Genomic DNA, 72089 nt, shown 5'->3' on the forward strand with positions numbered 1-72089 from the left:
TTGTGGTTGAATACAGACATTTAGAAATGTGTACATAAAAAAAAATATTTAGAGGTTAAGAGTTGCATCAGAAAATTTGGAATTGTTGACGTTGAACTTAACAATAGAAACAATCGTTTTTGTGAAAAATTGAATTGTATTGTTGACATCAAAACTAAAAATATTGTGTTTCAACTTAACAATACTACCTTAATTTATACTTTAGAATTGCCTGGGAGAAATTTGAATTGTTAGCAGTGACTTAAACAAAAAGTTTTATTTTAACTGACAAATACTATATCATAATTTAAACTTTTTCTATGACTATACTCATTTTCTTACGCTTTTCTTTGTTTTGTATACATTTTATTTTTTTGTGATAAAATAAAAAAACTTATAGTTGTTCTGCTTCTGAACACTGATGAAAAGACAAAATGATGGGCTTCATCAATAATCAGAAATATATACATTTATTTTACAAATTCCATATTATTAAGGTGGCGCCCTTCAGAGAATTAAAAATACAAAATTATCTTCATCAAAGCCGATGCTTTACATCTGGCGTTCAGTGGCAGACTACTATTTCATATTGTTTTGCAGCGCATGGCTTTAGCCCTCTGGTGGGAAAGACTTTAAAACAAAACTTACAACAGTTACTTTTCTCAACAACTGAAATTTAGAATAGTGTGATTAAGAAAAATATGTGAACTGTTTGCAATTTCAAATTAATATTGAAATGTACAGGTTTAGAATTTTCTACAGTGAAAAGTTTTCGGAACTTCAGTATTCAAAAAAAGTATACAAAAACTAGACGTTAAGAACGTATCGAATGAGCGAGCAAAGCGAGCATTGGATTGCGAAGCATTTCGAAATGAAGTGTGAAAGCAGTTCCGGGGGTTGGTGAGCGCCAGCGAGCAGGGGGCGAAGCCTCCTAGTAACTTAGAAAAATAGCTAGTTAATGAATTCATTAATTATATAAAAATCACCTTTTACAACAAACTAATCAAGACTATCAAGTCAAATTTTTATTAATTTTTTTAATTAAATGTTTGAAACCATTTCAGTCAGTTAACCAATTTCAATTAACAGGAATGAGTTTTCAGTAAAAATATGTTTTTTGGATCTCAATTGTCTAATAATGACGTCTTTTTCATTCTTTAGAAAACATCTTTCGCCATTTCGTTTGACATAAAAATAGAAGCTATACCATCAGTCTTCATAAATTTAAAAGTTAAAAAAAAACTGCTTGTTTCAAGTTAGTAGTTCGTTGGTTTTAATTTATTTTAATGGAGCTCTCGAGACAAAATTCACTCAAATGTTTTTTCAGCTTCATTTGCACTACGCGACGGGATGATTTATAGAAACTGAAACCAGAAATAAAGTTGCCCATTAAACTAAAAGAGGCAATAAATTAACACTCGTGAAACCACACCTTACTCATAAATTAATTACAATGTTTGTCGGCTACTTAAAATAGAGTTTTCCTTAGAGAAAATAATTATTAAAATGAATTGCATAAAGGAAAGAGAATAAAATGCTGTTATTGACTGGAGCTCCAATTTTTAAAATGCTAATTTTCAAGTATAAAACACGATAAATGCATTCTAGTTTTATGCAAACTTTTATAATTCCCATTTTTTTATAAGAAAAAAGAAGAAACAAGCAGCAAGGAGATAGTGGAAAATAATAATAACAATATATTAAGGTTTTTTTTCTGCAACACTGTTGTACTTTCTAATCTAAAATTATGGTAAAATATCCGACAGCTGTCAATCTATACAATTAATCTCAAAATTTACGGTCGAAAACACTTTTTGCCTTTATGGTTTTGAAACCATTTATAACTAATTCTGTGAAAAAAAAGCATGAATACAAAACTATGCGGTTTTAAGCCATTTACAACTAGTATAGTTTCAAAATCGCGATATAGAAACTTAACTAAATATTTAGGATGGTTTATCAGCTTTATACTGCTGCCATCTATGCGTGAATGAGGGTATCGTATTTTAATAGCCTAGAGTCACAAATTAGGGAGTGCTGGATACTGAAAACTCTTCCTGTGTTGAAAAGAATGGAGAAAATATTATGGTGTCACAGCTGGAACTCGAACCTCTGTTCCAGCGGTCATGATATTAGCAGATTTGCGCTCTATGCTTTTATTTATACTCATCTGCATGGAACTATGGGGCTTCATTTGGTGAGACTATTTGTTGCGATAAAATTCTGTTTGTGTAACCGTAATATATGAAAACAGTAGATAAACGGCTTTTCTCGCTGTTAGTGGTTTGAATATCATCTTCCTTAAGGTTATATAAGTGTTTTGTTTGAATATGGTAAAATATCAATTAAATTGTAATTTCACCCTTTTTTCTGAGAAATTTCTAGCAGTGTAAATATTTTACATGATATGTAAAGAATAAAAACAAAATTGCTCTTAAAAATGTAAGAAAAAAAAACGTCTGTTAAAATTTTTGCATTAATTCGCCTTTGAAAAATATAAATAAGATTCGCGATTTTCCACTAAGGAAATGCATCAAATAGTTTTATGATAGTTTTTGAAAAACATTAATTGTATAAATAAATTTAAACAAACTTTAATTTAATTTTAACAAATTATTTAACTGATTAAAGTGCTATAATCTTAATTAAATGCTCAAATTTAAATTAAAAATAATAAAATTTTGATATCTCTTGCACCAATTTGATTAATTGTTGGAAACAAATAGAAACAAATAAAATAAGAATTAATCGTTCATAACAGATTTTCAAGTCTTTTCTATAAGTTTAACAAAATGTACAATTAACTAAATAATGAAGTAAATTAACATTATGATAGTCTTAGAAAGTTAATTAAATTAATTTATTTCGGTAAATATTTGTTAGCATCTGTTTATATCTATAATTTAACAATTTGTTTCTATAGTACTTTTGAACCTGGTTTACATGAGAACAATCGGTGCTGTTATCTACTGAAAACTACCATTGGGGGGATTTTGACCTCTATTAGAAAACGAACATAAATATTTGATATTTAATTCAAATTCCATCATAAATTGCTAGAAAAAATAATTTTTACTAGTGTTAACAATCTGCAGTATTTTAACTGGGGTATAATTTTTAATATATAAAAAATATGCCTTTAATTTTAAGAAGTATAAAACCATCATAAAACAATCGAGTGTTGTATAACATGCCGTGACATGCCATTTAGATAGTGGCTTATGATTTGAAATAAAAGCTATTAACCTAAATGCCTTGGCATTTTTCACAAATAGGCCTAAGGTATGATGAAAACTTTTATTTTGTGTCGGCAGAAAGTATATTAACGGTGGTTTGTAGTTTCAGAAAAGTCTAAAGGCTTGGATTCTTAGGACAGGACGCCGTCAGCTGGAAATCAGCGCTAACCCCTTATTGGTCCATTTGTGAGTTTGATAGTATACGTCATCCAATGGTCATCTTGAACTACAATTGCCGTCCAACTCAACTGCAGTTGGATTACAACGTGACGTTAACCCCAGAAGCAATGGTGGACAACATCCAACAGCACATTGAAATCAGCCAAGATTTTGATTTCGACATTAAACATAGCTTCTTCATTAAACATAGCACTCTTCATTTAGCTCAGCTATAATGTGTTTTTTCTTGGACGAAGTCATTATTTGTTCTCTAAAACACTGGTCGACAAAAACAAACTCATTACAAATTCAAAATAAGTATTTGTTTACGTTATTAACGCATGCGCAATGAGAGATAATGTCTGCGTTGGACCGACTGCTCACGCTGAACTAACAAAAAAGTATTTTTTTGGCGTCAGCTCTGCGTCAACTTTCCGCTGACGCCTAGATAAGGCGCTAGTTCTAAGAAACCAGGCCTTGAGCTAACAAACCAGTATTTTGTTGGCGTCAGCGGGACGTTGACGTTCCGCTGACGCCCAGATAAGGCGCTTGTCCTAAGAAACCAGACCTTAAGAGAGCAAGCAAAAAGTTTCTTTGTAGAAAATGTAAGTATCTCAATTAGTTGATTGAATGAGATTGAGAATTTCGAGAAATATGTGAAATCTCACACGTTAGATTTATTGAAATTTGAGAAAAATGGCTAAACTGACAAAATTTAGATTATCATAACTAAAATTGGTCACTGTACGAAATAGTTCGTTCAGTTTATAATCGCTAAAAAAATACGCTACAAAAAAGTGACTTTTCCAGAGAGATTTTTAGTATTTTAAATATGCTAAAGTTTCCACATTTCCAAATAGTACTCATGATGTAGACATATTTGCTTAGTTTACATTTATATATAAGAATATCTTTTTTGAATCAAGTACTAGAACACTTAAAAAAAATAAGGACTGGGTAGTTTTAACTTTGGCTTTTGGAAGGATTGTTTTTATAATTCAACTACGCTTGAAATTCCTTTTTGCCATTAAAAGGAAACAAGTTTTTAGGATGTAAAAGAGGTCTATTTGGACATTTTTGTCTTACAAAGGAACGTAACGCCATCTTCGCCAAGTTACTTTGCTCATTGTCTTTTTCTAGATATATCAAACAGTTCCAAAAAAATATTTGTTCTGAAATTCCACAGCCACGAATAATTCTTATCAAAATTTCATAATCTTTTTACCCTATGTACTGAATAAATTTTTAAGTGCTGCTTAGCTGCAAGAACTGCTTAGTGAATTTTCTTTGTTTTTGCTGTTATAAAAAATACATAAGAATTTTTCACAAACATTTGCCCTTTCTCGAATGGTTTAGCAAGTTAACCATTTCTAGCCGATTGCCAGTTCATAGTTTGAAGCAATCTGAATAGAAACAATTGACAATTTCGTAAACAATTATGAATGGCTGGCGAGAAGCAGTATTAATTTGAGAGAGATTTCATTTGTGAAAAAAGACAAATCGTACTGTATCGATCTAGATAGTCCAGCAGCTTGCTCGAATAAAATAAAGATGAGCAATGGAAGAGAAACAGTGTACAATATCCAAATAATACACCCTAAGCTCTATAGCGGTCATTTAGACCAAAATGGCAGTTCTAGGTAAATTTCTATTTTAAATATTCGTTATATACACAGTCCAGTCACATTAATGTGACCACCTGTGAAAAGCCAGAATAACCACCTTTGGCAGAGCGGACCGCTTCGAAATGTGCAGGAAGAGAGTCAATTAGGTTTCTGAAAATATTCACTGGGATGTTGAGCCATGCTGACTCCAGTGCCGTGGCCAGCTGCGCTAGATTACGCCGTTGAGGATCCATGGCCCGAACAACCCGATCGAGGTGGTCCCACAGATTCTCGATTGGGTTTAAATCCGGTGAGTTTGCTGGTCAGGGGAGTACGGTAAGTTCATCCTGGTGCTCTTCGAACCACGCACATGCACTGTGAGCTGTATGACACCTCGCATTGTCCGAGTGGTAGATGCCATCATTCTGAGGAAAAATCATTTGCATGTAGGGGTGGATATGGTCCGCAGGGACAGATACGTACTTGTATTGATCCATTGTGCCTTCCACAATGATGAGTGCACCCAATGCATTCCCAAAACCATAACGCTCCCTCTTCCAGCCTGCAGTCTTCCGGCAATTGTAGCAGGGTGTTTGCTTTCAGACGTTTTACGCCTTATACGTCAACGTCCATCTGTCCCATGGAGAATAAAATGTGATTCATCGGAAAAAGCCACCTGTTGCCACTCTGTGGACGTCTAGTTGCGGTACTGGCGTGCAAATTCCAGCCTTCGTCACCGATGAACAGCAGTCAGCATAGGTGCATTAACCAGGTGTCTGCTGCGGAGGCCCATGCGCAGCAACGTTCGCTGAACAGTTGTTGAGGATACACTCTTGGTAGCCCCTTGGTTCATCTGGACGGTCAGTTGCTAAACAGTTGCACGTCTATTCGTCTGAACGCATTTCCGTAGCCTTTATTCGCCCCTGCCATCTTTGGCCCGCGGTGCACCACATGTGCCACGCCGCTTGTTTTGTATAGTGCCATTTTGCCATGCACGGTATACTTTTATCACGGCGGCACGCGAACAGTTCACAAAATCAGTCGTTTCCGAAATGCTTCCACCCTTGGCCCGAAAGTCAATAATCATGCCCTTTTGGAAGTCGGATAAATCGCTACATTTCTGCATTGCGCCAACGACTGAAAGGCTTTTCGATGCCCTAGGACATCCAATATATACACTACACTGTAATGTGCTGCCACCTGCACTCTGTGATTGGTTATTTCACGTTGACGTCGAAAGTAGGTGGTGGTCACATTAATGTGACTGGACTGTGTAATTTAATAAAAATTTACTTTCATTCTTTCGAAGGTCTTACGAAGTTAGCAAAAGTCTCGAAATTCAAATAATCTAAAATAATAATTTCAAGAGTTAGAACCTCTTAAAGCTTAGATGCGGTGAAAAATAACCGCTCCGGTCGTTGTAGTGATAATAGTTAGGATTAAAAATTTACCCCCAAATGTAATATATAAGTAAATCAATAAAAACTTAATTAATAACTAATTTGTAAATTCAAAATTTTTTAAATATCATATTTATTGTTTTTTTCCCTCTTCCACAAGAAAGTTGAACATTTCAAAATTTCAATTATTACCTTTTAATTGACATTCTTAAAGATGTATTAACATACATACGTTCACATACAATTTATGTCATGTTCAGTTAAAGTTGTACTTACTAGTATTAATAATAACGACTAAGTTTGTAAATACTCATAGCGGAAAAATATAACTATTAATTTTCTCTAAATTATTAATTCATCTTTAGCAAACGGAAATCATAAATATTCTGAATCATAAATATTCATTTGAGAATTTCACTTTTATAATAATTTTAAATCTTCTTTTCTGAATTTTATCTTGCAATTTCATTCACAGAATTCCCCAAGTTTTTCTATCTTCCAAACTACTGTCTAAATTTTCTCGGAAAAAAGGTTAAATATAATTTTTTTTAATTGTTATTTTACCATATTCTAGCAAAACAGTCAAATAATCATAAATAAAGTAGTATTTAAACGATTAATTATAAGGAAAACCATTTATCCCCTGATACGGTTTCACTGTTACGTTGTACGGTTTCACATGCGGGTTAACTGTTTTCACCTGATACGGTTAAACAACCCGAACTTCATCTCACGAACTAGGCCCCCATCTAATGAAGCCACTAAGTTCCTTGTAACTGAGTACATATTATAGCCAAGAATCCTTAAATTTTATGACATACAGAACGCGGGTTTGAGCCCCTGCGTTGACGCCACAATATTTCCACAATTCCATTCAACATATGAAGAGTTTCCTGCGTCCTGTACGTCTCAATTTTTGACTGTTGTCCATTAAGGTTCTTTTTCGTGGTTTTGAAACCATTCTAGTTTTAAACAGTTAAAAAAGCGTTGCTTCTTTTTCATGGTTTTGAGATCATGCTATTTGTAAATGGTTAAAAAAATATATAGTTTTGTACTTATGTTTTTTTTTACCATACTAGTTCAAAGCGGTTTGAAAACCATAAGGATAAAAAATGCTCTTCATCGTAAACTTTACTGTTAATTGGATAGAAACACTGAGGGATATTTTACCATAATTTTCGAATGAAAATTCTAACAGTGCAGCTAATTATGATCTCTTTACTTAAGCTCATTTATCATTTTTTTATGTTTGTAACGTTTGTTAATTCTCCTATTGATTCAGAAATATTAGCACAGTATTGTGCCTCTCATCTATCTTTAGTTATTTCATATCACATTATATCTAACACTAATATTAGGTAGATAAGTTGTATATGGTATTGAATTTCCGAGCTAACCCGTTAATGAGGATAATCTTATAAGCCTATAATGTGTCTGTATGTCTTGGCGTGCTAGATCACCAGAAGTTTCCCCAATCTAGCCCGTATTGGACGTCATTAGAAGGCAACTTTAGCATCACCCACAATCAGCATTAACTATCCCTGCATTGACTGATCAAGTGCAATAGGCATGGAACTCCATCCCACAAAATGAGGTGCAGCATCTGTATAACACACTTACATGCCCATTTGCATGCTTGTTTTCAAACTTCTTGTGGTTACAGCGGTTTTTAATGTACCAGTATTTCACATTTGAAATGGCTTTTCTCTTGATTACATTAATCTGTAATCTTGAAGCTTTAATCCATTAAATATGTTACTCAGACAAACGGATTAACGAAATTTCCCTATTTTACAATAATTTTTTATTGTTGTTGGCATTTTGTCCCCATTAGTGCATTTTGAACTTTGCGAAAAATATCACATTTTTAATCATTTTTCTATATCTAACATTTCAAGTTTTTTTAACAATTAGAATTTCTCAAATTATCATAACTTCAAACATATTTCCATATAATGATTTTTAACATTTTTTTTAAAGAACAATTTTAAAAAAGAAACTAATCATTTATGTTGATAGTGGATTTGAGGTAGCGTATGGAAAACCACATGGACAAATACTGTAAAAATAATTAATAAAAAGCTTTAATTAAACTGAAGAAATAATGCGTTGTATTTGATCAAAAAGGGCATAAATTTATTTCAATTATAAGTTGCTGGCCATCATTGGGAGCACAATTTACCAAACTCACAAATTCATGATTATATTCTAATTAGTCTATACTTATGCCACACAAAGGCCCTCTAATTTTGCTTTGAACAGAAAAGAGCTAATTAACTTTAATAATGAGAGAGAGTTATCTGCTGATAGCAAGTGATTTTGACAAAATTTATTGAAGTCTTAATTATTTCTATAAATTAATTTTAAATTTTTAGTGGAGAACTATGCGCGAACGGCATCAAACTTATCACTGTGTCTCAAAATTATAACAAGAAAAAAATTAATAAGGCTAGTGTTGAACTGAATTATTCATATTTCATATTTATTCACATTCATTTCCTCAGTATGTTTTGAAGTATATTTGCTTGTTTGTTGCAAGCTCAGCATGTTTACAAAAGCCATGCAATCTTTCATTGCAATTAATCGACACAATCATTACAATTTAGCCTAAGAACGATTTAATTTTATAACTAATTAGGACTTTTTGAAATATAATTTCAGAATTCTGTAAGAAACTATGAGAATACTATACTCCAGAAGTAAAAAGTTTTATGAATATGTCAGAGATTTTTCCTTCCCAGAAATTAGCTTAGATTAGATTTAAGTACTGTGAGATTATAAAGGTGATTGCAATATTCTTGAATCTCATTGATTTTGCTCGTCGAAAAAAAGAAATCAATGAATAAAATTTAGCAGTTTTTTGATTAAATTGTATAAATTTATTATAGAGGAGAAAGTTTAATCAATGAATATCAGTGTATGCAGTGTGGTAATGATAAAAAAAAGGTTTTAATAATATCCTATTCAAAGAACACTTAATAAGAGATTCGTCTTAAAAGCTCTTTATATTTGAAAATGTGCTATCATGAGTGTATGTACACCAAATTTCACAACAGTGAAATAACTTATCAATATTCACAAAATGGATTTTATAAATTCATTAACTTTTATTTTTTTAGAAATTAAAAGAAATATATTTTATTTGTGCTTAATAAAAATACTACCAAATACAGATGAAGTATCTTTCTTAAGAACATTTCAAACATACTTTAATCGAAGGAAACTTCTCTTTTCCCTATTGTCTAAAGAAGTTAAAATGATAATATTAACTACAATATCTAGATAAAGCATGAGATCCATGCCTACTTATATACCTAAGCTCCAACTAATGCCATATAAATTACATCTGGAATATAAATACTCGCAGCTATTGATCATCTTTAATAACGTCTCAGGATACCCATCTGATGATTATTCCAAGGTCAGAAAGCACACAAGGCGAAGATAATTCAGAGATTATTCAACTTACTCCCTCTCACATTGTATGCATACAGGTCAGTTAAGAATAAATGTAGTTATATAGTTTTTTACATTGTTATCCTCTTCGTTGGTATTTTAAAAAGAAAAAATATATACTCATTCCAAAAAGTTATCAATTGAATTTTATAAATGATGGTAATTATAAACATTAAATTGGAGTAACATTTATAAATATCCCTCCTCCTTATTTACCTTTCTGGCATCACCGGGACAAATATGGAAGAAATACAACAGGGAACATATGCGCCCCATCTAAAAAAAACCGATGGGACGCATATATCGCAGCTCTTTCAATTGCCCAAATAGTTCATCTTTTAATTTATTTTGTTAGAATATTAATATTTTTATCTTTTTTGATATATTAACGTTGTATTTGTTTTCTTTCTATAATAAAAAGAAACAGGTTTTGAACGAGTTTAATAATTGTGCTCATACATATGACATGCATATTTTTAGAATCATTGTCAAAAAATAAGTCAAAACGTCAGAAAGACGCTATTGAATCACTAGTGACGAGGGTAGGAATTAAAATTTAAAAAAAAAACTAGTTTGGCTGCTTGATGAATCTTGAAGATATTTCTAATCCCCTTTCAACTCTTCTCCGTTTCTTCTGTCACTCAAACAAGTTTGAATATTTTCTTTCAAATCTTCCTCACTAGTGATTCGTTAGATTTTGATAAATAGCGTTCTTAAATTGCATAGATATTAAATTTAGTCCTTTACTGTGCATACTTTTGTGACTTCGGTTTTCACAAGGATTTGAAAGTTATATCGGTCATTACCGAATATTTGGCTTAATCTAAATGTAGTATTCACTAGTAATAAATCAAAATTTTATCAATGAACACTGATTTTTCTAACACAAAATGGATGTTGTTTAAAATCAATTTGTTTCTAAGTCAGAAGAAGTATTAAGTTCTAACTTTTAAAAATGAGTTGGACGAGTTTTGAACCTTGAAATCCTTGTACACTGGACCAGTGTAATTATTGGATTCACTTTCTGTAGAATTACTGCATTTAGCATACGTAGTTGTTATCTGTGACATCAATTCTGTTTAATTGCGAAGTATATAAGAATATAAACAATTTAATATTGCCAGAGTCATCAAAGCTTATCATATTAGATGGTTGCTTGAAAGTATATTTAGATATGACAACTCGAACTTTTTTATAAAGGTCACTTTTTCAAATGTACAGGATACACATAAGGGAGGAAGGCCTCTTTCGGGAACTTTGTTTTTACAAAATGGATGCAAGGGCAGATCTTAAAACATTTAAGATTAATTGTTGGTGGACCATGGTATCTGATAGGGTCTGTTGGTGGAAACTTATTAAGACAGCCTTGGTCTGAAGTGTGGTACTGATGAAGAAAACAGGTATTATCTACTGGTATGCTGATTATTTCAGATTTTCTAAGCATGTTCTAGAGAACTGTTTTTAGATTTCTTTAGCTGCTAAATATTTTTTCTTCAATCTATTTAATTGGAAAACAAAACAACATACATTCTACAACAAACATGCAAATAACATACTACATATGCTAACATTTTAAAAATAGCCATACATTTTGGTGAAAATAGTGGCAAGCAAAAATTTTTGTCTCGCTAGCATCTTGAGAACTATATTTTATGCCCTGATTTAAGGTATGTGGAACAGATCTATTTACACACCATGATGAAAATACCGGTTCTCGTCGATCACAGAAGTCAAACATCATAGGGCATCGTCAATACTTGGGATGGAGACCACCTGGGAACACCACGTGTTGTTGGCATGACAACTTTTTGAGCCGCTGTGACTCAGGGGATAGAGCCTTCCAATAAGGTGATCCAGATTTGAATCCCTTCAGTGGCTAGTTGATACGAATTCTGCTCCTGGCTCGCACCGACCACAGTGCTGACGTAAAATATCCTCAGTGGTAGACTGACCATGGGTCAGAATCCCCTTTCCGTCTACCTAACTGTGGGAGTTTCACGCGGATTCCGTGTAAAGAAAATGCGTGCTAAATCAATAGTAAAAGACCTCCACAGAGGCTAGTTTATTCCAATAATTAATCCAGGAAATCCCTGGTCTTTTGGGTTGATTTCAGAATTAAAAGACAATGGAGTTAAATTTTGTTAGTCGTAAGCAGAGAATAGGAGCAACGTCGGTAATAAAATAAAATTAAAAAAAAGAAAACATATTCTTGAAGACTTTGCTATTCACAATATGTAAAAGATTTTAGCACTTAGTACAAATAAAGGAGAGAAATAACTGCAATTCAGAATTTGTAACAGATATCTGAGTTTTAATACGACTAAATATACACAAATCGATACTGTTTTGTAAGATTTCTTTTAACGCGAAAAACTTACAAAGTTAAAGATTAATGCTTTACTTCATGTCTAGTAATAACTCCTATTTAGTAACAGCCGCACTAAATAAATTAATGTAACAAAATAATTTCCGAACGGAAATGAGGTCTCTAATAGGAGAGATGGTCATAAAATTAGTAGTGTGGATAAAAATAGAAAATGGGATAGCTTTCCTCATTTATCGCTGATGCATTGTCATAAAGCGCAATCAATAGTCTCGCCTTTTAGAGATGTATCTATCTTAAGTTTAAATATTTACACATATAAACGATATCAATTTAAGGATACGAGGGAATACCCAATTTGATGAAGTGAATATACTTTTGACAATGATGATTTAATTGTATGGTATAACTGTCACTATATTTATTTTTTATCAAATCATAGTAATAAATCACATTTAGTATTTTTTCTTTAAAAAATTAAACTCTTTAAAATAATGTAAAACAATTATTTACAATTCAAAATTTTTATGAAAAATGTTAATGGAATTAAATGTTAAAAATAATAAGAATTCATTAAAAATATATCTTTTGCATGGATCTTTGGATGTATGAGTTTTATAATTTTATTCAAAAAAAAATTTGATTCGCTTAAACTTTACTCGGGTTGTGGCCAAATACACTACAAGAAAAATTAACAACGTGTTCTGTAAATAGCAGGCCACTCATCTGACAAAACTAATGTGACTATATATCGCAGATTGCCGGAAACTCCCATGAGTGTCAGAAATCTCATGTCCTCAGAAAAAGACGTATTTTATATCTTTCTGTAACTTTAACTGTCATCTGCACTAATTAATTAACATTTTTAATGTGGAGTTCTCGAACAATCAAGATTTAGTCTTAGTACGTGAACATCCGATGATTAGATTAAAAGATATTTAGTTTTTCTCGCATTCTATATGAGTAATATTTGTAAGTATCAATACCGAAACTGTGTGATTTAAAAGCTGTTTCAAGTGACAAATGAGGTTTTCATAAAAGTTTTTTTTTTCGTACTGATATTTCATTGATTTTTATTTTTCCATATTTCACTCACTATCTCATTTTTTAATCATTAAGAACATTGATCATTTGTGTTGCAATAAATGATTGATTTGAAATTCTAAATGTATTTTATTTTAGATGTTATAAAATAATAAATGAAATCGCTATTGATTCTTTTGAAAAGAAATTTAGATCAAGTGTTGAGCGAAACTTTTGAGAGATATTAGATGATGGGTGGAAGAAATTTAGGAATTTCTTTCATAATGTTTAGAGTTGCATTATTGATTATTAAAAGTCTAAAAATACACTACAGGGATGATATTCCTCCTCGCTTTCTTTATCGTTTGCTGTCTCTTCAGATTATGTGTTTACTTCTCTAAGTATACAATGACGTATTATAGAAAAAAATATCCAAATAAAGCAAAATCGTCAAGTAATTGTCTTGTTAGATATAATCTTAATAAAATACCAGTACAGTGCTGAAAAGAACCCATCGAAAATAAGTTTGAACTACAAAAATACATATTTCTGAGAATACATACAGATAAGTAGTACTTAAAAAAATTAAAAAAATCTGGGGTGTACAGAGGAAAAGGACCACTCTGAATTAATTTTTATTTAATAATCAGATATTCACTTTCTAGGACTTAATGGTTTGAAGAGGGGCGTCAAATATACTAATTAATTAGTGAAGTCCAAATTTCAAGTTAGGAAATGAAATAAAAAAAACGTGTTTTCTCTGAGTAAACATACTTTTTTTCGACGGATTTAGGTTTTTGACTTCCAAATTAAATGGAGTAGCGCGAATCTGGAAAATATGGCCATAATAGTTTGGTCAGGAGAGCTGTCAAAAGTTTTGTCCCCTTAATGTTAATTTCATTTTTTTCTTCTTATTTAGCCATATATTGAGAGTTTCTTAAGCTACTTGTAAACTTTTTACACACAATTATAAAACTCGTTTTTACAAAGACAATTCCATGCAAAAAATAATTTTTTCAGTTACTTTTTATGCCAGCTAGATGCCGAGCAGTTATCGTACCTGACAGCGAAGTCAATAGCTAAGGGTTCGAATCCAGCTCAAGGCATATTTCAGTTCTGTTTCAATATATATTTGATATTTAGTTCAAAACAGACGTACCATATTATTGATCTAGAAAAAAAATATTTCGATATTTAAGCATTGCAATTTGTTCTAGAGCTGTTAACGTGACATGAAAAATTTATAGTTTTGCAGCTTAAATTCCCCATTATTTTGGAAAAAAAATCTTATGAGTCTTAAGGTTTACTTTAAATTTTTAATTTTAGGATACCTGTTTAACTAAAATGAAATAAAAAATTTTATTAATGCTGTTTAATAAAAAAATCGGAATCTAGTCTTATACCCCAGCATTTCCATGCATAATTTGTAGTAAATATATTTTTTATACTTGTTTTCATTATTTTGTATTATTTTAGGTCTAAATAAGAGGAGAATATTATATTTAACATTTTAATAATTTATGTCTATGGCATACATCATGATACATCAGTGACTTTTTCTCCGTTAAAGATTGAATCTTCTAAATGCAGCTCATTTCCAAACAATAATTTTTCAAATTTCCCCTAAATTGCATTTATTTACATCTACTAAAGACTGTTATTCCGCATTGAAATTTCTTTAATTTACAAAATCAATTATTGATAAATTTTTGAACATTCTAAATTCTAAAACTATTTTTTTCTCAATTTTGCATTTTAGTACACAAATATAATTCCGATAATCTTACAGATTTTTTAGTGACTATGAGACGTTTTTTTACGAATAAAAAATGCCAAAATATATTTTTACTAGTAGTTAGAGTGTCAGAAAAAAGTATATATAAAAGGGACACCGGTGTCCAATTTGCTTGAAAGGATTACGAATGAAAGTGGTATTTTGCAGAAATAGCCTTGAACAGAATATTTAGCATTAATTTGCTGATCCATGCAGCAGATGGGCAAGTTTGAGTCACTAATTCCTTAACTTTCTAATTTTGAATCAAAGCTAAATCAGAAAGAAAAGAATCTACTCTGCCGAGAGGAGCTTCATCAAGGGTATGGTGAGCACCTCATCAGGGACATGAAGAAGAAAATCTATTGATTACCAGGTACAGAAACACGATGAAAACTTCAGAACGTTAACTAGATGGCAATGAAACTCTTTTACTATACTACGTCTGCTAATTAAAATGTTTTATGTTTCAGTCATAATTAATGCAGGGTAGTAAAAGAATTAATTGATTTGTACCGACTTTTTAAAGTAAATCGCAGGAGTCAGAAGCGAGTGTTTGATCTGTTGTATATGCTCTTCTTACTGCTTCTTTAATTGCAGTATACATTTATTGAAAATTAATTAATTTCAAATTAGAGCTTGATGAAAAAAAAATTTAAAAGTAGTTCTTCCTCGTGCTTCGCATATAATTTGAAAAATACACAAAAATTCTCTGATCTAATCATATGGAAACAGGTTCTAAAAACTGTGCACACATAAAATAAGCTTTGCCTCGTAACGTGTTAGTCCTATGCTGTACTTTTAAAATAAAATACTTTACTTTTAAAATAAAATAAATGTTTAGAAATTTCACTAATCATTATGTATGGAACTCATCATTTATATCATCGTCATATCATTCATCATTTATATCATAAAGTACAAAGGCAATTTAGAATCATTTTTAATATTTTATTTAGAAAAACAATAATATATATTTCTTTAAATACCAGGAAATACATGAAATATTATGGTAAGTTTAGGTCAGATGGCGATGATAGAGAGAAGGCCTGTTTAATTATCTCCGATATTTATTAATATATTACAGTAAATGCAGCTCCACAGAAAGCAGTTTTACTTATTTATCAATTTGGACAAAGTGTCGCTTTTAATGACAGCAAAAATTATTAAAACTTAAATTGAATGAATAACTCAAATAAATGATGAGAAAAATATAATTCTATTTCTTATTGAAGGAGATAAAGAAGAATTACATACAAAAAGGAAACTATACAAATAATTGTTATAACTAACAAATAATTACATACAAAAAGTAAAATATACATATAATTATTATGACCAACAAATATTTTTTGTGACTTTTTGAATTCAGTTTTATACATTGTATATATGGTTGGTGAAAACATCAATTTATTAAATTTTCACTTAATGAGGCAGCATTTTTACAAAGTGTATATTTATTATTCAATTGTTCAAAAAGTATGTAGCTTAAACAGTGTATAAATAACATTATTAGATTTATACAGTAATAGAAATAAAAGCACTAAAAATAAAAATCTAAAAATAAAATAAGTTTTATTTAAATATTATCTACCTTGTACTTCTAATTATGTATGAAGCTTGTCTATATCTATTAACAAACAGTTTCTCAAAATACAAATACACAAGATATTAATTTTTGTGTACAATCCTTAACGATATTTACATTCAACATGTAACAATAATGCTACTATACTGTAATACTCTCTAAAAAGCATAAAATACATATAAATAAACTCAACAATTTGGAAAAGGAATAAACAGTGTATCTATAAAAAGGATATAGGAATAAAATTATAGATGGGAATAAAGGAATAAAGTTATAGATAGGAATAAAGAGTATATAGGAAGAGAGTGTATTCGCCAGTATATCTGGAAAATAATTTATCTGATATATCTATTGCGTAGAGTGATCAGATTTTCTGTAAGAAAAATAATTCATGATAAAAAATTGTACTTCTCATTCTCATCTCTGGGAAAATGATTCTTAGCTTTTGACTTTTTCAAAATAGCTTGTGTAATTAAGACTTATATCCATGAATTTACAATTATCATTCATTATTTACCTTAATAGTCAATGCATGAAAAAATAAAAATCAGAGAGGCATTAACAAACTGATATTTTAAATTTGTTGTTCCCTTAAGAGAATATAAATTTAGTTTCAAATTTTAGACCCCTTAAATTAATTTTTTTATAAAGACATTTGAATGATATTGATTCGATTAATCAATCTAAAATATTAGTCTATTTTTGCTTTGAATATTGAGGGCGCGATTATTATTTTTTTCTATATATATATATATATATATATATATATATATATATATATATATATATTCTATTTTAATATTTTAGCCAATGAAAGATGTATCAAGTACTATAGTGGAAGTAAAAATGAAACGTATCTTTACCAAATAATATACTATACTTAAGTATATCTATGAAAGTGACCTATGAGTTAATAAAGTGACCTATGAGCAAATAAACTTTTTTTTATTCAGCGAAATCAGATATCTGAAACTAATTCTGATGTTTAAAACAAATTTCAAGGACTTTTGCATGGGTAATGTTAGACTTAAATATCTACACAGCAAGTGGCATTTTATTACAGCAATGTACTCTATAGAGTTGAATTTTTTTGAATAACAAAATGAAATTATTCTTCCATTGATCTGTTATAAGGAAATTTTTAACATCATTATCGTGGTTACAGTATCCATTGCAAAAATGTTTTCTGAAAATTTAAAATATGCTATCATCTTTAGCGTAATACAAATAAGACTCTTTTGTTTTGGTGTATGTATGTACATTTGTGAACATAATTTTCACTACATTGCACTCGTATTATAAACGTGGCTTATAAAATTTTATACTATTATATACTTAGATGTAAAAATTTAATTAAAAATCATTTGATAAACAGATTTAGTTTTTTTTTTTTTTTTTTTGATATCTCAAAGTAAAATTTGTGCTCAAAACTAAGCTTAATTAAAAGAAATTATTTTTTTTCACTTTTAAAAATAAAGACAAAAAATTCTTCAATAATTTTACAAGATCGGTTTAAAGAGATTTTTCAAATCTATGTGAAGTAATTCTGAAAAAGAAAACAGAGAGAGAGAGAGAGACTGTACGTTAAATTAGATAATTTGAAGAGAAAAAAAAGAAAGAAGGAAAGAAAAAGGAGAAAAGTAAAGAAAAAACAGATTCCTATAAATATGAAAGACAAATTCTTTACCAAAATAAAAACTATTTGTAGGATTTATTGGAATGTTTCCAAAAAATGATAATCTTTTTATCACCGATTTTGATATCATGATTCAAATGCGGTGGCAGGTGCGTTAATTGATTATTAGCTTATCATTCTTTTTCCTCCGAAGTAGTGGCACGCACTTCTTTTTTCACTGCTGTGAGATCTTCAGTGTCCAGATGGCACACTCGTTTCATCTCAATATTCATCGATTTCTGACTGGAATTCTTGTTGGAACCATTGGTCATTCTTGATGTGAACCTTGAAAGACTATACGTGATTCCAGTTGGGAATGTCATCCTTGATGGAGCTGAAAAAGTGACAGGAAAAAAATAAGAAGACTTTTTCATTAAACTCGAATGATAAATTTATAAATAATTTACTAAATACATAAATAATTGAAGATATTTTTAATTTTTTGAATAAAATTTTAATTACTTTATGTTTGATTAAATCATTAATAATTTTTTTCATTGCATTCATCTCAATGCAAATTTTAAGAAATTCACTTAAATAACTGTTTGAAAAAATTACTTTTGCATAAATTATTGTTTTTATGAGGTTCTATTTAAATATAAATATAGAAAACACGAGTTTCTAATGTTTTTGTGAATTTTTTATTGGTTCAAAAAGTATTCAGTCTATGGAGATGCGTATCTTTGAGCTGGGGTTAAAAATTGTTGGGCAGTCACATACGCACTCTTTTCTCCAAATTTCAATTCACTCTGCATGCCGGTACTTTTTTTCCGTAAAATTCATTTTTACTAGGACATGATACTTAACGAAACACCTGATAAACATATATTTTCACAGTAATAATTTTCGAAAAATCATTGAATCAATGTAACTAAATAAATATTACTGTAAGATTTACTGTATAATAATTAATGGTAAAAATGAGTTTTTTGATAAAATAGATTTTACTGATTATGCACCCAAAGTGCCGATATTTAATACCGTTATTTGATCCCAATTTTTTATTGTGTAATAGTGTACTCTATCCCACCCTTCAACCACTGTTAGTAACCACTGTACTGAATCAACCTGTGTGTATTCAGTTTCAGTTTTGAACAGATACAATAATATTCATTTAGATGAAGGCAGTTTGGTATCTAACAGAGAATTCACTTTTTTTTCTGAATGTGTAAGTTAGGAAATAATGTATTAAACGTAGCATAGTACTAGGGAAATGTATTTCACAGAGTTTTCCGCAAAATCTGAGAAGTTAAGTTACTGAGTTGTCATTGTGTAGAACAGGGGTTCGATTCCCACTGATGGCTTGAAGTCCACCCACTTTCACATTGATGAGTATTAGTTTGTCAAGAAAGAAAGACAGTTGGTGAGCAATATTAACCACTTTGCCCCTGTTTTGCCGTTGCTCACGAAATTGTGGGACCATAAACATCATAATCACATGACTTTTTAAAGGCAGTTACATAATGATTTGCCAGTAATTTGATGTATATCTATGCAATTGTTTGTGAAAAAATGTCGTACAAAGTCTTATTACATGATTTGAGTAATATTTTGGAGTCCTTTTTTTAAAATTAGTACTGTGACATTAAAATGTTTAAGTCCACTCTTATATTCTTAAATTATTGTCTTAATTTCTCTCGTAATAGGCTGAACTCATTAAAAAATTCTGCTGTTTACAATTTTAAGCAAAAGTTTTTCCAAAGTTTGTTCAAATTTTTAATAAAATCATAGGTTCGAACAAAAATACCACTAAATTGTCTTATATTTGCTCAATTTTTTTGCTTGTGTAATTTTAAATTTAATAAGTGAATCACTTATAAATTAGCTTGAATTCCAAAAATTTCAATATGATTTAATTTAATTTGGTATATCAGCAAAATAATATTGATGTATTTGAACGTATGTATAAAGAATGTTTCAAAGTTAAACTTTGTTTGGGTAAATTTAAGAATATTCTGCAGTTTTTTAAAATTTTATACCAAGAAAAAAACTACAATTCAAAATTTTATTTGTAAAAAAATTAGCATGTATATTAAGTATTCTGTGCTTAGCATTCAATGTTACAGTAGCATGTAACAGTAAGGAAAGCTTAAACAGCAAACTAATGCTACTTAAAATAAAAAAGCATGCTATGTACTACTAAGCAGAAATGCAAGTTAAATTGGAATTGAAAATGGAAACCAAATTTAAACCCATTAATGCATGTCAAAATTCTATAACTTAACATTTGCTTGTAAAGCAAAACTTTGATTTAATATATTGTTTCAAATTACGTAAATGATTGGTATTTAAATTATTTTGCATTAAAAATCATCCAGTTATGCTTTATTATTTTTAAGTTGAAAAACATAAACATGTTTAAATAAACACCACATTACCATTTACGGGGGAAATTAGCCATTCTAAAAGCTATAACAGAATTTTTCAACATCATTTCTAGAAAGCATATCTTTTTGACGTCAAAAACAAAAAGGTTAACATTTCCAAAAATGGTTATAACTGTCGAAATCCTTCAGTGAAATGGGACAGATAGAACACTGGAAAAGGCATACGCAGAATTATCGCATAAAAAATCAACTAAATTAGACTGAATATACACCGAAGAGCCATTACATTGTGACCACCCTCCATCTATAACAAAGGGTTCGCCCAGGTTTTCACGGTTTCACACCCAGGAACAATATTTTCATGGGGCACATTAGGACCCATAATTCTCATAGAACAATCCCTGACGTCTGTAAGCTACTTGAACATAGTTGCAGACCAGGTTGAACCATTCATGGCAACAGTTTTTCCAGCGGGGGATGGTGTTTACCAACAGGATAATGCACCATGTCATAAGGGTCGAATCGTCAAGGAACATTCCAGTGACTTTCAAGTCATGTCTTGGCCCCCAAATTCACCTGACCTTAATCCAATAGAGCATTTGTGGTCCTACTTGGAAAACCAAATTCGTGCTGCCACGCTACCACCTCGCAATGTGAGGGAATTGAAGGACCAGTCTGTGAGCGCTTGGTACCAGATACCTCAGACTTCCTATCAGCACCTTGTGGAATCAATGCCAAAGCGGGTGATAGCAGCTTTGAGGGCAAAAGATGGTTCTACATGTTATTAGCAGTGTAGTCATAATGTAATGGCTCTTCGATGTATAACTTAAACTAACTTTGTTAAAAACATAAATTTTAGATGTTTATATAGTAGAAGAAACATTATATCTGAGGTTTTTGACAGTTTTTCGATGGAAAGATATTTTGAAAAGAATTTTTGACACAATCAATAAGGTGGTATACCAAGATTATCTTCATCAAAAGTATCGGATTTCGAAAGTTCTCAACCCTGATTCTCAGGAAAAATTTGTTAAACAATCATAATAAGATAAATCACCAACAAATCTAATATTATTGCGATAAATTAGAAAATTTCAAGGATAGATTTTGTCATGCATTTACGAGTTTGTAAAATACAAAACCATTCTTTTATAAGCAGAGCTTTGCAAAAAATCTTTTCCAGAATCTCATCGCTGTAGAAAAGAAAAGATAAGGCCATCTACCAAAGCGCATAAACTATTCAAAATTTAACTACCATATTTTATGCCTCAAACATGGGTTAGTAGAAGGAGATTAGACAGTAGTTGCTTTCACGAGTCGTGCCTGGTAAGTGGGAACTTCTAAGTCGGAACTTTGTGTCCGACTTCTTAATAAAGTAAGAGATGTATACATGCTTCTGAGAGTTTTATGAAATAGAGATGTATTTTGAGAATTACTCCTATTAGTATTTTTTTCTTGACCTATAAAAGAAAGATATTCTTGACCTATAAAAGATAAATATATAGATGTAGACATTTAACTTTATTTTCTATGTCAACAAGGGTTAGCTTGTGGACGAAAGGTTGGCATATGGACGAAGCTAAAGTAAGAAAATAAAGGGAACGAAGTTTGGTTTAAAGTTGAAATTAGAAGTGGCTTCTCAACTTAATCTAATTAATTTTTGTTACGTACATCAAATTTAATCTTTCTTCTAAGCTAGCGGCAGCTACTAGAGAGTGGTAGGAACCACTTTTGGAGCACCACTGAAGTATTCGTTTGACTCTCTCCATCTAGGTCTCATAATTTCTTACTTTCCTAAGATAACTTCTACCCTTTTTAAAATAATTATTTCTTAAAAAATTTTATCATTCGAGATTTCTAATCTATTTTTAAAAGGATATGAATCTGTATTTATGGGAAAGAATTTCGTTTAAAAAAATGAATGATAAAAGAGAATTTGCGCAAAGAATTGAAAAAAATAATTCATTAGAGGTTTTTACATTATCCCCTCTTCCCGAAACATTCCAATCTATGAAGCATTAAAAATTTATTTCACTTGCAACACCTTCCCTGTGTGAGGAACAAAATAAATATAAATCGTACTCATAATTATAAAAATTTACAATTTATTTTCATGCCAACAAAATATGAGAATAATATAAAATTCAAACGATATTTTTGCTTTAAAAAGAATCAACTTTATGAGTATTAATCTAACATATTGAAACTTATAAATTTGTAATCTAAAATGTTGAGAATTATGAAACAGTAATCATGAAATTTTTTTTCTTTTTGTAGCGTTTATTGTTCATAGTTAGTTCGCAAAGTTAATTCATCTTTAATAAATTAATGACTTTCCTAATCTCTTTGTTCAAAATCATCATTTTTGAAACGGTTTGATCTAGCCTATATTATAAGATGTTTTAAAAATAACTCAAATGGAAAATATTACATATATTTTAAAAATGTAAGTACATTTGGTATTAAAACTTTATGAAATACTGAAGTTTAAAACTTCAGTATTGTCAGGAATACATTTGAAAGATAATTAGCGGTATTTTTCAAAAGGAGGCAAATAGTCCCTTAATCGCAGCTATATTGTTCTGGAAAATCCTATTTTCAATATTCAGTTATATCATTAAAAAAAATCCATTTTTGGTTTTTAAACACAGATGGTGAATAAAAAAAATTGTTCTTCACTCACAATATTTTTAGATATGGAAAAACACTGTACGCTAAAAATATTAAAAAAGCAGTTATAACAGGAAAAGATGGCATCATGTTCAAATTAACCATGCCTTGTCCTTGTTATTATTATTTCTGAAAAATATTCAAATTTATGTAATGGTTATCAAAATATTAAGACATTAATTTTAATATAAAGCATACAATTATTTTTTTTTGGTCATTTGTAAAGTATTTTATAAAATTAATTTTACTGTTAACACTTTTCCTCCATATTACTATTTAAACGACAATTTATATTTTTCGTATATAGTTTCAGTTTTTCAAGTGGTGGTAGTTTCGTAAATTTGGTACATAAATTCTTCTTCTATTTTCCTTATTATGAACTATTTATTATTTCTTTATTTTTTCAGCGATTTTGTAATTAGCAACAGAAATTTAAACAAAGTCTTGTTCTGATTAAATACATCTTCATTTGATACGGTGATAGCTCAATTGTGAAATTTCATTCGATTTCCAAATTCTATTGTACCCACTACTTTTTCGTAATGAGAGAAATAAAATTTCCGTACTGAAAAGTAGTTTTATTGTTTTTAATATTCCTTTTCACTTTTTAAATATTAATAATAAAAATATATACAAGTATTTGATTGAGTTATAAAATGGCTATACAAGAGAATATTTTGAATGCTTTAAATTTGATTAAATAATGATAGTTAATTTAGCTTGATCACAAATTCGGTATTCGGTAAGCCAATTAGTGATTGATGGTAAACCCTGATACTGAAGACCAAAGAATCATGTTACACCTTTGGGACATATTCTAAGGTATAGAAAATGCATATTTATCTTTGAAACGTGTAATACGTTTATTCTGTAGGCATATTATGCTTTGTAATTAAAATATATTTTTTTTCATATTTCATGAATCAACATGCCTATTTTATGACAGTTGCATTTATCATTTTTCATCTGATAAAAAAAATTTCACTATTATTAAATTGTAGAATAAATGCATTAAATATTAAAAGTAAAAAAGTTATACTATAACGCATTATATTTGGAAAAAATTTAATTTTTCATTGTAAATATTCAGAATCAGAAAATAAATTTCTCACAGTTTCTAGAAGGCATTCGCAACACAGATATATTAAAGCCATATTGAAATATAAACTTGAGTTTCGGAATATGTAACCTTTATCTATAATGGAGGAAACATGTTTCAAAACTTGATACAAAAAATCTTACGAGGTCTGTTACATCCATTTCTTCGAAATCCACATTTTAGGACAAGACAAAAACCTTCTCTAAATGTCTTGTTAAAACCACCATAAATTATAGGATTAATAAAACTATTTGCATGTGCGAAGAAGTATGCGAGCCACTCAAAATTTTTCAACCATTCTAGCTCCTAAAATTAAGAAAATAGTTTCTTTAACAGTAAAATTACATTAAGATTACAAAAATATTTATATATGATAAGCAACTGATAATAATTAATCTAAAGAATATGTATATATATATATCTTGGATTAATTAGAATAAAAAATATGAGTAATTGTACTCATTAGTAACAGTTCTCCTAAAGAAATATTTTTATTCTTTGTTGGTTTTTGAAAATGTTTTTTAAATTATGAACTCGAGTTTCCAATATTTATAATTAAGCAAATGAAATAAAATAATCAATCCAGAAACACATTATTGCTTTTGAAAAATGTTATAAATGAAATTTTTCCTATATATCTGCTAGTTTATATGCACTGGTGCTGCATTGTGCTACATTAGTGCTTTATATGTTCTGGAACCGTAATACATTGAAATTTGGCCCCCTTTTATTTACAGAGATATATTTAAAAAAATAATTGTAAGGTTACAATTTTGATTGAAGCATAAAATGCACCTCCATATTTCATACAGAAAATAAAAATGTGTATGAAAATTTTTCATGAGGAAACAGTTTCCTAAGTAGTTTTTTAAGATATGGATAAAATGTCTTCTGCTGAGTGGTAATAAAAATACTCTACCTGAGTTGGAATTACACGCTCCTCATTTTCTTCCACTGAGATTGAGGTTTCAAAGTAGTTATTCATGTATTGTATGAATGCCTAAAAAATGCACAGAATTAACATAGGTAAAGTATTAATACTTATGCAATATACATATATTTATGCAATATACAGATCTGGAGATATTATTTTCTTCAAGCTTAATCTTAACTGATGAATATTTACAGATGCTGCAATCCATATTGTTTCTTTAAATTAGTGAAAAATAATTTTTATGCAATATAAAGCGTTTTTGAAGGAAGTGAAAACGTTTGGAAAAGTAGGTGAGTTGAGTAAATTTAGCATTTGATTGTATTAAAGCCAGCTTTAACAACGGCAAAAAAAACTTCAAAATCTCTAGAAATATAAAATGCTGTCATTAAATCTGCATAAATCAAGTAATTTGTGTTAAAGGAGCTCTCTTGCATGTTCTATACTATCCCACAAACTCGATTTTAAGCACGAAAAGTTAAAAAATAAATTAAAAAATATTTAAAAAATATTTAAAAAAAGAAAATGTATGTACAATGATAAAATCTGTGTTAGTTAAAACATCTAGTGCACTGTTATACAATCCAATAAAATTTGTAAAATTTCGATATAATATTTGGTATAATATCTGCAACATAGCTAAATATGAGGTTTTTTTAAAATTTCAATTTCTCAGGAACTATTCGACCGATTTCGCTTAAATTTTGCATTTTGCCGTGTGAAATTACTTTTTTTTTAAATTGCGTAAAAAATTTTTATGCCTTACGATTCAAATTTTTTCTATTAACATTAAAAAAATGATAAATATTTACTAAAATTTATTATTTCATGGAATTATCTTTGGATAAGCAAATTTTATACTTGAGTGCAAACATTTCTGAATTAACTTAAAAAGTTTTCGAGTATGGCATACGTGCAAAAAGTAAAATTAACAGTAATTCCAAATTTTGAACTGATCTTCTGACCAAACATTTGGAACCCTATATCCCAAATTGCAGCTACCTCCTATATTTTTGGACTAAGAAATTCGAATCCGTCGAAGAAAAGATATTTTTTAAAGAAAGTAAGGTTTTTGTGACTAATTTTGTAACTTAAAATATCGTCTACACTACTCGTCAATTTGCAAAACTGTGATCACCTCCATAAATCATTAAAATTGAATATGAGACGATCCAAATTTTAGGTAAAATGTTTTTCAGGGTGGTCCTTTTTTTAGCACTGTGCACCACACACATATTTATTTTTTGAATACTACTTATTAATATTCTCAAAAAATCACTGTTGGCCCAATTAAATTTTGCCTATCAAATTTGAAAAATAGCTCATTTCCGGGCTTTTGGAAAGTTTGTTGACCTTCAATGCGCAGGTCCACTTAAAAAAATTATATCTAATTAGTTAGTAAGGTAGAAGTGGAGCACAAAATACTAGTCAATGTCGTGGCTCACTCATTTCATAGAAAGTAGTACCTCATATAAATAGATACTTTTTTTAAAAAAATATCCTAGTGGCTCTCCGTTTTTGACCCAAAAACTTAAGATTTTTTTAGCAAAAATAAGAAACGCGTATCAAATAGTTTTAGTAAAGATTAGATCCTAAAAATGTCAACAGAAATAAAAATTTCAAGTAACCAACACTGCCTGAAAACCCAGTTCTTAAACCGAAAATTAATAGCATCTAATTTTTAACTACGCTCATGATCTCTTTGAAGCATACTATCCATCTTTTTACTGACCAGATATCTTGAGGCTGAAGAATACCATATAAATCAAAAACAAAAAAAATTACACAAAAAACATGTGTCTCATTCTGAAACTTAAATTATCGCCTACACAACTTATTTAGCAAATTAGCTCTAATAATGGAACCATAAATGTTATATCCTAATAAATGAAAGCTAAATAATTAGATTAAGAGTTGTTAAAGTTGTTCTGCCTTTTTGTTCTCTTTTTATTTTACGTCGATACTGTTGCAAACTATTAAGGAAATTCTCATATCATTAGTTGCTATAAAATGTTCAGTTTAACATTATAACAGGGATTTTTTGAATAACATTTTCTATGATTAATCAAATGGCACTTAAAAATTCAATAAAATTAAAACATTGCTAGCTGTAGTTTGCATAAAGAATATGTAGACATCTGCTTTAGGTCTGCTTCAAAACTCTTTTTAAATTAATTTCTTCTCCTTAAACACATAATCCTCTCATGTGAGATTAAACTTTTGAGACGTCACGAAAATTTAAATCTTAATTAAAAAAATTTATCACCTAGTTTAATTTAGTGTTTTAAGCTGTAAAAGCAATTTCTTATGCTGTGACAGAAATTATAGCTTTGAATTATCCCTATTATCATTAGAGTTATTTTCTAAATTATCTAAAAATGTATCGAAATTACAAGTTATTGACCATCGCTATTCTTAAAAATTCATTTATTTTCAAAGAAATGAATAAAAAACTTTGGGGAAAAGTTCTACATAATGAAATAATATTTTATAGGGAGCTCTAAATGAACTAATTTGATGTACCATAAATATTTGTCTACCTGAAAATGTTCAGGGAATGTTTGAAGTAAAGCAAGAGACTCAAATGGAGTCCAGCATATAAAAAAAGCTAGTAGGACCACGAACACCATTTTGATCACCTGAAAGAGAAAAAAAAACATTTTTCGTATCAATTTAGTAATTTAATCTTCTTGTTACTTAAAAACTCAAAGGATTTATTATTAACCTATGTGAGCCAACCCCCTCAAACCATTAAAATTAAGTCCTACAACGTGAAAATCCGATCATGAGAACAAAAGATATTCAGGGTGGTCCGTTTATTTTTTGTGCACTGTACAAAATTTATACTATTAATTTAAGGTTAGTTATTATACTTGTTGATATATCGGAAAGAATATGTTTTTTGGGAATTTTTGAAACAACAGACTACGGCCACTCCAGAGAGCAACCAGTACAAGTAAGAAGTAACAGAAAAAATTAGAACAGTAGCTACCATGAGTTTTTTACCCAAATATGACAAGTAAAATAAAAAGAAAGTTAAATTACAAGGCCACGAGTTGAACATTAGTAGTCGTAGAACATTTGGGTTGGCTGTTCAACGACGGTTATAAAAAAGAATTTTTAAAAAAAAAAAACGTTCAGTTCTAGGCCGGGATAGCCTGGTTGGTATGGCACTGGTCTCATGTCCAAGAGGAAGAGGGTTCGATCCTCGCCTGCCGATGACTCCCCGTGTAGTAAGTGGTGACTGATGCACGATAAATCTGCCGAGGCGCAAAGTCCTCCATTTCCGATAACAAATCAAAACCTCTGGGGGTACTGATCCAGGAGTTCTCTTGTCTTCTGGATTGGTTCAAAATTACAAGGTTACGGAATTACAAGGTTTTGCATTAGTAGTCGTAAACAAAAAATTGGGTCGTCTGTTCAACGACGGTTTTAAAAAAAATTAAAAAAAAGTAAAAAAGGTAGATCAATGCTATAAATTCCAAAACAAATGAATGGGTGTTCTGCGAAAAATAATGTCTTTTTTAGAGTGACCAGGAAAATCTCCCAACTAATTTGCAATTCTACCAAAATTTGTAAAAAGTTATGTTACTTTGAGTTAATTAATATTTCGAAACAATTTTAACTTCTACATGACGTATGAGCCCTTCCATGCGTACACAACCAATTAGTAGCTGTTTCAACTCCTTTAGGCGTAGTCATCAATGGCTCCTTATTATAGATCAGTACCTTTGTTATTGAATAAGGAAATTCCTAATGTGGATGTCTTCTGTAATAACTCTTTATATCGCTGAACACAGTATGGTATGAGGAGAAAGATAATTAAATTAGCATGATAAACATATAATGTGATACACAATACATTTGATAATGTGACTCAACTTACTTTTTTTCGAGCTTTATATTGTACGTTCATGTTTTGGATGTTGTGTTCCCCTGGAACTTCAGATATCCACAATTTCCAGATTATCAACGAATAAGCCATTATCATAAGAAAAATCGGCAAAAAATACAAAGTTACACTCACAGTTAAATAATAAGGAAACCGGTATGAATTATAATATTCGCAAGTGTCATTTTCATCACTGTAGAATGTTTTGAGAGGCCATTCTTCGCTGCACTTTGTCTCCAAAAAGTTTTTGAACTGAAAATCAAAAATTAATATATAAAACTTAGTCTACTGAAATCCAATAAAATATGCATGACATTTATTACTTAAAACTTTTACCAACCTGCAACTTTTGCTTGAAATTCCGTGTCAAAAACTTTAAACCTTCAAAAGGTATTGTTAAAAAATAGTGGGAACTTAGTTACGCCCATTTCAAAAAGTTTGGCTCATAAGCAACCCCGTGTCAAATCCAAGAACAGATAGCTCTGGATAGAGAAGGACATGGTAAGGATATATCCTAAGATACGGTGAGATTCAAACCCGCTATTGTTATGTAATTTTCTAACTTCTGAAGAACCTATCTGTTCTTCAATTTGATGAATGCTTGTAATAAATCGCACTTTACATTGAACACAAGCCAGCGTATGAATATGTCCGAATAAAAAATAGTAAATCTTATTCTTTTTAATCATCCGTTTATCTCTAATCTTTCTAATCTCTGGCAAAGTGGTTTTTCTTTTCGCCGTAACTCTATGTAAAATAGAGACAGATGGTTCGAATACTTTCGTAACAATAGATTAATAAATAAATTTTCATTACGTAAAGAATGGCTAGTCTTTTGTCAAATTGAAGAGCAGGTAGTGCAAAATGCTTTAATCTTACCGATCTTCTACAATAAAGAACGTTGGGAGGAAGGACAATACACTTTGGTAATGGAGGACCAATTATGTAATTATTAGCAATAAATCCTACTGAACTTTTTCACCGTGCAGTATTGCTGTTCTGCTGTTACTGATTGCACATACACTGATTGTATATTTTTTTAGCCTTTTTCGAACACGAGTTGTTTTTCAATTTAAAAAAACAATAACCATTCTTTGAATTTACAAAGAAATCCACGTATGCATCAGAATGAATTAATAAACTTCACTGCCCCCCCCCCTTAAAAAATTCACAAAATAGACACCATAGCTTGTTGTCTCCCATTTAAGTGTCTTTGAAACACTTCATTTAGGCTTTTTTTTTCCATCTGTTAAAATTTAAAGTTTTTATAGAAAAGTAAATAATTAACAATTACCAAACATCACAGAACAGTTAAATGAACCACTATTTAAAAAAATACTACAGTAAGTACAATATAAAAATATTATATTATTATATATTGGATTAAAAAGATTAAAAGGGTAAACATATTATAAGGACAAATACTTATTCTGCTTAATAAAAGGAATAGACATCCGATTGTCACAATTACCAAATAAATGGTAAAACAAATAATAATTCGGAGGGGAAAAAAAATTTTTTTTTCTTCACATTTATTAATATTTAGACCACATCATGAAAAACCATTTATTCTGTTAAATTTATTTTTCAGTTTGGTATATTTGCTAAATGCGTGGTAATAAGAACTATACTTTTGAAAACTTGAATTTTCAGTAAACCAATACCATAACGAAAGGAAGAATTACTAAGTGAATAGTTTCAGTACCCTTAATGTCTTCATAATAAAAGAAACCAGAAATGGCTCTGACATACAAAGATTGCAGTTTTATTTTTAAAAAAAATTCTTTGTGGAATTATACTGTTTAAAGTAAAGAAAAAATACATTATCCATAGGGAGAGAGCTTTTTTTATAGTGTAAGCTAAATGGATGCCAAAGTCCAAGCGTGAATGCAGGGCTTGATTACAGCCTAGGCCCAATAGGCATTAGCTTAGAGTCCACAATTTCTGAGGGGCCTCAAAAATTAGTAAGAAGTCTAATGAAAGTTGGGCTAGCTATGTGTTGGTTTAAGTAATAAGTAAAAAATAATTCCAGCTTACAATAAAAAATAATTCAGCAATCAGTGACTTTTAGCAAAAATCTCTGGTTTCAATTGTTTGCGGTCATCAAACTATTTTTATTTTGTTTGATATAACATTGTTTTGTTGTTTTATATTTTGTTTTAATTTATAGATACGTAAACTTAATCTTAGAAAAATAATCTTCAATTGTCTGCTTTCAAAATTTCTTTGAATGTTTCTCTTGAATTATGCAGTTCAGTAGATTCTCTTTTATTATTAAGACTACTCTTCAGTAATTTAATTTCGAAACATTTCGGAAGGGGCCCAGAAAATTTGGTGGGCCTTGGGCCTGAATTTGTCTTGATCAGTCCCTGCGCTAACGAATATTAACACCGACAACTCTTGAAACGACGCAGCACGCCCTTCTTTTTGCTTATAAAAAATGACATGAATTAAATTTCTGTCCGACGAGTTTAACTTTCATGTAATTAATTTAAATTGTTTGGAAGCATAATTACATAATTTGACAGTTAAATAAAACGCGAACTATATGCAGGCGTGGATGATTACTTAAATCTTATACTCAGGGATGCTACTCGCAAAATATCAAATTGTCTCACCAGAAATTGCATTTCGTCTCAGTTAAAATCTCTTTTTGGCTCAGTTTGTCTCAGCTAAAATTATTTTTTCACTCAGTTTATCTCAGCTAAAATGATTATTAATCAGTTTGATAACAATATAAAGATAATTTTCAGGATCCATAAAACCATTAATAGCATACTAGGAGTACTACAATTATACATACATTCACTATTGCTAGGATTTTAAAAAACCTGCATATGATTGATTATAAGAGTCCACAAAATTGTTTTACGGACTCTGTTGTTTTCATATATATTGCATTTATCATTTATGCCAATGAATAGTATCTGTTCCAGAATTTTACAAAGTGAATTTTAACTTTCTTATTTTTTAAAATATAATGGTGTTAACTTTCTAAAAAGAAATATCTATTTAGTTTCAGTAATTCAAAAGGGAAAATACCCATTTTATTTTGAGCTCAAATTTCATCTCAAAATATATAACTATTCAGTTACAATGGAAGGTCTACAGATTTCAATAATTAAAAGAGAAATTCAGTAATTAAATAATGAGAGTTTAAGAAAATGCAAATAACACAAAAAAAACACTCTTTGATAGAATTCAGGAGGTGCAGTGAAATTTTGAAATATTTTAGGTAGGAATTTTTCAAGAAAATTTTAGGGAGCACTTAATAGCCAAAAATTAGCATATATACATTTTTATATCAAAACAGAAATATATAAAAACTATTATAAACAATTTAAAAAGACACATATAAATATAATTTTCTTTCTAAAATGACTTGCATCCTTTATTAAGTATAAAAGTAAACTTTTTAGTTATTTGGCATTGACTAGTAGATTGTACTTTCTTGCATTCACAAGATCAGTTAGTTGACTATGTTCTTTTAATTTATATAGCTAAATATACAATCATAAAATGTGATTATGAATGCACTTAGTAATTGTTTAAATGCAACAACTGTAGAAAAATATATCACATCTTTACAATTCAAGAAAAAACTTAATTCTACTTCTTTCTAGAATCGTGATACTGGATTTTAAAATTGCGTGAATATGAATTGCGATTTTGGGTTTTAAAATCGCATGAATATGAATCGCGATATTGTATTACAAAATCGTGTGAATATGAATCACGATATTGGATTTTAAAATAGCGTGTATATGAATCGCGATTTTGGATTTTAAAATTGCGTGAATATGAATCGCGATATTGGATTTCAAAATCGCGTGAATATGAATCACGATATTGGATTTTAAAATCGATTGAACATGAATCGCGATTTTTGATTTTAAAATCGCGTGAATATGAATCACGATATCGGATTTTAAAATCACGTGAATATGAATCGTGCGGTTGGATTTTAAAATCGCGTGAATATGAATCGCGATTTTGGATTACAAAATCATGTGAATATGAATCACGCTGTTGGATTTAAAAAACACAAATCACGATATTGGATTTTAAAATCGCGTGAATATGAATCGTGCGGTTGGATTTTAAAATCGCGTGAATATGAATCGTGCGGTTGGATTTTAAAATCACGTGAATATGAATCACGATTTTGAATTTTAAAATCACGTGAATAAGAATAGCGCTGTTGGATTTTAAAAACGCGAAAATACAAATAGCGATATTGAATTTTTAAATCGCGTAAATAAGAATCACGATGAATAATTTTTAGATCACGTGAATACGAATCGCAATGAGTAATTTTTAAATAGCGTACAAATACGAAAAACGAGATCTGATATTACAACTCCGTGATAACGAATCGCAATATTGGATTTAAAAATGCGTGAATACGAATCGCGACGTTGGATTTTAAACTCGCGAAAATACAGATCGCGATATTGAATTTTTAAATTGAGTGAATAGGAATTGCTAGTACGATTTTTAAACAGCGTAAAAAAAATCGCAACACATAAGTTTTAAATCAGTTAAATACGAAAATCGATGATTGATATTAAAATCGTCTGATTAAAAATCGCGATTTTAGCATATTCCAGCGCAGTTCCTAATATTTAAAATTCCGAAAATCAGCCAAACGAAGAAAAAAAAATCAATTACCGGTGGTCGAAACGAAACGCTTAGACTCCTTTCCACTCTATAGCGGAAGTCGCGAGAATCCGACTATCGTTCCGGCGGCTTGGGTTTCTCTAATTGGACTCCCTAAAAATTTTAGTTTTTGGAACATGGTCGAAAATTTTAAAAATTGGGAGAAAAAATCGGATTTCCGCTTTTTCGCGGAAGTCTTTCATCCCGTGGAGACGTGAACGGCAAAATGATCTCCAATGACTCACGGCGATGCGGATTAATATTTGAAACTGAATTCAGGTTTGCCAAATTTTGGACGTTTTGTCTCAGAATGGCGCAGCTTTGGCAGAAACTGAGCTGAATGTCGCAAAATGGCGCAGTTATGCCGTTTTGTCTCAGTTTGTCGCAAATGGCGCAGGCGTAGCATCCCTGTATACTGCAATGATCTTTTTTAAACTTCCAACGGAGTATAGTTAGATTTCGATAATTTTTTCCTCAGTCAAATAATTATTTGCCACTTCTAATATTAACTTTTTTTTCATTTCAAAAAAATGTATATTTAGATTGTCATTATGGTAACTAGGCACTTTTTTTTACGTCGCACCAGAGCTGCATAATGGGCTATTAGCAACGGTCAGAGAAATCCCTGAGGATGATCCAAAGAAATGCCATCACAATTTTGATCCTTTGAAGAGGGGATGGCTTCCCATTCAAGAAGTCAAGCATTTTATAGTAGAGCAGTTTAACGAGGTCTGATACCCCGCAATCTCGTTCCCGACGGTGGATGATTAAGGTGGTCACTCACACTCTTATTGACCACAGCCAGTGATGCTTGACTTCGGCGTTCTACTGGGAATTGTGTCTCCATGATTCGTCAACTGTAGGACTAGTGATAATGGAATATTGTGGAAACAAGTAATGCATAACAAGTTCTTTTGATTTAATAAACTCAAGCATTTTAAATTTAATATGTTTTTCAACGCCTCTATCTTTTTCTAAAGCTAAGAAATAGAATATTTTACTTCACCGTCATCGATTAACAATCGAAATATAACAGTTATAGATTTTACAGTTCCAACTCTCAGCAACTTTTTTTTTTAAATTCTGCAATTCTTTCCCAATTTTGTACAATATATGTATCACTAATTTGAAGTTGTCTTGTTGATGGTAAACAACAAAATGGAAGGGTGAAATTTGCAGGTAAAAATTAAGTAATTTACTTGAGTTGCTTAATGTTTATGAATTGTTCAAGGTTTCCAATTTGTATTTTCAATATTTTTGAGGTTACAAACGATATTTCCTGACAATTTATTTCTGTTTGACTAGATCATAATAAAATGAAACACTCAGTTGAAAAAACTTCTACTGTAACAAGCTCTTTTATCTGTACATTTAATCTAAAATAAGAGACTCGAAAGACAGAATACTGCGGAAAAAAATTGATTGCAGTCGTAAATCGCCAATTTTAACAACCATAATCGGATTCTGTTTTCGAAATAGAATTAAGGATCCAGAATTAGCCCACAGCACAAAATGAAAAAAATAAATAATTGCTGATTTTTTTCCCCTTTTTTAAGAAGAGCATATGTTTTTGTCACTTCAGAAATCTGATTTTATGGACTTTATTTTTCCACCAAATCTGGTTTGCAATTCTATTTTTCCAAATATTTTTAATTCCAATACAGTTTGCATAATGATATCATTAAATTCCGGTTAATCTTTGTCTTATATTATATAGTTTTTTCTCTGATCTAACAAAGAAATATATAATGCTTCCTATCACAAGAACCATAGAATGTCTCAATCTCGTTGATTTCAGAGATTTTCAAAGTTTTCATAACAGCCTGTGATTAAATTAATTTAAAATAACAAATTGTGTTTAGTATCTGAACGTTACTTTACAATAGTTAATTTTTAGCAATTTTCGAAAATCAATTTCTCCTTAAAGGGCTCATTCTGAGCAATATATTTTGTATCTTTTATAACATACACTGTTTTCAAATCTAAATTTTAAATATTTACTTATTACTACTTTAATTGGATACATTTATGCTTAAAATACAAACCATTTTTTTAATACATGTCCCCCCCCCCTGATTTCTATCTCTTGCTTTTAATGTCTTCCGGCTTGGCCTTAGGTAAAGGAAATGTTGTCCTAAATATTATTTTTCAACTTCAGTTACTAGAAAATGCGAAAATTCATTATTGTTAGCAGTAGAGATAGCAAAAGTTGCCGATATTAGCTTTTGCTTTTTGCAAGCATTAGCGAGCAAAGTATTCTATTATAAACCATTATTTATTACTTCTCCTATAATTTTACTTTTAAATATATTACGCAGTTTTAGACAGTTGCCGCATTTGAATTAAGAATTAATTATAAGGAAGCACATACCTGGAATACATTGTGCTGTTTCACAATAAGGAATGGAATTGAAACTACCGATGATATTATCCAAATTATAGCCATTACATTGGATGTGCGTTGCTTCGTGATCCTTACATGAAGAGGAAACATGATTGCCACAAATCGGTCACAAGAAATTGCAGAAAGCGTTAATACACTGGTAGTTAAACACACCACTAAAAATTTAAAAAAAAAAAAGAAAATGTATCAAAATTACTTCCATTTGATTCAATTGATATTAAATTAACTAGCTGTATTTGAAACAAATATATTAGTTTGCTTTCAAAATTATATAGTTTCCGTAATAAATATATATAAAAGAAACGTGCAAATTAAAAATAGCTATTAACATAATTAATAGAAAGATTGTAATAATGTAGTGAAAGATAGACAAATGCTACTTGTTATTTATATTTCATTCAAATAAAATTGTATTGTGTTCCTTCAATATACTGTACAATCTGATAAAAGTACTCGTATGTTTGGTTGCTCTTTTGTCAGAGTTCTGAAAAACATAAAATATAAATGACAAGATGCTTGTTGTTGATGGCAGCAACTGTTCGGGATGCAAATTCCACATAAGAGACTCAGATCGTGAATACGTTCTTTAACACATTGTAAATACACTCAATATAGTAACTTATACTAGCCCTTAGTAATAATCAAATGTTATTTTATCACTAAGCAACTACAATTTTTAGTAGTAACTATTGATCAGATTCTCTTAACTTGACTTAGAAACGTACGATTTTCTCCTTTTCTGTGTTGAACTGTTCTAGCCCTTCCAGCAATATCTATTGTTTTATTGTTACACTTATTGACGCTGGCAGCTAGTAAAAGTTCCCATATCCTGCTTATGCATAGCACTGGTCAATTTCAGGACAATATTTTCACATGTTTTTCTAAAACGTTGTTTTCTAGAATATGAAAAGACGATATTGTATCTTAAAATAAGGAAAAGCTACAGCGCAAATTAAAATCGCTGAAATAAACAAGATCTTATTAAATATTTTCTATAAATATTTCTTAACCAATAATGGTTTCTTTTTTGACCTTCGAAAATTTCTTAATTTGACGTTTACTTTTTATTATGAAATCAGTTTTAAATGAATTCGACTTTGCAAAATATTATAAAGAATTCGAAGATTCTCCACGTTTATGCGGACGATTTACGTATACTGAAATAAAAAGATACTTAGTCTAAACAACTTCTTATTAAATATTTTCGATAAATATTTCTTGATCAATTAAGGTTTCTTCCAATAATTTGACGTTTAGTTTCAATATGAAACTAGTTTTAAATGAATTCATCATTACAAAATATTATAAGAGCTCCGTAGATTATCCACCCTTAATTTGGTGATTGCTCACTCCAAAATCAGACACACTTGAACGAAGCAAATACTCATGAAAAATTTTCTGCAAATAGTTCTTGTCTAATGAAGGTTTTTTCTGATATTTTCAAGTTCATTTTTAGTATGAAACCATTTTTATATGAACTCGGCGTTACAAGAACTTCATCCTTATAAACTTGTCCATCCTTATATTGGAGATTCAAATACACTGAAATCGAAGATTAATAGGAATTCGACAAAGCTAATTCTTATTAAATATTTTCTATAAATATTTTTTGACCAATATAAATATCTTAAACTTAGGTTGAACTTAAAATAAGTTTTAATTGAATTCAGCATTACAAAAAATTTTAAAAGCTTCACACCTTTGGCGGGGAAAAGGAGGACATGTCCACCTTTACGTTGGTGATTTACATGCTCTGAAATAAGAGTGATTGTATTTGGACAAAATTAGTCTTATTAGAAATTTTTTATAAATGACTTTTAAACAATTTATGTACCTAAATAAAATTTGTCGTCTACTTTTTTTTTATACCAAGCCCGTTTTAAATGTGTACCGCATTACAATATTTGCTAAATGTTCACCTATATATTGACAGTATTATTACTTTTAAATTTGAAGAATTTGGGCTAAACATGCTCTTATTAAACATTTTCTATAAATTTTTCTTGCGCAATTTAGTAACGATAGGGGACTTTTATCTATAATGAACTTCATTTGGTTCTAATTGCATTTCTACAGTTATGTAGCTTAGCTAAACATTAATATCGTATATGTCAAATGTAGTCACTTTTGTTGACGTTTGTCTCGGCGTTTTGTTTCCATCCAAATGATTGTAAGTGTAAAATGCACAACTATTTGTTAAAACAGTAAACATATTATCTAGATTTACGAATAGAATTTTTTCCTCTTTTATTATCTAATTCGGTTTCAGAAGTAAATGTTTTATTCGTCTATCACTCCTAACATTAGCATTTCATATAATGAAAAATGAATAATGCCTTAAGTATGTAATAGTTCAAGGTACTTGCATGGTATCAGAACAATTATTAATAGTTTTTTCTTTACAAAAAGGTGTGAGATTATCTTTCTAATAACAGATTTATCAGCTGAGGCGAAATAAGCGACCAAATACACTATAGGTTGCAATAGCCCTCAATATTTAATTTCACCAACTTTGATAAAAGCAAAGTAAACAAAGATAACTTTCGAGAATAAGAATTTGGATGCCTTTTATAAGTTTTATCTGAGTAATTCTCAGAAAAATAAGATAGATATTTTATCATAGGTAGTAAAAATATTGTATTGAATATGTCAGTAGCGTATTCAGAATTATGAAAAATCAACAGCTTATGTCTTATATCATTGATAATCTGATGGTATATAATTTTAACTCCTTTTGCGTCTCGAGAATTTAGAAATTTTGAACAACTTTTACTTTTTCATATTTTCTTTTCTAGGAGTGGGAGAAATTAAGTTGCTCTTTGTGCGGATGAATTTTTAAATACTCACTGTTAGCTAGGTTCTCATTTGTTTTCTTTCTGTCGACGTACGTATATATATATATATATATATATATATATATATATATATATATATATATATATATATATATATATATATATATATATATATATATATATATATATATATATATATGCAGAGAGAGAGTATAGAGAAAACATGGAAAAAGATGTAAAGATTTTTTTCAGGGAGAAGAAAAAATATTTAAAAAACTTATAAGAAAAATTCTAATAATGAGAAAAAGAGAATTAAACAGGAAAAAAATAAGGAAAAGACATAATTTCGTCCTTAGCTCTCATACATATATCCGAAAAAGGTGCTTTCTAATGTTGTATCAATATAGTCAAAGCAAAATATATCAATACAACAGTGTGAGAAGCATGAAAAGCTGAAACGAAAATAGCAAAACATTCACCATAAAACAATAAATGCTAAACAAAACAATCAAGCAAAAAAAGCAAATTAAAGAAATCACGAAAATACAAATTAAACTCAAAATGTAATATACAAAGTGGTAGAGAATTCAAATGTAGAAATGTAGTTACAATTACTGGCGTTTTTCACAAATGATTTAAAATGTTTTCGCAACAAGTTTGTCAGGTTACGATATATATATATATATATATATATATATATATATATATATATATATATATATATATATATATATATGAAGAAGATGATTCTTCAGTGTGCCAATTTTTGAAAGAAGGTTATTATTTCCAGTGTGGATGGAGTTTGTAGATTGGTATAGTGGGCCAAGTTGAAGATTATTGGCAAATTGAAGATGGTGATGAAAACAGAAGGGTGATGAAAAGAATACTTGAACTGGATCATATTTAATAAAAAGGCTTTTATTTAGTAGTATATATTTGCAGAGCTCGAGTTACAATATATGAATATATATCCATACGAATTTCAGTTGAATTAATTTTTGCATAATAATATTAAAATAGGTCAGGCCATGGGAGACGAATCCCCCACAACCTGCCTAGTCAAAAGCCAAATTAAAAGTACATGTAATTTGTTCCCATCGGACACAGGAGAAGCATGGGTAGGAGATCCAAAATTGGCGATTTATTAAAATATAGCATAGCCAAAACAAGGCCAACCAGCATATCAATATAGAGTTAAAATAATACCTTGGTGATCACGAGTCGCCAACAAATTTATGTGAACTATTACAACCATGCAACCGAAACATTTAGCCGTTGGATTATTAGAATAAAAAGTTATAAATAGATTTTTGTTTTCGATTAAAGGCGACAGTGAATATATAAGTCTGCATTAGTAATGAAATAAAAAGAAAGTATCCGTTACATTGATCTGGAAGAGAAGAAATAAATATTTTATGTTCATTTAAAAGATTAAGTTTTTGATTGATTTTTAAATGTAATTCTATTAATAAAAAAATCAGCTTAAGTAATCAAAGATATTTTAAAAGATAGGAAATAAATATGTGTATGCCAATTCTGGCATCACATATATCCCCGCTGAACACAGAAAAAAAATATGTATATATAGATATTTTTTTTTTAAATTAATGGATCTCCCCCATGTTACAAAAAAATTTTATGCATTGAAACATAATATATCCATGGAACTTATAATATACACTTATGTAAAGTTAAATATCAAAGTAAAATTACTATTCAAAAAAATTTTTCGACATACAGTTATTTTTCAAAAATATATTTTCAATACTCATGTTATTAAATCTTATGTTGATGTGAAACTAGCTGGGCATTGTCATCACCTGGACAGGATATTCTAATTTCTCTCGAACTTGAGAAAACTTTATCAGCAACAAACAACATAATTTGCATAATCATTTCATTTACCAAATATTTTCCATAGTCATTAATACTTTTCAACATTGATATGCATATACTGTCTATAATTAAACATATAAGTGCAATTTATCTTATCATATTCCATATTTCTGATTATAAATTAATAAAATGTTTATTAGTATCAAATATTCAAATAATTATAAGTGTCAATACAATTCTTTAGTTTATTGTTATTATTAGAAACATTAACTGAGCATGAGCATACAATTCAAAAAAATATGAGCTTTTATTGTAGCTCTAAGTAAACAGTTGATCAGACTGTTATTTTATTTACCTAGGTTTAGTCATCCCTTTTTCATAAGGGGCAAAATTATCATCTCTTATATTTCAAGAGGCAAAATTATCATCTCTTATATTTCAAGAGGCAAAATTATCATCTCTTATATTTCAAGAGGCAAAATTATCATCTCTTATATTTCAAGAGGTAAAATCATCTCTATTATTTCAGAGGCAAAATTATCTAAAAATGCAGCATATATATCTATATTTTTATTTAACATTTTTTTTTTTTTAACCTTTGAACTAACTAATATGATCTAGAAAACATGTGATCAGGATTCCAACCTGAATTTTTGTGACACAATGTATTAACAGTTATACTATCACAGCTATCTAGTATTAAATTCAAGGTAAAATAATTTTATAGTTTTTTTTTTTTTTTTTAACCCTATCAACTTCTGAATTAATGTTATAGCATGCCTATGATCAGGATTCTAACCTGAATTTTTGCATACATGATGCATTGTATTATCATTTATACTATCATGGCTGTATATTATATTCAAGAAGATTAAAGTTATTGTTTTTTTTTTTTTTTTTTTTTTACTGCATATATAAAAATTCACTTCATTTTAATGAAGGAAAATATTATCACATTATATAAAAATGCTCAATTATTCTTATTTTGAATTTCATGAATTTATTTTTAGCTCAGTTAGACACTTATTTAATAGAAATTCGAATATTAAAAAAATATTTGACAATTGCATTGCTCAAATCAATAGAATTTCTTTTTTTTTTTTATATATATATATAATAATAAAATTTCTGAATTTACTTATGTTTTGATGAAACAAAATATTCGTGAGTAACTATTTGGATTAACCCTATTGAATATGCACTTGCATTGAATAAAATAGCTTGCTTTTGTAAGAGAAAAACTATTTGTGATAAATATAATAGCTATTGTAAAATAAAAAAATATTAGATGAATTATTTTATTACTATGTTCATCTTATTATAAAAATATCCCTTTGTCACTTAATGAATTTTAATTACCTGGCACCTAAGTAAAGAAAATCACCATAAATCATTCCGCACAGATGCCTCCATGCAAAACAACAGCAACAATGAGACAGTTAATGAAATTTTTAATTAAAGAAAAAAATATAGAGGTTGAAATCTTTAATTTTCAAACACTCATACCAGCCTAATTTCTAAAGAATTGGAATATCAGACTAACACGGTTTCATAAGATAACAAAAGTGTGTAATTGTGTGTTTATTATTTTACTTCTTAAAAAATCTGGGTGAAATTATGTTACACTACTATAAGTACTGATTAAGAATCACTTTGGGATAGCTTAATCCTTATAATACATTTTTATAACATGTTATTCCCTATTGTGTTTTTGTGCAGAGGTCAATATTCCATATTTAAGTACAGTTATCTTATTTGAAAATTTCAACATTTCAAAAAAATAGATAGTTAATTATTGATATTTATGAGTACTTCAAAATAACTTAATTATCTTGAAGCTAATTTAAATTGCAAAATTTAAGTGTGCATAAGGGTTTATAAAGTATATCATTATTATTATCAGTATTATTTAAGATACATTTCTGGTTTAGTTTAATAACATTTGTAAATCAACAATAATTTTAAAAATGCACTTGAAATAAATATATATATAGTATATCAATTTATGGCAAACAGTATAAAATCAATTTCTTTATATTGTAATATTGCAATTCTTGATAATGATCAACCCAAAATATTAACGGTAACATAAATAATGTTAAAATGACCAATTAAATCAGACAAAATTGAAATTCTTTTTATGAACCTATATATGATATGAATATTTAAGTTCTGTTATTCTTAATTAGATAGCAAAATTTGATTGCAGAAATTATTATACATAAGTAGAATGTCAAACACCTCACGATCTGTAAATACAAGATACCTAAAGAAACTCCACATGCAAATTACACCAAACCAACTCTATAATCAATTCTTGTTTTGCTTTGAAGAAATTGTCTGTTATATGAATACAAGAGTTGAAGATATTTTTCAAATTAACAAAGTTTGCTTACTGGTAAAATCAGATGCAGAAACACTAAAGCTCCCATAACACCATAAAAACAGAACGCAAGAAAGTCTGAAAACATTCCTTGTAATTTACCAAAAATAAATTTCTTGAATACCAAAGTATATTTACATCGTTCAGTTCAGACATTAAAATAGTTTAATTCACGAGTTATAGGCAATTTAAAATCATAACTCAAATATCATTTTATAGAATAATAAATGTGGACAATAAAAACTCTTAAATGTTATTGCTAAGAACAAATAAAAATTCCCTAAAATCACTGAAAACATCATTAATGTTCATTTTTAAAAAAATGCAACACTCGAATAAAATATATAACACTCGATTTTTTTTTTTTTTATAGAAATCAAAAATATGGAAAAATTGATTTTACATATCATTTCTTTTGTATATTGATTAATTACAAATCCTTATCATTGAAATAAAAATATAAACTAAATTATTCAAATCCTGTGAAAATATATTCGTTTCAGAATTCAAGTTAATTCCAACAATAATTCAATTTTCAATAAATTCTTCAACTGTATAAACATCACCAAAAGGCTAATAATAAAATCAAATATGCCGCTTAACTGGATAAATTACAAAATTTCAGGTTGTAATTAAATAAAATTAAAAATTTTCTATTATATTTTTAACTTCTAAAAAAAAATTTTAAGTCAAATGCTCTATAAATTTGTCATACAAAAATTTTTAAATTCAATTAAATGTTGTAAACATAAAATATAAATAATTGAAAGGATACGTAACGGATAACTGTTCGATGAAATCCTGATGAAAACGAAATCAAAAGCAAGACGAGAGTTGAAGGAAACACAAATTTAGTTTCTTCTTTATGATGAATCATAAATTAATAGATATTTCTTTCGAGTAGCGTAGGAGGGGGAAAGTCGAACATCTAAAGAAACCATTCCAGGGTCAAGTTTCATCGAATTCCAATTGCATTCGCAGCTTTGCACATTCTCCGCTAAGCATGAGCTCCAGTATGAAGTATAAAGTAGCCGTGAAGATACAAAATTTATGGACTTGAAGATCAGTAGATGCTTTTAAAGACTTGCGTTGATAACCCAATTCGTTCCTTGTAACTAGGCATCATTTTTATGAAGAAGATGATTCTTCAGTGTGCCAATTTTTGAAAGAAGGTTATTATTTCCAGTGTGGATGGAGTTTGTAGATTGGTATAGTGGGCCAAGTTGAAGATTATTGGCAAATTGAAGATGGTGATGAAAACAGAAGGGTGATGAAAAGAATACTTGAACTGGATCATATTTAATAAAAAGGCTTTTATTTAGTAGTATATATTTGCAGAGCTCGAGTTACAATATATGAATATATATCCATACGAATTTCAGTTGAATTAATTTTTGCATAATAATATTAAAATAGGTCAGGCCATGGGAGACGAATCCCCACAACCTGCCTAGTCAAAAGCCAAATTAAAAGTACATGTAATTTGTTCCCATCGGACACAGGAGAAGCATGGGTAGGAGATCCAAAATTGGCGATTTATTAAAATATAGCATAGCCAAAACAAGGCCAACCAGCATATCAATATAGAGTTAAAATAATACCTTGGTGATCACGAGTCGCCAACAAATTTATGTGAACTATTACAACCATGCAACCGAAACATTTAGCCGTTGGATTATTAGAATAAAAAGTTATAAATAGATTTTTGTTTTCGATTAGAGGCGACAGTGAATATATAAGTCTGCATTAGTAATGAAATAAAAAGAAAGTATCCGTTACATTGATCTGGAAGAGAAGAAATAAATATTTTATGTTCATTTAAAAGATTAAGTTTTTGATTGATTTTTAAATGTAATTCTATTAATAAAAAAATCAGCTTAAGTAATCAAAGATATTTTAAAAGATAGGAAATAAATATGTGTATGCCAATTCTGGCATCACAATATATATATATATATATATATATATATATATATATATATATATATATATATATATATATATATATATATATATATATATATATATATATATATATATATATATATATATATATATATATATATATATATAGTATCTTCGCAAGACAAATTTAGAAATGGTGAAGTTTTTCCCGTATCTGTTGATATTTAAATCAATCCGTCTGGTAATATGGGTTGTGGTGTTCCAAAAAAAATCAAGAGTATCCTTGAATCCTTTCAAATTTTTATTTAATTTTTTTTACATTGCTGGCTATTTTGAATGATGCTGAAGTGCGTAAGGAATGCATTTCTTTGGTTTCGTTTGAAGTTCTTTTTCAATTTATATTTAAATCCATGTTTACTAATCTATTTATCTCTGCGTAGGGTGCATAAAAGCAGTCAAGAAATTTCGAAAATATTTACAAGATCTATAAAATTTTAATGGTTTCTGTGCTGAATTTAAAGTTAAATTTATACTTTAAAAAATACTAAAACTGCTTGAATGGAGAAAAAGAGTTATTAGCCGCCTTGTTTATAGTATGAAACTTTTAAAAATAAAAACTTGAAACCCAAGAAAAAAGAAATTAAAGAGAATGTGATTCAAGGAAATAACAAATCATTTACTTACTTTGAGTAAAAGGATTGAACTTGCACATGAATTCACCAAGCGTAAATACTGGATATGTAAGAGTGTAAATAAAATGTGGTCCCATGCAAAAAATGCATATCAGTGCATCTGCTACTGCCAGGTTTGCAACATAATAATTTATAGTTGTCCGCATGGATCTATTCAGAGAAACAGTCAGAATGATACTAATGTTTCCAAGTATTCCACCCAAAATAAGAAATATGTAAGCTACAATCTTCACATAGTCTGTGAAAATCAACGTCTTGAAGATGTAAGGTTCTCGATGGTATGTATGATTCTCAAAACTTAGAGGCGGCTTCTGAAGTTCAAATTTGAGTATCTCTTCGCATAAAGTGTCATTTAGGGACATTTTTTCTATTGCTGTTTTATTGCTGCTGAAGTGAATAATCCGTTTTTTTTCCTTTTTTAATATTTGAAGCCTGAGCAGAAAAACTGCTTGGCCTGGGAAGAAATTTCCATAATAGGCTTTATTCTTGCAAAAAAAAGGCAAGTTAATTACAATATCACATTCTTGCTTCTTGGAAAGTAGTTTAGCTATTTTTTTTATGAAATTCTGATGAACTACTTTAATTTGTATTGGTACCACTCAAATGTTCCTGTTTTTGTTTTGTTGTTTTGGTTCAAATTTCTTGCCATTTTGCTTGGTTTACTGATTTTTGGATCATGTTCTGGATATTATTGGACATCGGTGAATAACCTGAAAATAGATATTAAAATATGAGCGTGCGTGTATCAACACATCAAATATTGTGTTATAAATTTAAAATTATAATAAAGCTGGAATAATAAATAAACCAGGAATAAATGTCTGAGAATGATAATTTTTTTCCGTTTAAGTCTGAAGAACTTCTACCTCTAACTGGCTAGCACTGGGTCTAAATGTTTTAAGCCGAAACTCAATACAATCATTAAACTTAAAATACAGTGTTTTAAATAGCGATTAATTGCATGCCAAACCGTTTCCCTTAACCTTACAAACATCGGAATTGGGGTGCAGGTATAACCAAACAAGTGTAAACAATCTTTGTCAGGAATGCTGCGAAATTTTTCTTGACCTTAATAAAATGTCAATTTCAAGAAAACAGACGATGAACCTTTATCCTTAACTTTAAAAATCAATCAGAATATAGTGGATCTTGATATGAGATTCGTAAAACTCGTAAGCACTACACTGTAACAAATTCCCAAACAAATTATTGTAAACAGTACCATCACTTCGGGTGCAGCATCCGTTAAGTCCCTTTTACCGTAAAATTATTTTTTACCGTAAAATATAATAACGTAATTTTCACAGTAATATTTATTTAATTAGAATGATTCAGTAATTTTGAGGTAATTACCGCACTCGAATTATTACCGTAATTATTACGATATATGAGATTTTTTGCTTCGTAATATGTTCCAGTGAAAATGGATTTTACGGTTAAAGGTACCAGCACCCTGAGTGCTGGTATTTTATACCGTAATTTGATCGGGAATGTTTTTACAATGTAGCTGTGATATGAGATACGCCATGCCATTAACATGCATTGCATATTTTCTAATTTTTTAAGATCATTTCTTTCCTAAATTTATGTATAATCTTGGAATACTTTTATCACAGTTGAGCAGAAATCAGAAATAACAAATTTCAAAAATAATTTTTCCATCTCTAACTGTTATTGCATTCACATAAACAGTTGAAATCATAGGTTTATCGTGATGTACTGTACTAAATAAATATTTTCTTATGAAACTGCCTATTATGCTATCAACTAACAATACATGAGATTAGCAAGATGAAAGATAAGATTTTAAGATTTTTTTTACCAAAAATCCAAATATACGATTTTTTTTAAAATTTCATAACTCAGAAACTATTTGACCAATTGCGTTCAAATTTTGTATTTTGTTATTCATAATTACAATAGAATACAAATTTTTCATCATTCTATGATGAAAAATTTGTATATCTTGCAAATAAAATTTTTTGACTATTATTAAATTAAATAATGAAAAAGTAATAAATAATTATTAAAAGTAATTTCGTGCATAGAAGATCTTTGAAGAAAGGAATTTTATAATTGTGTGTAAAAAATTTTTGGTTCGCTTAAGAAATTCTCGAGATACCGTGAAATATGATTAAATTCTTGAAATTCGGTCCAAATTATCGTCAGTTCTCATGACCCAACTACAAGAACCATTTTTTCCAGATTGTGGCAACCCTCCAAATTTTGATAATAAGAAATATGAATTAGTCAAAAATATGTAAGTTAATTATGGGAAAGTCCTTTTTCCTATCTGATTTTCTAATTTAAAATATCGTTGCACCAATTATTTAACATTATTTAAGATTAGGGATTCGAACCATTAAGATTAAATCTCAGCAAGTGAAAACTCGACAACTAGATCAATAAATATTAAGAAAGCACCCTTTTTTTGCACTTTTCATGCGTACTAGAATTTTTGCTTTCTGCATAATTTTGATAATTCTGTAAATTGTGAAATATTGCTTATTTTTTGTTTCGAAATTGTTTTTACCCAAAATGGTCAGTATCTAATTGAAAAATTTGAATTATTGTTAAGATATATACCATTTTCAGCTCTTTTTCAGTTATTTAAAATATTTTCTAAATATGAATTCTAATACGAAGCTGCGAGGTTTTTGAAACTTTTTTTACATCTCACTTGCTAAATAATGATTCATACATCTTAAAAAGATTAAAATATCCTGTCATTTGTCATAAACGTTTCTGTAATTCAATATAATTCAAAGACATTTCTCACGAAACACTTAGTTTGCATTTCACCTTCTCCTAAGATTTATTACAATTTTTTTTAAAGAAAATCAGTTAAAACTGCTTTAAAAATGTTTTTTTTAATCAGTAAAACAATTTTCTGATATTCTATTCAGTCATAGTTTCCGTCTTAACTGTTAAATGACTGCTATTTCAAAGTAAAAGAAATTGGCTAGATTCCAAAACTATCTCGGATCTTTTAAAGAGCAATTGGTATAATCTGAGATATCCTTAGCCAATGGACTGTGTTTATCCTGGTTCATTTCCACAATTTTTTTAACGTGTTACCACATTGACGTAAGTAAAAATGTCGGGAGTTTACGTCAATATCTAAAATGCAAAACGCATCATTCTAAATTTGGAATATTATTTTAAATGAATAATATATTTTTATTAAATAACGAAGTTGAATGTTGTGTTTTTCTTATTCAGTAATATAATTATATGCTTTATTCAAATGTTTTTTTATTGTTTAAACTTAAGAGGTTGAAAATAAATAAATGTTTTAAATGACTTTATAACTATGTCACATAGATTAAAATAATAGTCATGCTTTGATTTAAATACCAAATTCTGAAAGTCTAAGTTTAATTAAACACAATATTGCATAATAAGAAATTATAATAATTTTTAAAACAATTTCAAGTAATTTTTCTCAAAAACAAATTTAAATGATTCACTTTAATTGTAAATGAAATCAGTGTAAGTTTAGCGGGGGAAAATTTTTAAAAACAAATCTTTAAATATGACACTTTAATTTGGCGTATTTACAAATATGTTGTTCTCGTGGTAAATTTTAATGTCAACTTCAATATAGCTGTTATACAGTATAGAAGCTTTTATTTAAAAAAAACATGATATGGTTATTTTTTATAATTTTTTAAATTAACTTTAAACACTTATTTTTATCCTGTGCTCAAGGATATCACCTTGAAGCGTCGGAGAACACACTCTAAAATTAAAAAATTTCTAGCTTAATAAGTAATAAGAAACCACTATATTTTAATAATTTTAAAAATTATTTAAAAATACTGTATTATGATTTAGTGTTTACATTTGTTCAATCAGATTTTTAAAATTCAAAGGGTTAAAATTTTAACAATGAATTTAATGTGAAAATCGAAAAATTTAACTTAATGAGAAAATGGAGAAATCTATCTTCACTTTATTTCTTTTCCTTTTTTATATTAAGATTTGACACTCAACCTCAACTAATACCGAATCTGTATATTTGTATTTTATCAAGCGTGTAAAGGATACTTTTTATTGTGTTTTAAAGGAGAGTATACTTATTGGTGAGATTACTTGTAAGGAAATTGAATACTTAATATTTCAATTTTCTACATCCGCTTTAAGTGACATATCAAGTAGAAGTTGTACGTTTATCAAGTAGAAGTTGAGTAGGCAAGTGTTAGAAAATTCGAAGAAAGTTTTCCGGATAAGGAATCGTTTATATGCAGAAATAAACTGTGTTAAGAAATATGTTATTTAGTAATATTTTTAAGGATTTGTTATTTCAAGAGGGGGAAATATTGTCTTTTTTTTTAGCATCTAACCTCAATTTATATTCTTATTTAATTCTTTATATAAAATAGTACATTTATTCTTTTTTTTTTCCTTTATATATTTTTTCATATATATTTTCATCATATATATTTTCCATTCTCCGCACTGGGTGAAAAAAATAATAAATAGTCAGTAAATCAGTGCTGAATAACGCTCGGAAATCAAACACAAAACTGAAGGTCTCATACCATTGCTGCTAATAAATCAAAAATAATTTCAATTTTCATTTATTGATTATTATTAATATTTGTGCTTTCTGGGGAATTTATGTTGTTATATTAAGCAAAATAAGTTTTTAGCTGTTAGTCCCCTCAAAATAAAGAATAACTGTAATCAGCATTATTTGTCATAATGTCGTTGCAAGAGGGCAAATTATTATAGTCACTTGATAGAATTTACAACAGTTAAGTGATTTTATCTGGTTCTTATCCGTGTTCTTGGGCCCATAAAAAATCTCTTTCCACAGTATCTATGTATGGAGTTTTAATAATTGATAATTATACCCATTGTACATATATTAGTACATTTGGTACCTATTAACCCTTTGACAGAGAATTTTTTACTAAATATATTTTGATATTTTTTTCATTACTTAAGTAATCTTAGGTCGAAGTAAGTGGAAAATATTGTATCAAACATTTTAATAAATTATGATTATGAAATATAGCATGGAATACCTGTGTTTTTTTCTGCATTGAAATTGAAATCTTTTAAACACGGCTCACTCCCCAAATTTTTTTTTTTAATTTTCCCTATTTGCAGTTATTTAGATATAAGAACAAAAGTGATTCATCATGGAAAGTTTTTTAATTTGCAAAATCAATTATTGATATATTTTTGAATATGAATAATAAATAAATTCCAAACTATTTCTTTTTTACTTTTATGTTTTAGTACAAATGTAATTATACGAAAAATCTAGCTGGTTTTTTAGTAACTATTTGACTGTTTTTTTGTCATTAAAATATACACCGAAGTATATTTTTGCTAGTAATTTAAGCGTCTGAGAAAAATATATAAAAGGAACACTGGTGCTCTAACTGCGTCAAAGAGTTAAAACTGCACTAATTACTATAATACCAACAGTGGCTGTTACCAAAGTTAACTAAGCAACAATGGTGTTAACAAAACAACTAGTACCAACAAAATATCATTGGCGTCAATAATAGTATGGTGAGTTTTTTACCTTCCTTCAGAATGAATTTCTCTATTTCTCAATTTGTAAGAACAAAAAAAAATTTCAGTTTCAAATACCGTTAATTTTATCTTATTTACTTTTATATAAACTCCTTTTTGAAGCATAATATGAAGAAAATAAATACGTGATTTCAGATTTATTCAGAAATGCTAATTTGGTGACGTGGTTTGCCTATGCTACCTCGTCCATACAAAATGGCATTACGAATGAAAAAAAAATCAATATTAATGAGAGGGCAGAAAATTTCTTTTCTTTATTGATGAGAGCTATAAATTAGCTAACACTGATGTTATCATTTAAATATATAAGAAAAAATTAGAATGGTTTGCAGTTTTGCTTTTATCAATGGCTAATTCTAAGCCAATAAAAAAAATTCTATTTTTCCAACACCTTTTCCAAGCTATCTAAATGAAATTGTTGAACAATTTTTATGAGTGTAGAATAAAATTTCCGTTTAAACAGCTGTCAAAAATTTAGGAAGATAAAGCAAACTATAAAAGGGACAGACAGACTCCTCATTTTATTACATTATTTATTTGTAAGTATTGATTATTAATTATTTGTTATTACTTATTTGTTATTACTTAATTATGAATAGTTAAATTTTAAAATCTGTAAAGAAAAAAAGTTCAGTTCTTGATTAAATACCAATAGAAATATGTAAGACCTAATCATTATTTAAAGAAAACTAATAATTCATATTTATGTTTTCAAGTAGTTAAGTAGACCAGATAAAAATCGCGAACAATAGTCCTTGAAATAAAATTCATTACTTTCATGAAAATTTTAAACTATCTGATGAAGCTTTGCCCATTTATTTGTATTTTTTTCATTTTTTATTTACTAATGTTTCAGCTTAGAATTTTAGAATATCATTTTTAATACCATATTTAATACCATATTTCACGTGAGACTTGGAAGAAGATGTAAGAAAATAACAATCCATTTTGTTTAAAAAATATATAAAGAAATGTAAGTTATTCATTCAAGACGAAATCGTGTACATCGCAATGCAATAAACGGTAGAAAATTATATCAAATTTTGCTACTTTCTTACTCAGTAATATTTTTTTGTATATTATCAATGAGTTATGTTGGAAATAGTTAAAGGAACTCAAAGTTCTTTTTTAAATCACTTTAACAATTTTTTCTGTCCCTATTTTTCTCCCGGTATGTTGCTCTTATTTATCAAAAGTATTATAAAAATGCCATAAAAAGTTTTGAAATTTTGAATATCTCTCAAATATCTCTCCAAAAATTTAATATATATTGGTAATATATGAAATAAATAAAATTAATAAAGAAGCATAATATATTATTGCAAATACTGTGTAAAAACTATTTGTATTACTATTGATAACAGGAACTAGATATTTTTTCAATATTGAGTTCTCTTTTAATATGGTAGGAATGCAAATATCATTTTATTCTCTCTTCACTCAGATTTGATAAAGATCGAAAATATTCCATTTAGGAAAGCTTTTATCGAAGTTATATGGAAAAGACGCCAGAAAGTCTGCCATTTAGTCTTGGGGTGAAGATATCAGAAAATTGGCAACGTCTTAAAATCTCTTCTTTTGTTATAGGAAAAACATTGTAACCGTGTTTTTTACTTTGTAACCTAGAATTTTAAATACTAGTCGCATTTTGACAAAATTTCTAGCAAAATTCTTTCTTTTTTAATATATATCTTTTTTTAAAATCATTATTATTAAATAATTGTCTCTTTGAACTAATTTTTTTTCTTTGTAAGCAATATAATTTTAAACGAAATTTATTTTATTAACATTATTTATATTTTCTAAATGAAAAATTTTAACTTGTAGAACTATTCCACTTGAACCTTATTTTGTTGGATGTAGTACAGAATATAATATTTTGCTAGAAATTTAATCAGCTTGGCTACATAGACATGCAAAACAAATGAACAATTCACCTAAAGATTCTGCTTTGAAATTTTAAAATAAATATTGTTCTAGTTATAAAGCACAGCATTTATTTACAAATCAAATTTGTATAAGATAAGTAGTACTCCAACCCACCCTAGGGGGTTATATGGAGATAAAAAGTTCAATTATTGCATTAGATATTTTAGCTAAAAATACTGTAAAATTTTGAAAAATGATAGTGGTGGTGATCTATTAGAAGTAAATTAACTGAAATTTAAGGTATTTAAAAAATTTTTTAAAAGCAATGGAAGCTAAAAGCGCTGTGTAAAAGTCAAGAATTTAAATTATAACAAATTTGTCTAAGTATTTTTTTGAAAAAAGAATAATTGTTTAAGCAGATTATACACTAAGAAAGCAAATTTGCCATGGTAAACTTTACCATGTTTCGATCTCGATTGGAACACCAAACAGTTAGGTAATTTGTATCGGAGCAATTTGGTAATAATTTCTGTAAAATTAACAATAAAATATAGTTTTATAAAACTATATAATATTCTATAAATGTGGTAAAATTCGGTAAATTTTATCACAATACCTAAGACTATGATATGAAAAACATTTACTCGTTGAGTTGTATATTTTTTGCATAATTTCAGCAAAATGTGTAATAATATGAACTATAATTTTGCGAGATTACCAAAATTATCATATAGATGCTTTGCATATTGTTTAGTTTGTTGTTATCAACCAAAATTATGCTTCTTTTTCATCAGAAATGTAATTACTATAGCTTACGGTAGTTTTATTTATCCGGGTAGTTTAATTTCTATAAAAGAAGTAAAACCAAATAAGTATTTCGTTAGTTTTAAACATGTTTTTGACGTTTCTTTAAAATGAAAAATATTATTTTAATGCTAAAGAATAATTCTATTTCCGAGTTTGGATTTACCCGTGATATAAAACATTACCTCAAATTACTTTAAGGTAGTTGTTGTTTAAAGTTTTATCCTTTAAAAATTCAAAATTAATTTTTATTCATATGAATAGCCCCACCTTATATTCTCAGAAATAAACCTCTCAGCTTTGACGATATAGCAATCCTTGATCTATATTTCGTTAATTTTGAGAATTATTATGTCACGAAATCGCGTGGTTTGTGACGAAAAGGGAACTCTCAAATATATGAAGAAAATGTTTCCACAACTCGAAACCTCATCGTAGTGCACTGTGGGACATTGTTGACTAGAATGACGGAACTAGGATGACGGCTAGACTATCGAAAATAAAGTTAAGAAATAAACCGATGGTTGTCAAGGAATTGGTCTGGTGCCGGAAGATCCTGAGCTGAAATCCCACTACGGGTTTGGGTGTAATTTATATCTCTGTTCTATCTGTCTTTCTTGTGTAATTAAGGGGACATTGAGCCAGCTATAGGGTACGGTGACTATTAGAAGAATTAAATTCATTAGGCAACACGAGATTTTGTTTTTTGGAAAAAATAGAATTACGAAATATTTTTTTATTATTGACAGAATTCGTTTCCTCGGAGAAGTGATAATAGTTATTTCGTCACTTTGACGAAATGCTCGTAGCATATACCAGGTAGTTTCGTCAAAAACGAAGAAAGTTTCATGAAATTTAAGTATCACTTTTTACCGTGTACCAGTTCTCATAGTTTATACCAAGTATCATAAGTGAGGTATCTGAAATTGTTATTAATAATTTAATCAGGAACATTTTGTTAAGATGTATCTACGCTTAGAATATTGTTGTACTAAACGTGAATAGTTAAAAACAAATTTATACATAATTATGTAAATTTTATATCTGTTAGAAAAAAAACTTCAGATTGAGTTATGAAATCTGACAGCAATGTAAAAAATTCCAGATCAAATCACTGTGAAAAGTACAGGTAATCAAGTTATCGGTATTTTAATAATGAAATCTATTTTACCTGAACGAAAGAAATTTATACATCATAATATTTAGAGCAATAATTACCGTAAAATTCGTGAATCCCTTTAATTAAATGTATTATAAAACAGTGAAATTACAGTATGATATTTTTTGACAAAAATTGCTTTTACGATAAAATGGATTTTACGATAAAATGAATTTTAGAGATTATGATGCACTTAATGTGCTGGTACTTTATATTGTAATTTTATCCGGAATATTTTAACAGCGTACTTCGGGAAAAAAATTATAAAATGCGTCTGGCAAAGCTTATAATTCAGAATCCAAGGTTTTTTTTTAAAAAAAAAGAAAATTAAATTTTATTAAATATTTAAGATTTTACCACTTTTCAATTTATTAAAATCTTAAATATTCAATAAAGTCGACTTCTTTGAAGAAAAAATACTTGTATTGGGAATTAAAAACTTTGCAAAATGTATTTTATAATTCCTCTTCCAAAGTACGCTCTTAAAATATTCCCGATCAAAATTCAAATGAAAAAATTCATAATCTCAAAGTAACATAAAACAGTTATTTTACAATATTTTTAAAAATATCTTTCAGAGTTTAAAAAGGAAATTCTTCAAGTTTATTTTGATTTAATAAATAATAAATTAATAGTGTAAACATGAAATTAAGAAAATACAAAGGTGCCAATTTATAACTTCTCCAATTTAAAAATTACGATGTAAAAGCAAATTATCTTAAATTCATTCGAAATATTATTCATATTTGAAGTAAACATTAACGTAATTAATGTCTTATTAACTCTCTAAAAGTGTTTCATCACGTAAAATAAATTTAGTTTCATCACTTTCGAGGGTGACATTTTTGGAAGTAATAAAATAATACGTGAATGATTTTATCATTTAAAATGTTTAGGTTCTAGAGTTGGTTTTAGAGTTTTATTAGAAAGTGTTTCGTAAAAAGTAAATTTGATGTTTTTAAGCAATCAACAATTTCACAATAACGTAAAACTATTGATATTACAATTTAAAAAATAAGTTTACTAGTTTAAATTAAAAACTTTTAAAGTTAATTCAATTTAAATGTTTTTGGCCGCTAAACAATGTATTGATCTTTGAATACTTGAAAATAAGCATTGTTTTTAAAAGCACTTACGAAAATAAGAAAAGAGAAAACAAAAAAAAATATTCAAAAATTGTTCTTTCAAATATTTTAAATGCTCCCATAATTAAAATGTAAATTAAATTATTTCAAGTTTAATTAATAGTGTTCTATGAATAAAACAAAACAACGTAAAGGAAACATAAGTAACGGTTGACGCTATTAAGAATTTTTCGGAAAAAATGGTTAAATAAAAACTTTTTTAATTTTCATTTTACCGTATTCTAACCAAACAATCAAATAACCATAAAGAAATAGCACTAATTCCAAACGTTTTCGCACTTTTTGTGAATTTATTTAAACTTTCAAATCTGATTACTCCCAATATAATTACTAAATTGAGTTAATAAATAAATTAATAAATAAATAGCTTAACAGTGTTCAATGCTCGATAGCTTAACAGTGTATATACTCCTTTTATTTTAAGTTTATAAAAATTTCAAAACGTATTAACATTAAAACTAAAAATAACAGTAGTTGAACTGATATTTATATTTAACAACGTTTCAATTAAAATAATTTAAACATTCTATAATTTCAGAGAAAATTATAGTTATTAATTTTCAAATGTTATATTAAGAAATTAATTAATAGCTAAATGTAAATACATGCAGCTTTATTGTTACGAAAATCAATTCGCAAATTAGCTTGTGAAATTATGTTTATTTTAGATTTTAAAAAATAAGATATTGAGAAACATTAGCCTAAATAATCAATCAATGAACTTACCCTTATTCTTAACTGTTAAGATAAAAAAACTGTCACTCATATATAGATCATGACCTATTAAAGCATTTGATATCAAATAAAGTTATCAACGCTAAAACGTAGTTACACCAATATTCTTCAAATAATTATAATAATTTCCTGAACAGTCCGCCTCTTCATCGTTATCGTCTGTTTCTGCTGCAACCGCGCGGTTAGAAGAGAGCAACAGTTAGTATTGGCACCAAATACGAAAGATTAGCATGGAGGAGGGGTGTTGAAGATTTTTATTTTTCATTATTTTTTTTCTGACAGACGCTTGCGCCTTCGTCAACAATTCTGAAGAGTAGAATCACACACTTTGAACTTGATATTGTATTAGATTAAAAGACTTGCTCTTTTTCTTTACCTACTTTCTGTTCATGAAAACGATAGTTGTCATTAATTAAAAAGAATGAATTTTCTCTTTAAATTTCTTTCCAAGATTGACCAAAGGAAATGATATTTGACTGGTTTAATCAAATATTATATTATATAAATGGTTGTCCTTGGTAGAGTTAAAGATGTTTGCTTTAAGTAGTCTTTTGTGTTGAAATATAAGAAAAGGGATATGTTTGTTTTTATTCCGAGCTTAATTCGTCTAGCTGAAATGGTATGTAATATTTTAAGATTCACGTGTGTTTTAAATAGACCTTTAAGAGACTCACTTTTTATCTCTCATGATTTACGTTCAAAATTAATTTATACAAATTAGCGCTTCCTTAGCAGCTAAGCTTAATTCGTCAAGCTAAAATAGTACATATTCTTTTATCTTTCGGTCCTTGAATTTTTTCGAATTGTTTTACGTAATCAATGCGAAACCTTTACTGAAAATGTTGCCTTAGAGATAATTTAAATCTTCGGCATTATCAAGAATAAAGATTTTATTCAATAAATTAGAGATGGACCATACATGGTTTATAGTTTTAATTTTGTTTACTATGTATGAGATTTTTAAAAAATATTGTGTTAATTAATGCGAAAACCTAACAAAATGAGTTATTATAGATGAACATGTAACCAATTTAGATGGAGAAAGACCTGCGATTTTTGTGCCACATACGAGAAATGAAAGCATAGGTAAAAATCTATTTATTTGTCATAGAATTGTTGATAATTGGAACTCACATTGCCATTTACAGTACGAATCAATTGAGTTCCAAGATTCCACTAAATACTAATTAGACAAAAAAATCCATTTTAGAGTAAAATGTTCAGTTTGGGAACTGGGAAGAAGAATGAAGAAGAAAAGATCTGTAACACTAACAACAAAGCACACAGGGAAAAAATGTCATAGGAATTATCATAGGACACAATATAATGGGATATGTTATCTATATTTACGGATTACCTCGGCCATTAAAGAAACATTTACAACTTATCTACCTAATATTCTAATATTACACGAGCTGCTGAACACGATGTAATATGAAATGGTTTATATATATATATATATATATATATATATATATATATATATATATATATATATATATATATATATATATATATATATATATATATATATATATATATATATATATATATATATATATATATATATATATATATATATATATATATATATATATACTTCTAATTATTTCATATTACATCGTGTCTAACAGCTCTAATAAATTTCATACCTCAGTTAACACATGGCCGAATACTAAATATTACGATGATGCCGTAACGTAAATTTAATTGCGGAAACTCAGCTTCGGAATTATTAACTTCGGAATAGGTATTTTAGGGCAACGGGTGTTTCTTCCGAATTTAAGAAGTTCTTTTTTTTTCTTTTTTTTTAAATCGTTCAAGTAATATATTTAGATTGCCTTAAAAATTCTGTTCTATATATGTTTACAGAAATGTTTTAATAAACGCTGTCATCCTAACTACTCAAAACTAGTTAGTAGTGGAGAAGAAAAAGTTAAATGCAAAGAAATTTAAAAGTTTTACATAAACTTTTTTTGCATTCTTAAGAACAGAACGTTATTGTTTTTTATATACCACGTGCAATATATAGCACATGAAATAAGAAGACTAATTACAAAATGTTTTTATATATATTTCTAGTTATCCCTATATGTTTTCCTTTTTTTTGAAGAGAAATACTGGTTTTAAAATTAAGCATATAATATTTCCTGTTGATGACTAGCATTTTAAAAAGAAGCTGTACTCAAAAAAAAGCATTTCTTTCTTTCTCACTTTCTGCAATTTATTTTAATAATTATTTTCCCTCTGGAAAATTGTATTTTAAGTTGTTGGCAGGCATTTTAATTGATTCATGAGTATAGTGTTTCTTAAGAGTGGTAATATAGGTACTGCCTTTTTCAGTTTAATGAAAAATTTTACTTAGGTTTAAGTTTCTATAAATCATCTCGTCGCGTGGAGTGAATGAAAGTGAAACTACATTTGAGGGAAATTTTTTCTCGAGAGTTTCATTAAAATAAATTAAAACCAACGAAGTACAAACTCGGAACTAACGGTTATATTATTTGACTTTTGGGTTTATGAAGATTAATAATGTCACTTCCTATCTCATGCCAAACACAATTTTAAAAAAACGCTTTTTATCATTATTATAAGTAAAGATAAAGATACTTCAAAATGTGATTAATGTGGGGAAAAAATGTTTTCTAAGAACTCTTTTTTTTCCAGTTTATCCAAATTATTTGACTGATTACAATTATTTTTTACTCGTCAAAAAAATCATAAATAAAAAGCACAACTCCCTAATAACCATTAATCGGTTTCATAAATTCAGAGACTTTATCCAAAACGTTTTATTTATCTTTTTGTGTTTTAGCAAAATGCGTATGATTAAATATTTTTAAAAATTTTCAAAGAGCATTAATAACAAAAAAGGGCTCCATTGAACTATTAATACATTTATACTGTGGAAGCAACTGCATATTAAAATAAAATTATTATTTTAATTAATTTAAAAATTCTCAAAAACAATTTGTCGTATCATCAAGTTTACATTGGTTTATTTTTGGAATATAACCGTTATGTAACTGTTTTAATTTCTAATTCATATTACTCTTTATCTGGAAAATTTGTTCGCGTGCAGTGCATACTATTAATATATACACCTTAAATATATTTTAACATAATGATTTTATAGAACTTGACTGAGAATTTTATTTCTTTTAAATATTAATTTTAAATACATTGCATAATCAGAATGTAATTTCTTCAAAAATTGCTTATATGAACAAAACAAATTACCGTAATTACGATTTCATTGACCAGAATTTTTTTATACCAAAAATATTATTATTATACAGTACGGTAATTTCTTCAGAAATTTTTTTTCTCCATGTAATTCTTGGATTTTGGAATCATCTAAAAATGCAATTGAAGTCAATAAGAGTTAATAGTAATAAAATCAATAAGAGTTAAAAAATACTGATAGAAATAGATTTTAACTGCTTCCCATTTCAAAAGTACATCAAATAAACCAAGTAACACATAAATTTATTTTCAAATTACTTTTAATGAAAGGCTTTGAGTACCGTCATTCGGGGCTACTTTGTGCAGGATTTCGCAGTTTTTGAACTTTGACATGTAAAAAAACCATGTTAATTCAAACTTTAGTAAAATTTATCGATATTATATTCATAACTGGACTCAGACGAGTGAATTTGATCAATATTGGCATTATTTGTATGTAATATTTACGAATAATAAGTCAAAACATACCCTGCACAAAGTAGCCCCCAAATGGGGCTACTTTGTGCAGCGATAGGAATTCAGTTTAATCATGTTTTTAGTAAAATATTGATATAAAATTGCTAAAAAAGTTAATTGTTGACATTTTTAAAGGCAAAAACATCAAGATATGTAAAGATATTAGTTTGAAAATAATTTTCAGCGTTAAAAAACCATTTTTTTGAAGAATTTTTTCTTAAAAAGAATGTTTATTTCAATACATTTGAGTTTAAACAAAAGGAAACCATATACATTAGAAAGGAAACATAAAGGAAACCATTTCAATGCTTAAAAGCATTGAAATGAATAAAAATTTAAAAATAATAATTATTACATATTTATTAACATTTATAATATTGTTAAATTTGAACATAACATCCTTGAATGAACATGACAGAACTTGTTCTTCAGTTTCTGTCAAAATCACCTGATGTCCTATAAAATATATTTTTATGCGTTAAATCGTTTGATTAATTCATTAGAAAAATCTTTGTAGAAGAAAAATAATAGTTTACCAGGAAGTTTCACGTGTTTCTTGTGAATTTTATTAGAGATAGTATTTCTGTGGATTTTATAATTCCGAGGAGCTTCTGCAGTCGACATACCACCAGCAACTGCTTGCAAACATTGTTGCAGCTTTTCTAAAGTGTAATCACGGTAGTTTCTCGCTCCAGGTATTTTTTTATAACGTCTGACCATTTTTCTGTCGAAAAAAAAACGAATGAAACTTTGCACAAAGTAGCCCCAAAGTGCTTTTTTTTTCATTTTCCGTTTATTTGTTATTAATTTTCAAATTTTTTTAACGCTAGCATGATATAATTGTTTATTAATATATAAATAAAAAATTTTGCACTTACGACAATTGTTTTATCAACGCCTTTGCATTTCACAGCTAAAGTTTCCACGCACACTTTTCGACATCCGACGTCCTCGGAAAGTTGTTGACATTGGATGAACGAAACACACTCTGAGATTGTTTTAAAATTCGAAAAAATGTTTGTAGTAATAGAAGAGACTTCTATCTTCAAATTCCACGCATTTTTAACGGGAAATAAACATAATACTGAATAGCAGCACTTGAAAAATGCCAAATTCGAATTTGCACAAAGAAGCCCCCGCTGCACAAAGTAGCCCCGAATGGCGGTACGCGAATTAATATTTCAATGAAACACCTGTTTCAGAAAGGCTTACATTTTAGGGTAATTTTTTGAAATAACCTACCAGCTATAAATATTTCAACACAAAGAAGTATTCAATAAGTGAACGTTAATTGAAAAGGCCCCCAAACTTATTAACTAAAGGATTTTATAGAGTTCCTTATTTGAAAAAGAGTTTGTTGTAAGCTTTAGAACATAGATTAAGCCATTTTGTATACTAGAAATAAAAGTTTGTTATTCAATAATTTCATGATGCACTAATAAAAGTGGGTCTTTATTATTATTATATATTTCCTTAAAATAAGTTACTTAGAATATCGGATATTTCTTTTCATTAATTTGTCTCAATATAACGTAATAGATTAGACTAATAAGAGAAATATATGCAGACAATTTATACCTTCTCATCATTTGTAACATTTTGTATCCGAAACTTTTTTCAAATTGCAAATTATATCACTAGTTATTACTATATTTTCATCACTAACAATTCTTTTTTCCTGTTCGCATATGTTTAAAAAAAATATTTTATAAATATTCGTTCATAAAAAGCACTTGAAACTTTTCTGTAAATTTTCATTTCTTCTATGAATTAATTTTGTTTTCATCATTTTCAAAAATATAAATGACATTCATTAAGTATATTTTTTTTATGAATTTTTAGTTTTTGTAACTATACCCTGTTATAAACTTCTTGGAAAAAATAGTTAAATAACGATTTATTTAATTGTTATTTTACTATATTTAAACAAAATATTCAAATAACCATAAATAACATGGTGTTCAAACTGTTAACTGTGAAAAAAATCACTTATTATCTGTTGTCACTTAATACGATTAAACAATAAAAATGTTATCTCACCAAATAAGCTCACCGAATGAAACCAGTTGGTTCTATTGCGGGTGGGAACATGTTACAGCTGAGAGGATTAATTTGTCAATCTAATGACCGACAAAACGGGGAGGAGGGGGGGGTGTTCGAGTCCCAGCGTTGACACCACAATATTCCCTTCAGCAGATGAAGAGTTTCCAGTGTCTTTTACTGCCAATATGGTGATCCTGGATTATTAAAGAACGATACTCTCATTCACACATTTCATTCTAATGACTGAAGCGAATTTGTGCTTACTTGATATGACTTGATTGTAAGAATGTCCAACACTGTTTCTTTCAGACAAGTGCCACGGATACCCTCTGCTATTATCTAATGTATTACGTAGCATACAACCTCTGGTCATAAGGGGTTAAAAAAATTATATTGTTTGTTCAACCCATAATACTTTTGCTATATTGCACTAATTTTTGGAAGAGAATGCCTTTCAAACTAAATCCTTTTGAAAAAATACATATTAGGGATTGAACGATATGAATAAAAAAATGCTTGAACTAATAGCCGTTCAATTTATTAATTAAAAAAATTCTCAAAAGATTGCTAGTAGATAGAATTATTGCTAGTAGATAATAATATTACAAATGTTTAAAATAATTAAAATATTATAAAATATATTCTCTTTTGTGTAAGCGATATGATAACATGATAATTTAAAACTTGTAATTACACCATTTTTTTTCATATTTTGATCAAGTATTTTGAAAACAAAATCTTTTGTGCCGGGATGGCCTGGTTAGTGGGGCTTTGGTCTCATGCCCAAGATGTCATGAGTTTAATCCTATCCGCCCGAAGACCCCGTATGGTGATTGGTATCACGTTAAATCTGTCTAGTCACAAAGTCATCCAAGTTCCTATAACAAATCAATACCTCATTGTTATATGAACAATGAGGTATTGATTTGTTATAGGAACTCAAGATTCTAGTAAAGCTAGACTGCATTTAGGTTTTTGAAACCTAAATGCAGTCTCAATACAGTCAATTCAGGTATAATCTTTTATTCCCGTCAACCTCAAAACAGACTCAAAAACACGTCATTATTTTGTAAGGGATAGTCTAATAATTGTTCAGTGGAGAAATACGAATTTTTTAATACCTTTAAACCATTTTTGGCATATCTGTCCAAAATATTAGCTGAATTAGTTTGGTAGCATAACTTAAGAATTTATTGTTTGAAACCTCAAATATATATGTATAATTTAAAAATGCATGCTACAATATAACTAAACAGTACATAAGAAATTTTCAATCGTCCCAAAAAAATATATAATCACAAAAAAATCAGCTCACAATCTACTAAGATATTTATATCAGAAATTTGTATTTTCCTTATGGAGGATGAAAAACGAACTTCCAGTCAGCTTCATACAATGTAATTTTCAGCAAAATAAGTTCACAGTTTTTTTATAGATATTTATAGTAGTGACTTGAACTCCCCTTGCCTGTTGTGCAACGCAAAATGAATTGTAATAAATTATTTTAGGTAATAGGTGAAATGTTCAGAATAAGGTTTCAGCATAATATAATTTTGACAATTTGCAGAAAGAAGGGTGCTCTTTTTAGAAAAGCTTGTCTTAAAATAGTTTAATTTATTTCTGCCTTTTATCAAAAATAAGGGTTTTGAAAGACATGACACTTCAGAAAAAAAAAATCAATACCTATCGGAAGTCACCAATTTTAGCAAGAATAATCGGTTTTGTTTTCTTAATAGAATTCAAAATCTGATCTGAAAAAATTCTACCACAGAAATTGAAAACAAAATAATGCTGATTCCTTCACTTTTTTCCATCAAATATCCACGTTTGTGTCACTCAAGGAATCTGATTCAATTGATTTTATTCATTTTTTTAATATTTTGTTTGGGTGCTTCTATTTTTCCTGATATCTCTACTTTCAATACAATATTTTATATTATGTCAACGAATTATTATTATGTTTTTCATCCTTTAACGTTTTGCTGCACCTCATTAAGCATAGTGACCAAAAAGTTATTGAGTAATATATACTTATTTTTAAACTTATGTCCTTTTTTGAAAATCTCTTAAAAAATTACAAACATAATTACTCTGAGAAGTAATTACAGTATTTTTAGAGAAAAATTTGACTTTAATATCAAAGTTTAACTTCTTAGCGAAATTTAAAAGGCTTTTTTTTTACTAAACGTACAATTATTAAGAAAAATACCTAATGGGTACTTACAACTTCGAGGTTAGAATTAGGCTATTGATACGATATGGATTACGTCTTGGACCATAGTTTTATTAATGTAATAATAATGATATGTTTTTCCTGGGAATTAATATGAAGTTGTTTCTTTACGTTTTAATGCAATATTGCGATTCAAATTTCCAATATAGCATAAAATTAACTCCTTTTGTATCTTTTTTTAACAAAGTTAATGATAATAATGCAGATGTTTAAAATTGCATGATGCTATAGGAATAATACCGAACAATATAGGACATTTATTACCAAAGCTTAATTTTTTTTAGTAGCATTAAAAAATCTATCTTTATTCAGAAACAATCAGAGATTATTTCGATGCATTATGGAATTTGACAAACTTTTGTACTTAGTTGGAAATTCACTACCTTAAAAATTTAAGTCCTATGTAAATTATGAGAAGTATCGGACATTCAATTATATCTTAAGTAGTAAGTAGGATTTAAATCCCTTTTATTGTATTAAATGATAGTCCAAAGATTTAATTTGAAAGCAATAATGAGAATCTGACTGTTAAATTAATCATTTTATCATATGCCTAAAAAAGCATTAAGGATAAAAATTACAAAAATATTTGTTAATTTTTCATTTATTCTACGCAACTAAATTTATGCTTTGTATCACAGATTTATTCATGATTTGTTATGAAGAAATCATAATAATTTCCAAGCGAAAAATTTATTTTTATTATTTTTAATTGATTGCAATCAGGAAATCACTGGTTAGTATCAAATAAAATAAATGAATAATAATAAAACATATCGAAACAATTAGTTCTCACTTAAACTCCAACGCATATATTTAATTAGCTTCCTTGTTAAAAAGAAGAATTCTGTAAAAAAAAGAAATGTAAAAAAGGGCGATACTGATTTATGCTTTTTGAAATAATTAAAAGAGGAGCTGAAAATTATTTTTTTAAGTCGATTGTTTCCAATATGTTTCTTTCTCCTCTTATCTTATCTTATCTCCTCTTATTTACTTTTATCGTCATCTTGAAATAACAAATGGTTAGGGTGTCAAAAAAGGGAAAAATTTAAGTATCAGGGACAGACAAGTGATGCATTGTTTTCTTTGTATTCTTTTACGTAGAGGGAAATGCAACTAAAAACAAAATTTATAGAACTATTAGTTTAAAGGAAGCAAAGAATTACATATGTGGAACATACCGTTTTATACTTATACCCAATAACTACTTACATTGTTATCCAATTCTACAAGTAATTGGTCACAATGTTTTGTTTTATGAAAAATCAAAAGAAATCAAAGGACCGATCATCGGAATAGTTTAAAAATAATGGATATTTAATATAAAATTTTTAATTTTTAACAATTTTACGTATTAAACCATATATATACTTCGAAATAACTTATTTAATCGGATTTATTTTTAATGGATTTAGCTTAAAAGATTGCTTATGAAACAGTGTCTCACTTTCCTAAAAAGCTAGCTGTAATAAATCAAAAACTTTGATTTTTATGTGTAAAACACCTATAAGTCTTATAACTTACTGTTAATAAAAAATTGTTATGTGAAAATTGTGTAAAATAATACTGTTAATTAATTCTATTAGAGTTAGAGCTAAAAATTCCTAGGATCCAATATTTTGCTTGACTATATAAGATTGCAAGAAACGTAAATAGGTCTATGTACAGAACTCAATTTGTAGTCATATTTTTTATAATTTTTAAACTATTTGTCTAACCAACTTGAATTTGATCCATTTAGCTTAAAAAATTTTATGGAAACAATACTTTATTTGCCTACATAATTTTTTATTCTAACAATCTCAAGATCTCAATTATTTTTCGCTTCTTTGAACTTGACGCTCTCACTAAATTCAAGATGGTGACTAAAAGCTAATCTTGGGAAAGAGGGAACACTCCGGAAACCTAAGCTTGGCTTACGCTAAAACTTTTAAAACTATTTCCAGCTTCTCCAAATTGTTTTTGTTTCCAGCTGACTTAAATGTTTTGCTATAAAATCATTTTCTATTTTTTTACATTTTCATACGGCTAATCTATAGCGTGAAACAGATGTCTTCGTAATATTTTTAAAACTCCAAGGGACACACATGATTTAATGTAAAGAATATCAGACAAAAATGAACCAGAGAAATATTAGAGACAGTAATCTTAAAATTTACTGAGTTTCGAAATGTTTATTTTTCTCGTAAGCTCACAAATTCTTGTATTATATACAAAAAAATATTTCTTTTACGTATTTGTTTTGCAATATGTTAAATAATACTTCAAGAAAACGTTTAGAAGGTTTTTGACATCAAAACTTCGAATAGTATTCATTAATGTTATTGATTAAATAACGCCTACTGCTCAATATATTAATCATACACAAAGCGTTAGAAACGCTATGTTATTCATATAAATGTAAATATATGTCAGAATTAAATATAAATATAGAAAATTTGAAGAACAAAATTCGAAAATGTTTCATAAAAAGTATAGTTGTTCAGTTCAAAATTATTTTGCAGAAATATGGATCCTCTTTTAAAAGAATTTTGTTTAAAAAAGCTATCAAATTATTAAATTGAAATCAGTTAAATTAAATTTTGCTAAAAAAATAAACATAAATCTTTAATATCAATAGAAAATTTTATCTTATATTACAAAATAACATGCGTTAATCGTATGCTATTATACCTATTATAATTGTCTATTAGTAACGTTTTAGTAGGAAAATAATTTTGCATGAATCGAAACACTAAAATTTGTTTCTACAGGTACTGAAAATTTATAAACTATAAATTTACTGTTTCTGAAAAAAGAAAAATAGGAAGACTTGACATAATGACAGAAATAATATTATTTTTAGCCAGTTAAGAATTTATTTCAAGCTTCATCTATATACTTTCAAGATAAACTTTATTACATTATTACTTTGTAAGTAAACATTGTAGATGAAATTACATTTTCTGATTAATATTTTACATATTTTATTGAATTATTTACTTATTAAAACAATGATTCACATTTTAAAATTAAGTGTTTGTAGATTTCACTCGTATTTTTTTTATATGTAAAACGTTTATGTTTTCCTTAGGATAGAAATGCTTCATTAATTTTTTTTCGATTTGAAGTAATTAACTTCAGTTAGTAAATTGTTGGCCCATTGCTTCGAATTATTTCATCGGCAAACAAATACAGAAATTAAAAAAAATTAATTTCATTTAGTTTAAATTTTTTTTGAAATGTAAGATAACATTACTTTTTTTATAATGCAAGTTACTTCCTCATGAAAAAATTAATAAAACTTAAATTCAAATGCAAATTTAAAGTACAAGATTATTTTGTTTGAAAATTATGTTTTAAGCTTCTAATTATTGACAATTTAGTTAGACTTTAAGTACAGATAATGAGATGTATTCGTAATTGACAATAATAAAGACTGAAATTTTAAAAAATCTATCTACATAACTTGTCGTGATTCAGAGATTGTGCTATTGTGGTCATGGTTATTACTTTTAACCTAATCATTTAAAAAAAAAATGCGCACAATAACAAATAAGCACCATAAAAAATTCACAATAAAACCAGTGCTAACTTTTGTAGACATTATAGTTCTGATCAACAGACAAAAGTATCAGCAAAAATACTGCCTACATCTCCATTTTGTCCTCGGTGAACAACTTATCAACCCGCATAATCATTTTTTCTTTATCAGTCAAGTATAGGATAATTAATTGTCAACAGTAGTAATAAATAATGTTCATCTTATATCTGAGCAACATTTAAAAACACAATTTGACGTTGAAAATAATGTCAAATTAGCTAAATAAGTGAAGTGAATATATATATGAATATATATATATGAATATATATATATATATATATATATATATATATATATATATATATATATATATATATATATATATATATATATATATATATATATATATATATATATATATATATATATATATATATATATATATATAAAGAGAGAGCAATAAAGAGCATTGCTGTTAGCAATTTAAAATGATTTTGCACTAGCATTGACTGTTTTGTATACTTAAAAAATTTAATTGAATATCAAAATGTCATTTTCCTGGCATGTCCCCAACAATATTTCCAATAATAACTAGCTTCAAAACTTCCCATACATTTTTCAAAATCTAATTTTTTTTAATCTTATCCTATGTAAGCATTTCTAGAATATACGAAGAGGGTATAAGTTTACTAAAACATCATTAAAAATAATTTTTTCTGTGAATAATTTGTTTGTCCCATGAAATTCTGTCATTTTCCTGGCTACTTTTATTTAGTGATTTATAACCAAAATACATAGCTCCAGGAATCAATATCTTATGTTAATAGATTGATTAGATACCCTCCTATCTGAACATGTCTTGTTTCAGGAATAGAGAACCAATTTTCCGGCTCAAAATCTATTTCAAAAAATTTTTCAAGATGAGTAGGTTTTTATGCTGCCATTTTCCCGGCTGCTTGAAATCATTAATAACAAAATAATAATAAGCATCATTAATAACAATCATTAATAACATATCTGAGTTATTTTAAGAAATACAGTTGTTTTCTGCGGAATATAAACGTCTTTGGCCAAAATATTAAAGTAAAGTAAAGTTAAATGCTATAAAATGGCGAATTTGTCATTATCCTGGCTTATGAATGGCAGGACATTGATGTGTTACCAGAAATTCTTTTTAACTGCTAATACTGTAAAGAGGGAAAGCAAATATTAACCTAATATCAAGTTTATGTATGATTGTAATATGCTTGGATGCAATCAAAATTATTTATTTATTTAATGATTGATTATTATACACAGTTTTATTCTGTACATCTCAGCAACAAAAAATTTTTTATTTCTTTCTACAGTGGATAAAAAGAATTAATTTAAGCAATTTATGGTCCATCTAACAGAAAGGCTTACTATAACTTAACTTACTAAGTTACTTACTATTAACTTAAAATGACTGTTTTTTAAACTTCTAAGGTAATATGTCATTTTCCTGGTATTCAAGATTTGGTGAATTTCTATTTTATTTTTTTTTCTCTAACAAATGTCAATAAACTACACTGCTGTCTATAAGATATTAATAAGTGTAGCTAAAGAAGTATACCAAAAAAATTTTAGATTATTTTGAAGACTTTAAATTTGAAGAAATTTTTTTGGTCCGAATTGTCATGTTTCGTGAGAATCACCCATATATATATATATATATATATATATATATATATATATATATATATATATATATATATATATATATATATATATATATATATATATATATATATATATATATATATATATATATATATATATATATATATATATATATATATATATATATGTCCCGCAGTGGACTGATCGTTAAGACACGGTTCCCAGCAGATCACCGAAGTCAAGCATCACTGGCTGCGGTCAGTGTGCGGGTGGGTGACCACTTGGATCAGTCTGCGTAGGGACCGAGGGTGTGCGGTATTGGTCCTCGTTAAACTGTGCTACCGTAAAGTGCTCGACTTCGCGCGCAGGTCGTCGGGCTACCGTAGCGGGGGTGCCATCCCCTCCGCAGAGGATGAAAATTGTGATGGCATGTCTTCGGATCATCCTCCGGGATGTTTCCCAGACCGTCGCCAATAGCCCATTGTGCAGCTCCAGTGCGACGTGAATTAACAACAACAACAACAATATATATATATATACATATATATATATATATATATATATATATATATATATATATATATATATATATATATATATATATATATATATATATATATATATATATATATATATATAGCTCCTTGCAAAAATCAATTCAAAACGAGTAAATCCTGTTTTTTTTTTTTTTTTTTTTTTTTTTTTTTTTTTTTTTAAATAATTGTTTTAATTATCAAACTTTTTAATTACAAACTTTAAATTATCCTGTATTATATTATTGCCTTGCGCGCATCCATTTTCGGGCCCACCCAAGGTAACTAGCAAATTAGACGCGCTTCAGTTTTGCAGTAAGAACGTGCCATAAGATATCACTTTATTTATGCTTCTGTTTTCATATATTGTAGTCCCGCAGTGGACTGATCGTTAAGACACGGTTCCCAGCAGATCACCGAAGTCAAGCATCACTGGTTACGGTCAGTGTGCGGGTGGGTGACCACTTGGATCAGTCTGCGTAGGGACCGAGGGTGTGCGGTATTGGTCCTCGCTAAACTGTGCTACCGTAAAGTGCTCGACTTCGCGCGCAGGTCGTCGGGCTACCGAAGCGGGGGTGCCATCCCTTCCGCAGAGGATCAAAATTGTGATGGCATGTCTTCGGATCATCCTCCGGGATGTTTCCCAGACCGTCGCCAATAGCCCATTGTGCAGCTCTAGTGCGACGTAAATTAACAACTACTACTACTACTACTCATATATTGTAATCTGGCAATCTTATTACGAAAATATTATAAATCATTCTTGAAAGATTCCGGTACGGGTAAGTTCATTTAATTCGTTCCTCACTATGTAGATTTCCTTTCGTGTACTGTTCTCTAAAGTCTTTACATTTTATTTTCAGTTTTTTGCTTGATATATTTGTTTGTTTTTCCGTACATATTTTCTACTTAATGTGTTCCAATTTCGTTTAAATTTTTTTGAGTGCTCCTCACACTGTTGTATTGATATATTTTGCTTTGGCTATATTAATACAATATTAGAAAGCACTCCTTTTGCGGATATGATCGTGTGAGCTGATGAAGAGATTATATCTTTTCTCAGTTTTGTTTTCCAAATTTTAATAATTTTTTTTTTTTTTTTTTTTAAGGTATTAAAAATTATGTTTTTTTAAATACTTTTAAAAAAGTTTTGTTAATAATTTTCTTCTCTTGTCATTATTTTTTATTTTTTTCCATATTCTCTGAATTTTTTAGCTTATTTTATGAGTTCTATATACTTGCAGCTTATGCGCAGTTAATAAAACTTATTAATTATTTTCGTTTTTCTCTTTGTTTTTATAGTGCTATGTTATAGTGATCATATTTAAAGCAGCTTTAGCGC

The 72089-nt window shown here is 28.4% G+C and overlaps 1 protein-coding gene and 1 long non-coding RNA gene across 3 annotated transcripts; one reads left to right on the top strand and one right to left on the bottom strand.

Annotated features, from left to right (window-relative positions):
* Window positions 1-17915: 17915 nt before the first annotated feature.
* LOC107453999 (QRFP-like peptide receptor) lies at window positions 17916-57279 on the bottom strand. Of its 2 annotated transcripts, XM_016071034.4 has the most exons (9): window positions 57064-57279; window positions 45800-46517; window positions 36164-36351; window positions 29128-29385; window positions 27782-27880; window positions 25230-25310; window positions 24454-24616; window positions 21797-22001; window positions 17916-18548 (listed from the first exon to the last, which is right to left on the bottom strand). In XM_016071034.4, exons 2-8 carry the CDS (start codon window positions 46167-46169, stop codon window positions 21835-21837), a joined length of 1326 nt encoding a protein of 441 aa, XP_015926520.2. In that variant the 5' UTR covers window positions 46170-46517; window positions 57064-57279; the 3' UTR covers window positions 17916-18548; window positions 21797-21834. The 2 variants fall into 2 exon arrangements, with proteins under 2 accessions (XP_015926520.2, XP_015926519.2); XM_016071033.5 differs by lacking the exon at window positions 21797-22001 and having other exon boundaries at window positions 57064-57266.
* On the top strand, window positions 41074-41571 carry LOC147808080 (uncharacterized). Its single transcript, XR_015434708.1, has 2 exons — window positions 41074-41212; window positions 41273-41571. It is a non-coding gene; the product is annotated as an uncharacterized LOC147808080 (long non-coding RNA).
* Window positions 57280-72089: the final 14810 nt, after the last annotated feature.

This window comes from Parasteatoda tepidariorum, chromosome 6, assembly GCF_982258835.1.
Source record: "Parasteatoda tepidariorum strain Cologne lab strain chromosome 6, Ptep-v5.0, whole genome shotgun sequence".
In the NCBI taxonomy this organism is placed as follows: Eukaryota; Metazoa; Arthropoda; class Arachnida; order Araneae; family Theridiidae; genus Parasteatoda; species Parasteatoda tepidariorum.

Coding starts and splice junctions, on each gene's coding strand:
- LOC107453999 (XM_016071033.5), bottom strand. CDS start 46,169: ATGTCCCTAAATGACACTTTATGCGAAGAGATACTCAAATTTGAACTT. Junction 25,311..27,781: donor CATTCCCTGAACATTTTCAG/GTAGACAAATAT, acceptor TGCATTTTTTAG/GCATTCATACAATACATGAA. Junction 24,617..25,229: donor AGCGTGTAATTCCAACTCAG/GTAGAGTATTTT, acceptor TCTTAATTTTAG/GAGCTAGAATGGTTGAAAAA.